Genomic DNA, 72,089 nt, shown 5'->3' on the forward strand with positions numbered 1-72,089 from the left:
ATATATACACGACCTCTTCTCTCATTTTTCATACTACAGACCTCTCATTTTCTTCTCTCAAATTTTCGCAACAGTCTCTCTCCCTCTCTTTCTTTATTTTAGTACTCTGTCGAGAGTATAGTAGAACTAGTTCATTTAGATCCGTGTTTCTTAGTGCTGTCGAAAACAGATAAGTGTGGTTGTATCCTGCGACTCTTGGATCACAAAAACCCGTCGCACTACGGGCGATTCAAAGATTTAAGGAAAGAGATCATAGTCTCGCATCCACTCGTTTCTCTTTACCTTAACGTTTTATTTGATCTCGTATTTTTAATCGCTATTTTTTAGTGTTCGATTTATTTTGGTCCTACATATATTACTCAGATAATCATGTTTCACTTAGATAAACATTACTAACCCGTTTACAAATTTCACATCATGAAGTAGACTACTTTATAACCATATATGTTTACCAAATAACCGTATATGCTACTTAGATAATCATATTCATTAGTAGTCGACTATTAGTTATGGAATATGAATATTTTACAAAACTTACCATCATCGTCTGCGTCGTCGTCTTTCGAGTTTGGAAGAAACACCAGAGCCGTCTCATTCACATGATCAGCCACATTCAGAGTTGTCTTCTTCACCCTCTGAGAGACATTCTCAGTCACATCTTCGTCCACCATTACTCATAGGTTTAGTTGGTCTATCTCAGACCGCATTTCCGCCAAAAGTAAAATATCCTCGTCGCAGCGAATAGAAACCGATGGTGTGTCTTTCCCGTTATCCATTAGCATGTATTGCAGCCATTGATATGTGAGAGTGATCACCACATCTTCTGCTATTTCCATTTTATCCTTTACGACTTGCACCACCTCTGAATATGTCATTCTTGCGCTTAGGAAAGCACCTATGGTGTTCCTTTGTTTTGGCCAGAAAAGTCCACACACCATCACACCCTTCCAACTATTCTCCAATCACGAGCAAAACAGTCTGTCTTCCAACCATCTGTATCTCGATAGTTTTGTACAGTTACTAAATAGAACAAGTAATACAATCTCAAGATAGTCAAAATTTATACTAGGAAGTAGACAAACCTTTTTTCATCTCCGAAGTAGACGAACCCCTATTTTGCAGAATGAGAAGGGGCGGTCTATGAAATTTTTGACTGGTTATTTATTTGATCAAAGAAGAGGTCCCTCGAAATTAACCTAGTATGATACACGATTATCGATGATTATAAAAGTTATGAATGTCATTGTCGAAAGTAAAGGCTAATGTATGAATGCGATTGTAGAAAATAGATGCTAGTGTTGTGAATTATTTAAGAATTGAAATTTATGTATTGTGTCAGAAAAAGCAACGTCGGAGAGAAAGGAGCAAGGAGTTTACTGTAATTTTCTAGTATTTTTTAGTTGACTATTGTTATGGATTGAATTGATTGATTTTGGTTGCTAATTACCTAATTCGGTCTTGAGAAAGATGCTATTCTGGCTAATCATTCTTTATTCAACATGTTGAAATATGAGAGAATTGGGTCCACAGCATCACATAGTCCAATTAGAAGCGCAAATATTATATAGATAACTTCTAAACGGCTAAGTATATCTAGATGATAAAAAAGATTAAAAATGGACACGTGTTGTTTTTTGATTTGACGTTTTGTTTTCTGAGATTATTATGTCATCTTATCATCAATTTAACTGTTGTCTACAACTATTATAAATTGAACACCCATGATGAGAATTTTTATAACTAAAAACAAAAAACTGTAAAGTTCAGGAATTTTACTGATAAAAATCTCAATTGTTAGAATTTATAATAGGTAAAAAATGGATCGAATGCAATGGAATGCCAATCACCACATCCGCTTTGTTTATGCGGTTGAACAGCTTGGTGGAATTTATCGTAAGTTTTTTTTTCTAGTTTTGTATGATTTTTCCAAAATAAAATCAGTAAAATCATTAAACAGATTGCTACCGGAATCATCAACTGTTGTTTTCAATTCATCATCAGATACATATCATTTTCAATTTTCCGATTATACAATTCTCATTATATTCTCTGTTTTTGTTTTGTGTGATATCATCATATTTGTTAAATTCGGGGATCGGAAAAATTAGGCGGATAATTTTGTTTACATATATAAGAGCCACATAACAATCCTAGATCTAGAGTTTTGGGCTAAACATTATTTTATTTTAAATTAAATTCAACTTGTACTAATCATCGTAAATGCAGAAGCAACTCCTAAAAGAATTTTGGAGGTAATGAATATAGGAGGACTCACTATATCACATGTGAAGAGCCATCTCCAGGTCTTAAAATATATATATAAATATATACATGATTTAATTTATACATATTTTTTTCACTATATATGCGTATGTATTTTGTCAAATTTTTATATTATTTTTGGCTTACATATTGAACCAGTTTTATATTTTTTGCCTTCATCAGACGTATAGAACCAACAAGCTTGAAGAGTACAAAAAAGCTGAATAAGTATTATATACATTTTTATTTTTTTTATTATAATTATGCATTTATTGTATTTTCTATAACTGTCTTTATAAACAATTTTTTTCTTTCTATGAGTGCTCTATTTAACAGAGATACAATTTTTTTAACTATATAAAGTTTTCTTTAAAACAAATAAATATATGAAGTTTTTTTTTTCTAAAAGTGCTCGGACCAATATATGAAGTTTTCTTAAAAAAGCATTTATATGTAAATATTATATAGAAACAAAAGTATATACACTCACATATTCTATGGTAGAAGATGTAGAAGCAATTCCAAGAGAAAATCTGACAAGACAAATGATTTTGAGGCAAACTCAACAACACCTTAGTCAATACAAACGTCTTGAAGAAATGTTCAACTCTATGCAAAAAATGTTTTTATATCATTTAAATAACATTGAAGTAAAAATTAATATAAATATATTATAATATATTTTTTGTTTTAAATTTGATAGTACTTTTTTAATCAATTATTGTAGAAAAGAAGAAAGAAATCAGATTAAAATTATGGAGAAAGGAGAATCAAGTAATGAGGTTAATGAAGTATCTTCCAAGTCTCTGTTTCAATCTTCAAGAGTAAGTTGTCACTTTGTTTAAAATTCTTAAGTTTCCTCTCTTTTTAAAATTCTTACGCTATATCATCAAACATGATTATCAATGACCAAGTATGCATAATTTTTATTAAAAATTTTGATATAGATCATTTCATTTATATATAATATATTATTAACAGGGACGAACGCAGGTAGAGCAGAGGTGTGGCATATGCCCCACATTATTTTTCATCTCGTAAGTAATTACTATTAAATTTGTTTAAATGCCCCTAATCTACATATATTTTATAATGTATATAATTGGATTTGGCAGATTGGAAGGAATGAAACTGAAAATAATGAAGACGACAATGATGATTGCAACAATAATGAGACTTTGTCCCTTGAGCTCACTCTTGGTCGCAAATTCTAAAGATGATCTCTCTTTCATAGTTTACTCTTTTAATAAATAAAAAACTATCTCTTACTTAATTTGCTTTATATGTAATAATGTTTTTCCCTTAATATACAATGCTATGAACATTTTTTGAGCAATATATTATAAGATTGATTTGATTTGCTCTTAATCTTGCGTCTACTAAACCGTAACTAGTTAACTTTTCTGCGTCCTGTGCGGGCTGATATCATTTCCATTTGTTTGTTTGAAAATCTAATAGTAGTTTGGATTCATTTGTTTTTTTATTCTTGAGTATATTTGTTTGTTAGATTTCTTTGCATTTTAATGTTGGAAGACATAATCGTGAAAACAATATAGAATAGAAGAGAGTAAATAAGAACATAGTAGTATCCAAATAATTTAGTTTAAATAGTTTTGAGATCTTTGGATCATTGTTCTATGTATCTTAGACGTAATTTTTTGAAGTACCGTATGAACATATTCGATTTTGATCATTGTTTTATGTGTTTTAAACATCACAAATACCATCATTTCATTAGTTAGATATATATTTTTTTCTTTTTTTTTTAAATTTTTTGTTAGAATTTATTTTTTACATTTCAGTTTTTTTTTTTGAAACAACATTCTATTACTTTTTAAATAGCTTCAATTTTTGTTTCTTCAATTTCTTTATATATAATTTAAAAAACGGTTTTATTGACTATGAAACTGAAAATTAAACCATAATAATTTAGACCAGTTTGTTTTAAGTTTTTTACACATTATTAGATAAGAACCAATCAAAAAATGACATGTAATTGCAAAATAGGGTTAAACGGTCTTTTTATAGCCAAAATTGATTCTGGAGCTGATACGTAAGCGAAACACTATGAAATTCGCTGTGAGCGCGACACATCAACAAATCACTACACAAATAAATATTTAGATATCCATATGTTCTTGAACGGGTGTACAATTTTGAAAAGTGTTTGGTTGTTGTTTTTCATGAACTCATCAAGTATTGAAACATTTAGTTTTCCTACAATAAAGAAATTCTTTTTTATAAAAATCCAATTCAAACATTTGGATTTATGTTAATCATAAAAGCTTGTAAATCTCTTTTTCGTAACCATTTTTATGCAAATACCAAAAGCTATAAGAAAATCTAAACCAAAATTTATCGGAAAGTTTTTCTATTATAATGAGAGATTTTTGTTTCCATATTTATTGTTACCATTCATATTATTTGAGAGACATCTTTTCCCGAAAGTCTAAAAAAGATATATAAATAAATTCCCCCCCCCCCCTTTAGAAACCAATAGGAAAAAAAACTGTTAAGAAAAAAAACACATCACAACTTTACATTAATTTGAAAATGTGATAAAAATAAGGAACATAAGAATGAAATAAAAAGTAATAATTTGGATTTATTTCTTTTTATAATAAGTTTACCATTCACACCCCCTAACTATATCAGGTTTTAGTTACAACTATAAACAACTCATTTTTGCGTATAAATGTATTTTAAGCATTAAAAATGTATAAATTCCAGATCACTGTTGGGTTATTCACATCTCTCTAATATATAAATTTTAGGGTTAAAGTAATTATTCACTAAATTTCATAGAATTGTTTTAAATTTATGAACAGTATTATATTTCAACTTGGTCATCATTGTGCTACACAGTTTTGATTTTTCGATTGTCTTGACATTATAGATACTAAGTAGACAATGAAGTAGTCAACTACAGTTATAAATCACATAGCCGACAATGTTACCTTCATTTCTCCACAAGACAGGATCCTTATGTTTTTCTGGTCCTCCAGGTGGACGACACATTATGGGGGAAAGTAGTTCACACTCACCAGAACATACAAGAGTAGGTACTAGGTGGAAAGCTCCTCCATAAAGATATATCTGAAAAATTGTAGTGTACACCTCTTCTACCGTCTTTTCTATGTTAATTTTTCTATTATTAGTAGCACCAATTGTGTGAAGACATGGTATCTAAAGCATTTAAAAAACCCTGCGACTGCACGTTTTTGAAAATAAGTTCACTTCAAACCTCTCTAAGAGCATCTCCAATGGTTTCCCTCATTTTTTCCCTCAAAATGAAGTAAACTCAAAATGAAGTAGAGTTTTACTCCAATAGTTTCCCTCATTTTTTCTCTCAAAAAGGAATATTCTAATTATATTCTTTGCTTATTTTATTATTAGTTGCAAACAACACCCATTATTTCGAAATTTACAAATTATACCCAACTATATTATAAAATTATAAAATTTAAGCAAACATAATTCTTAATTTATATTAAACAATTTATTACATAAAGAAAATTACATAACATGACAATGAAAAAATTATATTTTTACGTTTTTATTTATAAAGTTAACTAATATTTATTTATTATTATGTTTTAAAAACAATAATATTATATTTGTATAGTAAATAAAAGTTTAAAACTTTGTTTAGATATATATGAGATATATTTAAAACTATAAAGATCATTTTGCAAATAAACAAAGCTAAAAATTGAAATGAGGGGATGAAAAGTGTTCTCTCAAATTTGATGTAATACTGTTCATAAACTCATTTTTTCCCTCAAAATGATGTACCATTGGAGAAGAGTTTCCCTCATAATTTGATGTTTTCCTTCAAAATGAGGGACCATTGGAGATGGTCTAACAAGGTATACTAGTATGACTATATGAACGCTTTAAACAATTATGGGTACTGAAGGTAACAGTAAACATAAGCGAGTATCCGATATTCATATATTAATAATGCTAAGTAAGATATTTGTGCTTTTTATCTTCATCTTTGTGCTCCCATAGAAGTTATCATCTAGAATTTCTCAGACTTTCGGAGTGACTGATTGGTCGTCAGATGAGGTTGCAACTCTCCTCTTTACAAACCAACTGACAAGACTCATCCTAATGGCTTCAAGCATTAATATTATTGGAAACTTCCTACATTCTTTCAAGACTTTATTAAAGACCCAGCAATGTCTGTAGTCATGAGGCTGTACCGTCCGCCCATGCAATAAGCCCTTATCCAGTGTGGGAATCCCAAATCAAGCAGATACTTGGCGCAACTGGTGCTGATGCTTTGCAACTCTGTAAAAATCTGGGTACTCCATCATAGTGTAAGCTTTTGCTGCTCGGACCATAAGTGACAACTATTGACTCTCTTTAAACCTTGTTGTTATGTTCCTTGCTAGATGAAATAGACAAGCACCATGCCCGACAAAAGGATATACCTGCAATCAGAAAACAACTAGTAATAGTCAACCACAGACAGTAGTCAACTAATTTTAACTTAACTACTATTACATATAGTTGACTACGCCTAACCTTTCGCAGACCCGAGTAAATGCTTGAGTGTCTGTCTGAAATACACATAACCACCCTGTCATCTGGAATTAATTTTTCAGACATTTAAAAACCATTCATAAGATGCGTCTTTATCGCTGTCTACAATGGCATGAGCAATTGGGAAGATTTGGAAGTTCTCATCTTGAGCAGTGATAACACCGGATTTTACCATTTTTATAGATCACTTTTAATGTCTTATGCAGGTATTTTAACTCTATTTTCAATTGCTTATAAGTGATTTCTATGTTTTGGAGTTTTAAAAGACTTTTCAGGAAACTTGGATTTATGGAGTGCATTTTAGAGCAAAATTAGTTTTTTGAATAAATTCAGGTCGTCCGAAGTTTGGCAACCAATGAAGACCTTCTCATCATCTGATCATCCCTAAATTTAGAGACATTATAGAGGAGACAACTAGTTTTCCAATGCAATTAACAATGAAATCAATTCAACGGTTAGATCTCCAGATATTATCAATGCACTAAAGGCGAAGCAACACAGTCCGGAAGGTGAAGTAGCTCCCACCCGCGGCTGAAGCCTCTTACACCGCGGCTGCTGTTCAAAACGGATAAGTTTGGTTGTATATATCCTCCGACTCTTGGATCACAAAAACTCGTCGCACGACGGGCGATTCAAAGAGTTAAGGAAAGAGATCATAGTCTCGCCTCCACTCGTTTCTCTTTACCTTAACGTTTTATTTAATCTCGTATTTCAATCGCTATTTTGTAGTGTTTGATTTATTTTGGTCCTACATTCTTAACTCTTTGAATACGTTCTTGTTATATAAACATTGAATGGATTGATTACGAGTATTTTCTTCAAACGTTATTTTTTATTTTATTACTCTCCATCTCTAATCGTCACCCACCTGTGATCAAACTCTCATTGGAGGTTTAAAATAAAAAATTGCATGGTTGTGGTGCTTATCGACCTTATTTGATAGCGATTTGAGTTGGATTTTAGAAATATTATACATATAATATTTAAAATTGTATTCTTTTAAACTCGTTTTTATTCTGAAAATTCTGCTGAGTATACATATTATATCTGCGGATTGTACTTTGTATACTTCTTAAAATCGTTTCTAATCTGCGGAATGTGTTTCTTTTCAGAAATGGAAAACGAAACTCTAAATGTCTCCTCAGTTGATCAGACTACCACTGTTGGGACTGAACAGATCCAGTTTGGGACTTTCCCACCAGTGAATGTGGTTATTCCACCTCCGATCTCTGCTATGTCCAAACTGCGGTTACTGGACAGTATCAATCGGTTCAGATGCCAGCGGTAACTACAGTAGCTGTCCTTCCCGACAAGTTCGATGGCAGGACTTTAAGATGTGGCAGAAGAAGATATTCTTCTATCTGGCCATACTTAAGCTGGAGAAAAGTACACCTGTGAAGAGAAACCTATTCTCTCATCAGATAATGATGATTCTTATGCACTTGCGAGCTAGTTAGCATGGGAACACGGAGACTTCTTGTGCAAAGGATACATTCAGTGTCGTCTTGCTGATGCACTATTCAAGGTGTATAGCAATGTTGAGACGTCTAAAGAACTATGGGATTCTCTAGACAAAAAGTATCGCACGGAAGATGCTGGATCTCAGAAATACGCTGTGGCAAAATTTCTAAATTACAAAATGGTGGATTCCAGACCAATAATGGATCAAGTGGGAAAGGTACAAACTCTTCTCAATGATCCATGCTGAGGGGATGAGGCTGTGTGAGACCAATCAGGTCGCATGCATCATTGAGAAGCTTCCACCTCATTGGACGGTCTTCAAAAACTATCTGAAGTTGAAGAAGAAGTGGATGAGTCTTGAAGACCTAACCATGAAGCTCCATATGGAGTCAACAAACCGAAAGAACCTCGGAGTATGTGTGGAAATTTGCTAACCCAATACGAATGTTGTGGAACACCAACACAAAGGGCGCCAGAACAAAGGACGCCAAGACAAATGAAAGGGCAAAGTACCACCACAGAACTCACAGAAGATCAAAAAGAAGAAATTTGGTGGTATTGAAAGCTCACAAAAGTTCGCTGGAACATGTCACAATTGTGGCAAGACAGGCCACAAATCCTTTGAGTGCCGCAGCAAAAAGGCTCCAAAGAAACATGAAGCTAATCTCGCCTATCCAGACATGTGTGCGATGATCACTGAAGCAAGTGTTGCTAATAGCCATCCCAAGGCTTGGTGGTTCGATACTGGTGCAACCAGGCACATTTGCTTGGACAGGTCAATGTTCTCTGCCTACACCAAGAACAAGAGTTATGAGAAGCTATTTATGGGAAACTCTGTGACATCAAAGATTGAAGGTTATGGGAAAGTTGTTCTGAAGCTTACCTCTGTACGTGAGCTCACCCTAACACATGTGGTCCATGTGTCGGACATGCGCAAGAATTTGATCTCTGGATCTCTCATGAGTAAGCATGGATTTACCAATAAGTTAGAGGCGGATAAGCTGGTGCTATCCAAGAATGGGATGTATATGGGGAAAAGGTTTGTTACTGATGGTCTTTTTAAGAAGTGTGTTGAAGCTGTTCGCAGCGATGTTGTAACCGAGGCTTCCACCTCGAAAATGAATGAGAATAAGAAACCAGTTGCTTATATGTCTGAGTTTTTTACTTTATGGCATGAACGTTTAGGACATGTTAACTTCAAAACTATGAGTAGATTGATGAACATGAATATGATTCCTAAACACAAAATAAGTAAAGACAAATGTGATATTTGTGTTCAAGCTGAACTCAGTAAAACACCATCACCTAACGTGGAAAGAACAACTGAACCTCTAAGTTTAATTCACACTGATTATATGTGACTTAAAATATGTGCAAAGTAGAGGTGGGAAGAAGTATTTTGTAACCTTCATAGATGATTGCACAAGATATTGTTATGTATATCTACTAAGCAGTAAAAATGAAGCTTTGGAGAAATTCAAACAATATAAGTAAGAAGTGGAAAACCAACTTAATAAAACTATTAAAATAGTTCGAAGTGATAGAGGAGGAGAATATGATGAACCTTTTAATGCGTTCTGTAGGGAACATGGCATTATTCATCAAACTACCGCTCCTTATTCACCAGAGTCCAACGGAGTTGCAGAACGAAAAAATAGAACTCTAAAAGAAATGATGAATGCAATGTTGCAGGAATCTGGGTTACCCCATAACATGTGGGGGGAAGCTTTGCTTACCACAAATTATATCCTCAACAAAATACTGATAAAGTTACGGGAAAAACCCCGTACGAACTTTGGAAGGGAAGATTACCTTCGTATCAATACTTAAAAGTGTGGGGGTGTCTGGCAAAAGTTGCAGCACCACCTCCGAAAAAGGTCACAATTGGACCTAAAACGGTAGATTGCATTTTCATCGGATATGCTCATAATAGTAGTGCCTATCGATTTCTGGTACATAAATCAGATATACCAGATATTCATGTGAATACAATAATGGAGTCAAGAAATGCTTCATTTTTTGAAAATGTGTTTCCATGCAAGGATAGAGAAAGCAATAAACGATCTCGTGATCAACGAGATGCCTTTACTTCTGGAAATGGAGCAAGCACTTCGGGCACTGCTATTAATGACGAGGAAAAAGAAGAAGAACCTAGACGGAGTAAAAGAACTCGTAAGGAAAAAACATTTGGTTCTGAGTTCTTAGTAGTTTTCCTAGCTGAAAATGAACCAAGAACATTCACAGAAGCAATGTCAACGCTAGATGGTCGTCTTTTTGGAAGGAAGCTGTCAAAGTGAGATGGACTTAATTAGACAGAATCACACTTATGAGATAACCGATCTACCACAATGGTTGAAAGCTCTAGGGTGTATATGGATTTTCAAAACAAAGTTGAAAACCGATGGATCGATAGACAAGTACAAGGCTAGGCTTGTAGTGCAAGGATTTCGACAAAAAGAAGGTCTAGATTTATTTGACACATATTCTCCGGTAACGAGAATAACTTCAATCAGAATGCTGATTGGAATTTCAGCACTGATAGATCTAGAAATGCATCAAATGGATGTGAAAACCGCATTTCTAAATGGTGATTTAGAAGAGGAAATTTACATGAAACAACCTGAAGGGTTTGTTGTCCCAGGACAAGAAAACAAAGTCTGTACACTTGTTAAATCATTGTATGGACTTAAACAAGGTCTAAAACAATGGCATGAAAAATTTGACAATGTAATGATGTCAAATGGTTTCAGCATTAACGAATGTGATAAATGTATATACATCAAATTACTCCTCATGGGTATGTTTTGCTTTGCTTATACGTTGATGACATGCTCATTATTGGGAGCAATAAAGACATGATCAATCGAACTAAAAATTTGATAAGTAGCAAATTTGATATGAAGGACATGGGATTAGTTGATGTGATTCTAGGAATTAGAATTATAAGACACTCGGATGGAATAATCTTGTCCCAAGAACATTATGCTGAAAAAAATACTTGAGCTGTTTAAGAACTACTCAAATAGAGTTGCAAAAAGTCCAGCTGACCCTCATTTTCACTTGACAAAAAATTCAGGTGAACCAGTGTCACAGGTGGAATATGCAAGGGTGATCAGAAGTCTTATGTACTTAACAAACTGTACGAGACCCAATTTAGCGCACTCAGTAAATGTACTTAGTCGCTATACAAGTAATCCATGTCATAATCACTGGAAGGCCATAACTAGAGTATTGAATTATCTTAGATACACCAAAAGTTATGGGTTGCACTACGGTAAAGAAGCAGCAGTCTTAGAAGGCTATAGTGATGCCAACTGTGTTTCAGATTCTAAGAATTCGAAATCAACAAGTGCATATGTCTTTAAACTTGGTGGTGCAGCAGTATCCTGGAAATCTTCCAAACAGACTCTGTTGGCCAGATCAACCATGGAATCTGAGTTTATAGCACGAGACAAAGCCGCAGAGGAAGCAGAGCGGCTTCAGAATTTTTTGGAAGATATCCCGATGTGAAAAAAGCCAATGCCCGCATTACGTGTACACTGTGATAGTCAGTCGGCTATATCTCGGGCACTGAATAAGCTATATAATGGTAAATCTCGTCATATTAGAAGACGCCATAAAACCGTTAGACATTTGATGTCGACTGGTGTACTCAAGTTAGACTACATCAAATCAGCTGAAAATCTAGCAGACTCGTTTACAAAAAGTATGGCGCGAGATCAAGTTGTTAAATCATCAAGAGGAGTGAGTTTAAAGCCTATAGATAAAAGTGACGCCTGATGGTAACCCTACCTATGTGACTGGAGATCCCAAGATCTAGGTTCAAAGGGAAAACGAAATCAAGCGGATTCAGAAGTGAGCACTGTGAAACTATGCTTGTTCCCAGTTCCTAAGATGATAAACAGTGCTACCTGTGAGTGTTAAGGTTAAGCTGTAGCTTTTAATGATTCCATAGTTTTGAGATATTCGTAAAGTACTACAGGTTACTTCTTAAAAACAAAACTAATGGCAGATCACCTAATGAGTGTGAAATGGGGCCATTTCTAGGACAATGAAAGGAAGGCTATATTCTCCAAGTTCACTCATGAAACCAGGAATGTTCAAGGCCAAAATGATCACAATAGAGACCTCAAGTTCTACGAGAAAATGTTGCTGTGCGATCACTGTTGTCTCGGTTTACATCAAAGTATGGGTGGTTCAAGACATCATGTACATGTCCTGGCCGAGTAAACCCGACAAATATTAAAAATGATGGGTTCAAAGCTGAAAAATGCTACCTCTCAGATACATTTGCATTTTCGCATACTCTCGGAAGTCTGTCTAGTCTAGTCAGAGTCGTGTCTAGTCTAGTCGAATTAAGTTTTATCGAGTCAGTTGAGTCTTCATATGTTTAGAGTCATTTCTCTTCATGTGGGGGACTGTTGGGCCGAAATTATTAAAGCCCAGTAAGGGTGAAGAGGAAATGAAGTGAGTGTGTAAGTGGTGTTGTCCCACATCGATGGATTATTGGGGAAAGCTCTAGTATATATTAAGAGTCGTTTCATACATGTTTGAATAACATGTGAGAGAAAAGAGGAAGCCCCACGCGCGCGCCGCTGCCGCCTAGCCAGGCCGGGCGCGGGCGCAGGTCGTGTTGGTCGAATGGGCCTTCGGGCCCAAGGCGGTATATTTTTATGAGCGTTTGGTCAATGTTTTTAGGTTGACTTTCTTCATATGTTTTTGATTCAGTCAAAAGAATATTGGATATTCATTATCCCCACAAAAACTTAACAGATTGTTATTAATCACAGATTGCTGATTTTTCGCCTTTGACTACGCTAAATTTATGGCCGAGATTCGTGTTTGACTTGCGGATTTTTTGGGATTTTTGGAGACTGCTCAAGTCTCTTCCTCCGCTATATATACACGACCTCTTCTCTCATTTTTCATACTACACACCTCACATTTTCTTCTCTGAAATTTTTGCAACAGTCTCTCACCCTCTCTTTCTTTATTTTAGTCCTCTTCCGAGAGTATAGTAGAACTAGTTCGTTTAGATCCGTATTTCTTAGTGCTGTTGAAAACAGATAAGTTTGGTTGTATCCTGTGACTCTTGGATCACAAAAACCCGTCGCACTACGGGCGATTCAAAGATTTAAGGAAAGAGATCATAGTCTCGCCTCCACTCGTTTCTCTTTGCCTTAACGTTTTATTTGATCTCGTATTTCAATCGCTATTTCTTAGTGTTCGATTTATTTTGGTCCTACATATATTACTCAGATAATCATGTTTCACTTAGATAAACATTACTAACCCGTTTACAAATTTCACATCATGAAGTAGACTACTTTATAACCATATATGTTTACCAAATAACCGTATATGCTACTTAGATAATCATATTCATTAGTAATCGACTACTAGTTATGGAATATGAATACTTTACAAAACTTACCATCATCGTCTGCGTCATCGTCTTCTGAGTTTGGAAGAAACACCAGAGCCGTCTCATTCAAATGATCAGCCACATTCAGAGTTGTCTTCTTCACCCTCTGAGAGACATTCTCAGTCACATATTCGTCCACCATTACGCATAGGTTTAGTTGGTCTATCTCAGACCGCATTTCCGCCAAAAGTAAAACATCCTCGTCGCAGCGAATAGAAACTGATGGTGTGTCTTTTCCATTATCCATTAGCATGTTTGTGAGAGCGATGACCACGTCTTCTGCTATTTCCATTTTTTCCTTTACGACTTGCACCGCCTCCGAATACGTCATTCTTGCGCTTAGGAAAGCACCTATGGTGTTCCTTTTTTTCGGCCAAAGAAGTCCACACACCATCGCACCCTTCAAACTATTCTCCAATCACAAGGAAAACATTATGTCTTCCAACCATCTGTATCTCGATAGTTTTGTACAGTTACTAAATAGAACAAGTAATACAATCTCAAGATAGGCAAAATTTATACTAGGAAGTAGACAAACTTTTTTTCACCTCCGAAATGAGAAGGGGCGGTCTATAAAATTGTTGACTGGCTATTTATTTGATCAAAGAAGAGGTCCCTCAAAATTAACCTAGTATGATACACGATTATCGATGATTATAAAAGTTATGAATGTCATTGTCGAAAGTAAAGGCTAACGTATGAATGCCATTGTATAAAATAGATGCTAGTGTTGTGAATTATCTAAGAATTGAAATTTATGTATTGTGTCAGAAAAAGCAACGTTGGAGAGAAAGGAGCAAGGGGTTTACTGTAATTTCCTACCATTTTTTAGTTGACTATTGCTATGGATTGAATTGATTGATTTTGGTTGCTAATTACCTAATTCGGTCTTGAGAAGATGCTATTCTTGCAAATCATTCTTTATTCAACACGTTGAAATATGAGAAAATTGAGTCCACAGCATCACATAGTCCAATTAGAAGCGCGAATATTATATAGATAACTTCTAAACGGTTTAAGTATATCTAGATGATAAAAAAGATTATAAATGGACACGTGTTGTTTTTTGATTTGACGTTTTGTTTTCTGAGATTATTATGTCATCTAATCATCAATTTAACTTTTGTCTACAACTATTATAAATTGAACACTCATGATGAGAATTTTTATAACTAAAAACAAAAAAACTGTAAAGTTCAGGAATTTTATTGATAAAAATCTCGATTGTTAGAATTTATAATAGGTCAAAAATGGATCGAATGCGATGGAATGCCAATCATCGCATCTGCTTTGTTTATGCGGTTGAACAGCTTGGTGGAATTTATCGTAAGTTTTTTTTTCTAGTTTTGTATGATTTTCCAAAATAAAATCAGTAAAATCATTAAACAGATTGCTACCGGAATCATCAACTGTTGTTTTCAATTCATCATCAGATACATATCATTTTCAATTTTCCGATTATACAATTCTCTTTATATTCTCTGTTTTTGTTTTGTGTGATATCATCATATTTTTTAAATTCGGGGATTGGAAAAATTAGGCGGATAATTTTGTTTACATATATAAGAGCCACATAACAATCCTAGATCTAGAGTTTTGGGCTAAACATTATTTTATTTTAAATTAAATTCAACTTGTACTAATCATCGTAAATGCAGAAGCAACTCCTAAAAGAATTTTGGAGATAATGAATATAGGAGGACTCACTATATCACATGTGAAGAGCCATCTCCAGGTCTTAAAAAATATATATATATATATACATGATTTAATTTATACATATTTTTTTCACTATATATGCGTATCTGTATTTTGTCAAATTTTTATATTATTTTTGGCTTACATATTGAACCAGTTTTATATTTTTTGCCTTCATCAGACGTATAGAACCAACAAGCTTGAAGAGTACAAAAAAGCTGAATAAGTATTATATACATTTTTATTTTTTTATTATAATTATGCATTTATTGTATTTTCTATAACTGTCTTTATAAACAATTTTTTTCTTTCTATGAGTGCTCTATTTAACAGAGATACAATTTTTTTAACTATATAAAGTTTTCTTTAAAACAAATAAATATATGAAGTTTTTTTTTTCTAAAAGTGCTCGGACCAATATATGAAGTTTTCTTAAAAAAGCATTTATATGTAAATATTATATAGAAACAAAAGTATATACACTCACATATTCTATGGTAGAAGATGTAGAAGCAATTCCAAGAGAAAATCTGACAAGACAAATGATTTTGAGGCAAACTCAACAACACCTTCGTCAATACAAACGTCTTGAAGAAATGTTCAACTCTATGCAAAAAATGTTTTTATATCATTTAAATAACATTGAAGTAAAAAATTAATATAAATATATTATAATATATTTTTTGTTTTAAATTTGATAGTACTTTTTTAATCAATTATTGTAGAAAAGAAGAAAGAAATCAGATTAAAATTATGGAGAAAGGAGAATCAAGTAATGAGGTTAATGAAGTATCTTCCAAGTCTCTGTTTCAATCTTCAAGAGTAAGTTGTCACTTTGTTTAAAATTCTTAAGTTTCCTCTCTTTTTAAAATTCTTACGCTATATCATCAAACATGATTATCAATGACCAAGTATGCATAATTTTTATTAAAAATTTTGATATAGATCATTTCATTTATATATAATATATTATTAACAGGGACGAACGCAGGTAGAGCAGAGGTGTGGCATATGCCCCACATTATTTTTCATCTCGTAAGTAATTACTATTAAATTTGTTTAAATGCCCCTAATCTACATATATTTTATAATGTATATAATTGGATTTGGCAGATTGGAAGGAATGAAACTGAAAATAATGAAGACGACAATGATGATTGCAACAATAATGAGACTTTGTCCCTTGAGCTCACTCTTGGTCGCAAATTCTAAAGATGATCTCTCTTTCATAGTTTACTCTTTTAATAAATAAAAAAACTATCTCTTACTTAATTTGCTTTATATGTAATAATGTTTTTCCCTTAATATACAATGCTATGAACATTTTTTTAGCAATATATTATAAGATTGATTTGATTTGCTCTTAATCTTGCGTCTACTAAACCGTAACTAGTTAACTTTTCTGCGTCCTGTGCGGGCTGATATCATTTCCATTTGTTTGTTTGAAAATCTAATAGTAGTTTGGATTCATTTGTTTTTTTATTCTTGAGTATATTTGTTTGTTAGATTTCTTTGCATTTTAATGTTGGAAGACATAATCGTGAAAACAATATAGAATAGAAGAGAGTAAATAAGAACATAGTAGTATCCAAATAATTTAGTTTAAATAGTTTTGAGATCTTTGGATCACTGTTCTATGTATCTTAGACGTAATTTTTTGAAGTACCGTATGAACATATTCGATTTTGATCATTGTTTTATGTGTTTTAAACATCACAAATACCATCATTTCATTAGTTAGATATATATTTTTTTCTTTTTTTTTTAAATTTTTTGTTAGAATTTATTTTTTACATTTCAGTTTTTTTTTTTGAAACAACATTCTATTACTTTTTAAATAGCTTCAATTTTTGTTTCTTCAATTTCTTTATATATAATTTAAAAAACGGTTTTATTGACTATGAAACTGAAAATTAAACCATAATAATTTAGACCAGTTTGTTTTAAGTTTTTTACACATTATTAGATAAGAACCAATCAAAAAATGACATGTAATTGCAAAATAGGGTTAAACGGTCTTTTTATAGCCAAAATTGATTCTGGAGCTGATACGTAAGCGAAACACTATGAAATTCGCTGTGAGCGCGACACATCAACAAATCACTACACAAATAAATATTTAGATATCCATATGTTCTTGAACGGGTGTACAATTTTGAAAAGTGTTTGGTTGTTGTTTTTCATGAACTCATCAAGTATTGAAACATTTAGTTTTCCTACAATAAAGAAATTCTTTTTTATAAAAATCCAATTCAAACATTTGGATTTATGTTAATCATAAAAGCTTGTAAATCTCTTTTTCGTAACCATTTTTATGCAAATACCAAAAGCTATAAGAAAATCTAAACCAAAATTTATCGGAAAGTTTTTCTATTATAATGAGAGATTTTTGTTTCCATATTTATTGTTACCATTCATATTATTTGAGAGACATCTTTTCCCGAAAGTCTAAAAAATATATATAAATAAATTCCCCCCCCCCCTTTAGAAACCAATAGGAAAAAAACCTGTTAAGAAAAAAAAAACATCACAACTTTACATTAATTTGAAAATGTGATAAAAATAAGGAACATAAGAATGAAATAAAAAGTAATAATTTGGATTTATTTCCTTTTATAATAAGTTTACCATTCACACCCCCTAACTATATCAGGTTTTAGTTACAACTATAAACAACTCATTTTTGCGTATAAATGTATTTTAAGCATTAAAAATGTATAAATTCCAGATCACTGTTGGGTTATTCACATCTCTCTAATATATAACTTTTAGGGTTAAAGTAATTATTCACTAAATTTCATAGAATTGTTTTAAATTTATGAACAGTATTATATTTCAACTTGGTCATCATTGTGCTACACAGTTTTGATTTTTTTATTGTCTTGACATTATAGATACTAAGTAGACAATGAAGTAGTCAACTACAGTTATAAATCACATAGCCGACAATGTTACCTTCATTTCTCCACAGGACAGGATCCTTATGTTTTTTTGGTCCTCCAGGTGGACGACACATTATGGGGGAAAGTAGTTCACACTCACCAGAACATACAAGAGTAGGTACTAGGTGGAAAGCTCCTCCATAAAGATATATCTGAAAAATTGTAGTGTACACCTCTTCTACCGTCTTTTCTATGTTAATTTTTCTATTATTAGTAGCACCAATTGTGTGAAGACATGGTATCTAAAGCATTTAAAAAACCCTGCGACTGCACGTTTTTGAAAATAAGTTCACTTCAAACCTCTCTAAGAGCATCTCCAATGGTTTCCCTCATTTTTTCCCTCAAAATGAAGTAAACTCAAAATGAAGTAGAGTTTTACTCCAATAGTTTCCCTCATTTTTTCTCTCAAAAAAGAATATTCTAAATATATTCTTTGCTTATTTTATTATTAGTTGCAAACAACACCCATTATTTCTAAATTTACAAATTATACCCAACTATATTATAAAATTATAAAATTTAAGCAAACAGAATTCTTAATTTGTATTAAAACATTTATTACATAAAGAAAATTACATAACATGAAAATGAAAAAATTATATTTTTACGTTTTTATTTATAAAGTTAATTAATATTTATTTATTATTATGTTTTAAAAACAATAATATTATATTTGTATAGTAAATAAAAGTTTAAAACTTTGTTTAGATATATATGAGATATATGTAAAACTATAAAGATCATTTTGCAAATAAACAAAGCTAAAAATTGAAATGAGGGGATGAAAAGTGTTCTCTCAAATTTGATGTAATACTGTTCATAAACTCATTTTTTCCCTCAAAATGATGTACCATTGGAGAAGAGTTTCCCTCATAATTTGATGTTTTCCCTCAAAATGAGGGACCATTGGAGATGGTCTAACAAGGTATACTAGTATGACTATATGAACGCTTTAAACAATTATGGGTACTGAAGGTAACAGTAAACATAAGCGAGTATCCGATATTCATATATTAACAATGCTAAGTAAGATATTTGTGCTTTTTATCTTCATCTTTGTGCTCCCATAGAAGTTATCATCTAGAATTTCTCAGACTTTCGGAGTGACTGATTGGTCGTCAGATGAGTTTGCAACTCTCCTCCTTACAAACCAACTGACAAGACTCATCCTAATGGCTTCAAGCATTAATATTATTGGAAACTTCCTACATTCTTTCAAGACTTTATTTAAAGACCCAGCAATGTCTGTAGTCATGAGGCTGTACCGTCCGCCCATGCAATAAGCCCTTATCCAGTGTGGGAATCCCAAATCAAGCAGATACTTGGCGCAACTGGTGCTGATGCTTTGCAACTCTGTAAAAATCTGGGTACTCCATCATAGTGTAAGCTTTTGCTGCTCGGACCATAAGTGACAACTATTGACTCTCTTTAAACCTTGTTGTTATGTTCCTTGCAAGATGAAATAGACAAGCACCATGCCCGACAAAAGGATATACCTGCAATCAGAAAACAACTAGTAATAGTCAACCACAGACAGTAGTCAACTAATTTTAACTTAACTACTATTACATATAGTTGACTACGCCTAACCTTTCGCAGACCCGAGTAAATGCTTGAGTGTCTGTCTGAAATACACATAACCACCCTGTCATCTGGAATTAATTTTTCAGACATTTAAAAACCATTCATAAGATGCGTCTTTATCGCTGTCTACAATGGCATGAGCAATTGGGAAGATTTGGAAGTTCTCATCTTGAGCAGTGATAACACCGGATTTTACCATTTTTATAGATCACTTTTAATGTCTTATGCAGGTGTTTTAACTCTATTTTCAATTGCTTATAAGTGATTTCTATGTTTTGGAGTTTTAAAGACTTTTCAGGAAACTTGGATTTATGGAGTGCATTTTAGAGCAAAATTAGTTTTTTGAATAAATTCAGGTCGTCCGAAGTTTGGCGACCAATGAAGACCTTCTCATCATCTGATCATCCCTAAATTTAGAGACATTATAGAGGAGACAACTAGTTTTCCAATGCAATTAACAATGAAATCAATTCAACGGTTAGATCTCCAGATATTATCAATGCACTAAAGGTGAAGCAACACAGTCCGGAAGGTGAAGTAGCTCCCACCCGCGGCTGAAGCCTCTTACACCGCGGCTGCAACATCCTCACCTGCGGTGGACTCATTTCCGAGCCTCAGAAACCTAACTCAAGGCTTAAGTCACTTCCTTCACTTATTCTACAAACCCTAGACGCTCAGAGAAGAGGAGAGACTATAAATACATTGTCTTTAGGTATTTACAACTTAGTCTCTTTCATGCTTTAGATAGAGTACTCATTTTTGGGTTTTGGGTTTTAGGGTTTACTTTAATACAATTGTAGAAGGCTTTCTCGCCAACTCTGTCTTCAATAAGAGAAGGTTTTCTTCATCCTTTATCTTTTTACTTTACTGATTTTTCTATTTCAAAACCAATGATGATGTTAAGCTCAGCTATGTATGAGTAGTTGCCTTGTTGGGTAAAGGGCCATCAAAAGGGATCCCATGATCGAAAACATCTAGGTTTTTTAGATTAAGGATTTTATTTTAAAAAATGATTCTCTCCTTCATCCTGATCCTAATGTTGTATGCTGGATTGATTACCTAGCATTTAATCTAAGGTTTAATCAGAGCCACGACAGTGATGTATCAGATTGCCTGATCTGGATCTTATGGACATGACCATCATAGGAGACGAAAGCTACCTACAGAGGGGACGTGAGCCGAGATGAATTCTGTTTAGTTAATGCATGATCTCTCTTGTGGCAAGAGACAAAAGCTACTTGTCGAGTTTGAGTGATTAGATGATTAGGGTAACGACAGTTGGCTATTCTTACCTGTGTCTATTGTAGTTCCAGAATCATAGAATATCCTTTTCTAAATTCCATATGTTATAGATCATAAAACCTAGAGATAAACCCTAATACCCAGCGCCTTTAATCTATTGTTGGACAACCTTTTTCTTTTGGGTTTTTTTTTATTTCTTGCTTAGTTTAGTAGAATTAGTGACACACAAAACCCCTTTTAATCTGATTAGGTCTACAAATGTTTTTAGCATCAGTTAGAAATACTCAACACAAAAATCCATGTGAATCCGATCCCTAAGTACTGCTGCGTTTGCTGTGAATTTGCAGCTTGTTTAGGATAAAGCTTGTAGTTTCCCACTGCACCCACATCAAGCAGTTGCACATATAAATTATAAGGCAGCCACCATATCACCCAACAAGATGTGTACCATCAATCAAAACCACGGGTCTTAAGTACCTCAATCTAGCAAGTGAGGAAGCATACGAGATGAATAGATACTTGAACTCTAACAACCATTTTTTTTCCACCACAAACTGTGCTTTGCAAAGAGTTCAAGGGTTAGAGCTTTGTAGATTTTCCAGATAAGACGGCAGCAATGGATAACTGTCAGACACTGATCCAAAACCTTCTCAAGTGCAACTTCCCTGCATCTCCATGCCTTCCAATAGGAAATATTCACCTGGAACTCCTGAAGCATGATCCGTTGAATCTCAATTAGATCTGGTCCTTTTTGCCCTACCATAAATTTTTTTTTGTATTAGCTCCCCAATAACCTGCGTAGTTGCTTGCTTGTGGTATTGTTGGCGATCGTCAGTCGGGCATGCGTGTTCCAGGTTCGCCTTTTAATCTGGAAGTTTCCATTTGCATCCATGCAGGAAGCGTATACGCGCTAAGAACACGTTGGATTAACGCAAACAAACTCTATGTATCTCATGGTTGAACAAGTAGTCTTGAAGTTGTTGAATATGCGATTGATTGCATGAATTGTCATTCCGATTTTGCACTTCACTTTGCTTCTGAATATCTGGGCTACAAAAATCTCATCTCCCCCATAGTGAACATCTCTCAAATCACTGTTTATTCATGTAAATGGAGGTAGTCGGCTTAAGTTATATTTGAAAAATAGACAACTATGCACATAACGGACTACATATATATTCAATTACGTACCATCTTCTGGAATTTCATCCACTACTGGCAGAACATCCCTTCGGAACATGGCCAGGGTCTCTTCGGTTTCAGTGAAAACACTATTCATCGTCTCCGCTGCCCAACTAAACCTAACCGAAGAATGACTACATTCACCTCTCTCTCTAGGCCTTCACCATCCGCTACGAAGCCGGATTCGTAACGGTTTTCTTTAGCCTTCCCTTTCCGTTAACATTTACAGATATCACTGTCTTTTCTAATTGTTTCATCCACTGCAAAATTATGCAAGGCTTCATCGTTGTTTTCAGAAAATTCATCATCACATTGGTCAAACTCAACCTCCTCACCTTCAAGACAGATTACAACCAACTCATCCAGCTTCTCACACCCTTCTACACAGCACAGAAATATTTGAACAAGAAATAACTATTTTTCAAGATAAATAACTATCTCAATTTAGTCTACCTTTCTAACATAAATTCCTTCAACTAATATGAAACAACATAAAAAGGTAGATGAGTATGACTGCACAATCGTTAACTCTTATAAATGAAGTAGTCAAATATTACTAAACCATTTACAAATTCCACATCATGAAGTAGTTCTTTATCACCACATGTGAGTACCAAATAACCATATATGTTGTTGGGCCGAAATTATTAAAGCCTAGTAAGGGTGAAGAGGAAATGAAGTGAGTGTGTAAGTGGTGTTGTCCCACATTGATGGATTATTGGGAAAAGCTCTAGTATATATTAAGAGTTGTTTCATACATGTTTGAATAACATGTGAGAGAAAAGAGGAAGCCCCACACGCGAGCCGCCGCCGCCGCCAAGCCAAGCCGGGCCGAGCCGGGCTGGGTGCGAGTGCGGGTCGTGTTGGTCGAATGGGCCTTCGGGCCTAAGGCGGGTATTCTTTTTGGGCCATATTTTTATGAGCGTTTGGTCAACGTTTTTAAGTTGACTTTCTGCATATGTTTTTGATTCAGTCAAAAGACTATTGGATATTCATTATCCCCACAAAAACGTAACAGATTGTGATTAATCACATATTGCTGATATTTCGCCTTTGACTACGCTAAATTTATGGCCGAGATTCGTGTTTTACTGGCGGATTTTTTGGAATTTTTGGAGATTGCTCAAGTCTCTTCCTCCGCTATATATACACGACCTCTTCTTTCATTTTTCATACTACACACCTCTCATTTTCTTCTCTGAAATTTTTGCAACAGTCTCTCTCCCTCTCTTTCTTTATTTTTCGTAAGTTCTCTGCCAAGAGTATAGTAGAACTAGTTCGTTTAGATACGTGTCTCTTAGTGCTGTTCAAAACGGATAAGTTTGGTTGTATATATCCTCCGACTCTTGGATCACAAAAACTCGTCGCACGACGGGCGATTCAAAGAGTTAAGGAAAGAGATCATAGTCTCGCCTCCACTCGTTTCTCTTTACCTTAACGTTTTATTTAATCTCGTATTTCAATCGCTATTTTGTAGTGTTTGATTTATTTTGGTCCTACATTCTTAACTCTTTGAATACGTTCTTGTTATATAAACATTGAATGGATTGATTACGAGTATTTTCTTCAAACGTTATTTTTTATTTTATTACTCTCCATCTCTAATCGTCACCCACCTGTGATCAAACTCTCATTGGAGGTTTAAAATAAAAAATTGCATGGTTGTGGTGCTTATCGACCTTATTTGATAGCGATTTGAGTTGGATTTTAGAAATATTATACATATAATATTTATAATTGTATTCTTTTAAACTCGTTTTTATTCTGAAAATTCTGCTGAGTATACATATTATATCTGCGGATTGTACTTTGTATACTTCTTAAAATCGTTTCTAATCTGCGGAATGTGTTTCTTTTCAGAAATGGAAAACGAAACTCTAAATGTCTCCTCAGTTGATCAGACTACCACTGTTGGGACTGAACAGATCCAGTTTGGGACTTTCCCACCAGTGAATGTGGTTATTCCACCTCCGATCTCTGCTATGTCCAAACTGCGGTTACTGGACAGTATCAATTGGTTCAGATGCCAGCGGTAACTACAGTAGCTGTCCTTCCCGACAAGTTCGATGGCAGCAACTTTAAGATGTGGCAGAAGAAGATATTCTTCTATCTGGCCATACTTAAGCTGGAGAAGTACACCTGTGAAGAGAAACCTATTCTCTCATCAGATAATGATGATTCTTATGCACTTGCGAGCTAGTTAGCATGGGAACACGGAGACTTCTTGTGCAAAGGATACATTCAGTGTCGTCTTGCTGATGCACTATTCAAGGTGTATAGCAATGTTGAGACGTCTAAAGAACTATGGGATTCTCTAGACAAAAAGTATCGCACGGAAGATGCTGGATCTCAGAAATACGCTGTGGCAAAATTTCTAAATTACAAAATGGTGGATTCCAGACCAATAATGGATCAAGTGGGAAAGGTACAAACTCTTCTCAATGATCCATGCTGAGGGGATGAGGCTGTGTGAGACCAATCAGGTCGCATGCATCATTGAGAAGCTTCCACCTCATTGGACGGTCTTCAAAAACTATCTGAAGCTGAAGAAGAAGTGGATGAGTCTAGAAGAGCTAACCATGAAGCTCCATATGGAGTCAACAAACCGAAAGAACCTCGGAGTAGGTGTGGAAATTTACTAACCCAATACGAATGTTGTGGAACACCAACACAAAGGGCGCCAGAACAAAGGACGCCAAGACAAATGAAAGGGCAAAGTACCACCACAGAACTCACAGAAGATCAAAAAGAAGAAATTTGGTGGTATTGAAAGCTCACAAAAGTTCGCTGGAACATGTCACAATTGTGGCAAGACAGGCCACAAATCCTTTGAGTGCCGCAGCAAAAAGGCTCCAAAGAAACATGAAGCTAATCTCGCCTATCCAGACATGTGTGCGATGATCACTGAAGCAAATGTTGCTAAAAGCCATCCCAAGGCTTGGTGGTTCGATACTGGTGCAACCAGGCACATTTGCTTGGACAGGTCAATGTTCTCTGCCTACACCAAGAACAAGAGTTATGAGAAGCTATTTATGGGAAACTCTGTGACATCAAAGATTGAAGGTTATGGGAAAGTTGTTCTGAAGCTTACCTCTGTACGTGAGCTCACCCTAACACATGTGGTCCATGTGTCGGACATGCGCAAGAATTTGATCTCTGGATCTCTCATGAGTAAGCATGGATTTACCAATAAGTTAGAGGCGGATAAGCTGGTGCTATCCAAGAATGGGATGTATATGGGGAAAAGGTTTGTTACTGATGGTCTTTTTAAGAAGTGTGTTGAAGCTGTTCGCAGCGATGTTGTAACCGAGGCTTCCACCTCGAAAATGAATGAGAATAAGAAACCAGTTGCTTATATGTCTGAGTTTTTTACTTTATGGCATGAACGTTTAGGACATGTTAACTTCAAAACTATGAGTAGATTGATGAACATGAATATGATTCCTAAACACAAAATAAGTAAAGACAAATGTGATATTTGTGTTCAAGCTGAACTCAGTAAAACACCATCACCTAACGTGGAAAGAACAACTGAACCTCTAAGTTTAATTCACACTGATTTATATGACTTAAAATATGTGCAAAGTAGAGGTGGGAAGAAGTATTTTGTAACCTTCATAGATGATTGCACAAGATATTGTTATGTATATCTACTAAGCAGTAAAAATGAAGCTTTGGAGAAATTCAAACAATATAAGTAAGAAGTGGAAAACCAACTTAATAAAACTATTAAAATAGTTCGAAGTGATAGAGGAGGAGAATATGATGAACCTTTTAATGCGTTCTGTAGGGAACATGGCATTATTCATCAAACTACCGCTCCTTATTCACCAGAGTCCAACGGAGTTGCAGAACGAAAAAATAGAACTCTAAAAGAAATGATGAATGCAATGTTGCAGGAATCTGGGTTACCCCATAACATGTAGGGGGAAGCTTTGCTTACCACAAATTATATCCTCAACAAAATACTGATAAAGTTACGGGAAAAACCCCGTACGAACTTTGGAAGGGAAGATTACCTTCGTATAAAAACTTAAAAGTGTGGGGGTGTCTAGCAAAAGTTGCAGCACCACCTCCGAAAAAGGTCACAATTGGACCTAAAACGGTAGACTGCATTTTCATCGGATATGCTCATAATAGTAGTGCCTATCGATTTCTGGTACATAAATCAGATATACCAGATATTCATGTGAATACAATAATGGAGTCAAGAAATGCTTCATTTTTTGAAAATGTGTTTCCATGCAAGGATAGAGAAAGAAATAAACGATCTCGTGATCAACGAGATGCCTTTACTTCTGGAAATGGAGCAAGCACTTTGGGCACTGCTATTAATGACGAGGAAAAAGAAGAAGAACCTAGACGGAGTAAAAGAACTCGTAAGGAAAAAACATTTGGTTCTGAGTTCTTAGTAGTTTTCCTAGCTGAAAATGAACCAAGAACATTCACAGAAGCAATGTCAACGCTAGATGGTCGTCTTTTTGGAAGGAAGCTGTCAAAGTGAGATGGACTTAATTAGACAGAATCACACTTATGAGATAACCGATCTACCACAATGGTTGAAAGCTCTAGGGTGTATATGGATTTTCAAAACAAAGTTGAAAACCGATGGATCGATAGACAAGTACAAGGCTAGGCTTGTAGTGCAAGGATTTCGACAAAAAGAAGGTCTAGATTTATTTGACACATATTCTCCGGTAACGAGAATAACTTCAATCAGAATGCTGATTGGAATTTCAGCACTGATAGATCTAGAAATGCATCAAATGGATGTGAAAACCGCATTTCTAAATGGTGATTTAGAAGAGGAAATTTACATGAAACAACCTGAAGGGTTTGTTGTCCCAGGACAAGAAAACAAAGTTTGTACACTTGTTAAATCATTGTATGGACTTAAACAAGGTCCAAAACAATGGCATGAAAAATTTGACAATGTAATGATGTCAAATGGTTTCACCATTAACGAATGTGATAAATGTATATACATCAAATTACTCCTCATGGGTATGTTTTGCTTTGCTTATACGTTGATGACATGCTCATTATTGGGAGCAATAAAGACATGATCAATCGAACTAAAAATTTGATAAGTAGCAAATTTGATATGAAGGACATGGGATTAGTTGATGTGATTCTAGGAATTAGAATTATAAGACACTCGGATGGAATAATCTTGTCCCAAGAACATTATGCTGAAAAAAATACTTGACAAAAAATTCAGGTGAACCAGTGTCACAGGTGGAATATGCAAGGGTGATCAGAAGTCTTATGTACTTAACAAACTGTACGAGACCCAATTTAGCGCACTCAGTAAATGTACTTAGTCGCTATACAAGTAATCCATGTCATAATCACTGGAAGGCCATAACTAGAGTATTGAATTATCTTAGATACACCAAAAGTTATGGGTTGCACTACGGTAAAGAAGCAGCAGTCTTAGAAGGCTATAGTGATGCCAACTGTGTTTCAGATTCTAAGAATTCGAAATCAACAAGTGCATATGTCTTTAAACTTGGTGGTGCAGCAGTATCCTGGAAATCTTCCAAACAGACTCTGTTGGCCAGATCAACCATGGAATCTGAGTTTATAGTACGAGACAAAGCCGCAGAGGAAGCAGAGCGGCTTCAGAATTTTTTGGAAGATATCCCGCTGTGAAAAAAGCCAATGTCCGCATTACGTGTACACTGTGATAGTCAGTCGGCTATATCTCGGGCACTGAATAAGCTATATAATGGTAAATCTCGTCATATTAGAAGACGCCATAAAACCGTTAGACATTTGATCTCGACTGGTGTACTCAAGTTAGACTACATCAAATCAGCTGAAAATCTAGCAGACTCGTTTACAAAAAGTATGGCGCGAGATCAAGTTGTTAAATCATCAAGAGGAGTGGGTTTAAAGCCTATAGATAAAAGTGACGCCTGATGGTAACCCTACCTATGTGACTGGAGATCCCAAGATCTAGGTTCAAAGGGAAAACGAAATCAAGCGGATTCAGAAGTGAGCACTGTGAAACTATGCTTGTTCCCAGTTCCTAAGATGATAAACAGTGCTACCTGTGAGTGTTAAGGTTAAGCTGTAGCTTTTAATGATTCCATAGTTTTGAGATATTCGTAAAGTACTACAGGTTACTTCTTAAAAACAAAACTAATGGCAGATCACCTAATGAGTGTGAAATGGGGCCATTTCTAGGACAATGAAAGGAAGGCTATATTCTCCAAGTTCACTCATGAAACCAGGAATGTTCAAGGCCAAAATGATCACAATAGAGACCTCAAGTTCTACGAGAAAATGTTGCTGTGCGATCACTGTTGTCTCGGTTTACATCAAAGTATGGGTGGTTCAAGACATCATGTACATGTCCTGGCCGAGTAAACCCGACAAATATTAAAAATGATGGGTTCAAAGCTGAAAAATGCTACCTCTCAGATACATTTGCATTTTCGCATACTCTCGGAAGTCTGTCTAGTCTAGTCAGAGTCGTGTCTAGTCTAGTCGAATTAAGTTTTATCGAGTCAGTTGAGTCTTCATATGTTTAGAGTCATTTCTCTTCATGTGGGGGACTGTTGGGCCGAAATTATTAAAGCCCAGTAAGGGTGAAGAGGAAATGAAGTGAGTGTGTAAGTGGTGTTGTCCCACATCGATGGATTATTGGGGAAAGCTCTAGTATATATTAAGAGTCGTTTCATACATGTTTGAATAACATGTGAGAGAAAAGAGGAAGCCCCACGCGCGCGCCGCTGCCGCCTAGCCAGGCCGGGCGCGGGCGCAGGTCGTGTTGGTCGAATGGGCCTTCGGGCCCAAGGCGGTATATTTTTATGAGCGTTTGGTCAATGTTTTTAGGTTGACTTTCTTCATATGTTTTTGATTCAGTCAAAAGAATATTGGATATTCATTATCCCCACAAAAACTTAACAGATTGTTATTAATCACAGATTGCTGATTTTTCGCCTTTGACTACGCTAAATTTATGGCCGAGATTCGTGTTTGACTTGCGGATTTTTTGGGATTTTTGGAGACTGCTCAAGTCTCTTCCTCCGCTATATATACACGACCTCTTCTCTCATTTTTCATACTACACACCTCACATTTTCTTCTCTGAAATTTTTGCAACAGTCTCTCACCCTCTCTTTCTTTATTTTAGTCCTCTTCCGAGAGTATAGTAGAACTAGTTCGTTTAGATCCGTATTTCTTAGTGCTGTTGAAAACAGATAAGTTTGGTTGTATCCTGTGACTCTTGGATCACAAAAACCCGTCGCACTACGGGCGATTCAAAGATTTAAGGAAAGAGATCATAGTCTCGCCTCCACTCGTTTCTCTTTGCCTTAACGTTTTATTTGATCTCGTATTTCAATCGCTATTTCTTAGTGTTCGATTTATTTTGGTCCTACATATATTACTCAGATAATCATGTTTCACTTAGATAAACATTACTAACCCGTTTACAAATTTCACATCATGAAGTAGACTACTTTATAACCATATATGTTTACCAAATAACCGTATATGCTACTTAGATAATCATATTCATTAGTAATCGACTACTAGTTATGGAATATGAATACTTTACAAAACTTACCATCATCGTCTGCGTCATCGTCTTCTGAGTTTGGAAGAAACACCAGAGCCGTCTCATTCAAATGATCAGCCACATTCAGAGTTGTCTTCTTCACCCTCTGAGAGACATTCTCAGTCACATATTCGTCCACCATTACGCATAGGTTTAGTTGGTCTATCTCAGACCGCATTTCCGCCAAAAGTAAAACATCCTCGTCGCAGCGAATAGAAACTGATGGTGTGTCTTTTCCATTATCCATTAGCATGTTTGTGAGAGCAATGACCACGTCTTCTGCTATTTCCATTTTCTCTTTTACGACTTGCACCACCTCCGAATACGTCATTCTTGCGCTTAGGAAAGCACCTATGGTGTTCCTTTTTTTCAGCCAGAGAAGTCCACACACCATCGCACCCTTCAAACTATTCTCCAATCACGAGGAAAACATTCTGTCTTCCAACCATCTGTATCTCGATAGTTTTGTACAGTTACTAAATAGAACAAGTAATACAATCTCAAGATAGGCAAAATTTATACTAGGAAGTAGACAAACCTTTTTTCACCTCCGAAATGAGAAGGGGCGGTCTATAAAATTGTTGACTGGCTATTTATTTGATCAAAGAAGAGGTCCCTCAAAATTAACCTAGTATGATACACGATTATCGATGATTATAAAAGTTATGAATGTCATTGTCGAAAGTAAAGGCTAACGTATGAATGCCATTGTATAAAATAGATGCTAGTGTTGTGAATTATCTAAGAATTGAAATTTATGTATTGTGTCAGAAAAAGCAACGTTGGAGAGAAAGGAGCAAGGGGTTTACTGTAATTTTCTACCATTTTTTAGTTGACTATTGCTATGGATTGAATTGATTGATTTTGGTTGCTAATTACCTAATTCGGTCTTGAGAAGATGCTATTCTTGCAAATCATTCTTTATTCAACACGTTGAAATATGAGAAAATTGAGTCCACAGCATCACATAGTCCAATTAAAAGCGCGAATATTATATAGATAACTTCTAAACGGTTTAAGTATATCGAGATGATAAAAAAGATTATAAATGGACACGTGTTGTTTTTTGATTTGACGTTTTGTTTTCTGAGATTATTATGTCATCTAATCATCAATTTAACTTTTTTCTACAACTATTATAAATTGAACACTCATGATGAGAATTTTTATAACTAAAAACAAAAAAACTGTAAAGTTCAGGAATTTTATTGATAAAAATCTCGATTGTTAGAATTTATAATAGGTCAAAAATGGATCGAATGCGATGGAATGCCAATCATCGCATCTGCTTTGTTTATGCGGTTGAACAGCTTGGTGGAATTTATCGTAAGTTTTTTTTCTAGTTTTGTATGATTTTCCAAAATAAAATCAGGAAAATCATTAAACAGATTGCTACCGGAATTATCAAATGTTGTTTTCAATTTATCATTAGATACATATCCTTTTCAATTTTCCGATTAGACAATTCTCTCTATATTCTCTGTTTTTGTTTTGTGTGATATCATCATATTTGTTAAATGATGCAGCGTATCTACGTCATTCCTTTTCTGTTTTGGCTTTGGTTTTTAGTTACATTCCTTTTCTTTAAATCTTTTCCTTTCTTTAGATAAACTTTGATTTATTCCTTTTCTTAATTGCTTTAGGGTTTTGCTTTACTATAAGTATAGTCGATATCTCAACTTGTGAGAATACGACTTATTGAATTATTAATCTAAGAAGCACTTTGCTCTCTTAAACCTCTTGCTTTCGGCTAGAACATCGGTTCTCAACGAACTCAAGATCGTGTATTTCGTTTGGGCATTCGCATACTAAACAATCGAAATCACAAATCCTATCGGTTACTATCCTTTGCTCTATCATTAAATCCGGGGATTGGAAAAATTAGGTGGATAATGTTTTTTATATATAAGAGCCACATAACAATCCTAGATCTAGAGTTTTGGGCTAAACATTATTTTATTTTAATTTAAATTCAACTTGTATTAATCATCGTAAATGCAGAAGCAACTCCTAAAAGAATTTTGGAGGTAATGAATATAGGAGGACTCACTATATCACATGTGAAGAGCTATCTCCAGGTCTGAAAATATATATATGATATATTCATAAATTGCATCATTTAATGTACATATTCTAGTCCAAATCATGTCTCATTTGCATGCATTTTAGGTCTTTAAGCATTGTTTTAGGACTTAGGAGATTGCATTAGGTCCAAGAGAGTTTTGCATGTTTTGGAGTGTTAAACAGGTGCTTTTGGAGTTTATTTGGAGTGGAGGATGTGATTTAGATGAAGAAATGGAGTTGAACTTATCAAAAATGGTGAAAAGGAGCAATTTTGGGTTTCTCGGCAAAATGATGTACTGATGGCCGAAGATTCTCGGCCAAAATCCTTCCCGCGGGTAGCTTTCTCGGCCAAAAACACGTACCGCGGTCAAGTCTCTCGGCCAAAAATCTCGGGTGCAGATACATTTCCGAAATCGCGTCACCGGAAGCTCTTGCCGGCCGATTCAGCTTACAGGGTCTTCAGAAACGATGGAGATAACTGAGTCAAGAACCCAGGACAGGTTGAATCAGGGCAATTGGAGCACTGAGCTGAAAGATACGGTCATCGGAAGACAGACCTCTCTCGCATCCATTCCGGAGCAATCCGATACTCCTGAATGACCGCCTGTCCGGGGAACCTTCCGGTCGGATTCAGTTGTCAGGGGCTTCATCAAAGTTGGAGAAGATTGGATCATGGTTCCGGAGCAAGTGGAATCATGGAATTTGGACGCGTGAGCAGAACGTTAAGCTCGTCGGAAGAAACTCCTGTCTCGCTGCCGTCTTGGACCGACCCGATGAGCTCCGACGAATGCGACGGACGGCGCACTTCCAGGCCGATTCGATTTACGAGGCCTTCATGCGAATCAGAGATATTTAAGTCCTGTTTTCAGAACGTCCAAGATCATTCAATTCGGAGCTATGAGCAGAAAGATACGGTCTCCGGAATGGACACATGTCTAGACGTCTCTCTCTGATCGTGTAAATGCATTGCAAAGATGAGCCCTCCAGGAAGCCTTACACTTCCCAAGCACCAAAGCTTCCTTCACAAAAGTTAGAGATATATGCGTCCGCTGTCCTCTGCAACTGGAATCACTCAATCCGGACAAGTATCTTAGAAGTTACACTCTCCGGAATACGAAGTGGTCCTAGCTGCTCTGAATGCTGCGAGAAAGCCTTGCGACTTGGTTAACTCGCAGGCCTGAAGACGAATACCTGGAAATTGATGCTGCAAGTTGAGAAGTGCGGGTAAGCTATCAATGGATGAGGTCTGAGGCTCCCGAGCAAGAAAATTGCTGAGTCCACAATATTGCGACTTGGGCATGCTACCTGGGAGACACTGGAACCAAGCCGCATGATCACTCGCAATCTACTCCGACTTGAGCCTGCGACCTGAGGTTAATGGAGACCAACCCGCACGGTTTGTACATTCCCCAGAAACCGCCTTGGTCCTGCGAGTTGAGGAGGAAAAAGATTAAGCCGCAGCAAGACTCGCAAAACACTTCTACTTGGGCGTGCGGCTAAGACAAAGCGATTTAAGTCTCACAAGATAAGTTCTTCATCTACTGCGACTTGGGCATGCTACCTGGGAGACACTGGACCAACCCGCACACTTTCCACTTTATCCATTAAAGCCGGGTCAGGACCCAGTTTGTCCTGGGCTGACCCGGTCCATTAGCACTTAGTATATATAGTTTTTTGGAGAAAAACCCTAGGGATCTTATCTTCTACTTAGTTTTCTCTCTAGTTTTCTTTCCTTTTTAGTGTAAAACGTTTTTTTATTAAGAGATATCTCAAGTATTTAATCAATCTAAGTCTGTTTCTTATCATCTCATCATCTCATTTCTACTTCTAATCATGATTAACATCATCTCTTGCAAAAGATTAGATGTGTTCTTCATGATTAGTGAGTAGTCATCTTTTTAAACTTCTAGGTGTGTAGATTAGGGTGCTTAGATGTTTGATTTGTGATGTTTAGGGTTTAGATTCTCATTTCATTTCCTTAGTTAGCTGCTCCTAATGCCAGATTTCCTTGGGAAAGTGAAATCAGGGTAATGCACCAAAAGTGTTTGATGAAATGCCTGAAAGAGCTAACTTAAGGGTTTATGTTTTAAATTCCATGGGAATGTTTGTTTGAAGCATAAATGACATATTAGAACCATTTCTTAATGCTCATTAGTTCATATTTCACAAATGAGAATTTGGTTTGAAAGTGGATTAGTGTAGAGATTAATGCCTTCATGAGAGGATTAGTCTAGATTAGAGTTCTAAGTTGAAATGTTTGAGATCATGTGATTGCTTGTTATGTCTATCTGTATAAGATTCAGTCTTCTTGGTTGAGAGATTGTTTGGTCACTTATTATGCTTGATGCATTATGCTTGTTGATTACTTGATTATATCTAATGGTTGTTAGACTTGATTAAGTAATTAGCAAATGGATTATTGTCATGGGAATGAATTAATCTGATTAAGAAGCCTAGACTAAAGAGTAGCAAGTGTTGCATTATGTTCTTAGCATCATGATTCAATATCTAAAGCACCCTAATCAATGATCACATCTAGAGGTTTATCTTTCATCATTTGTTTAATCATCATCACTTTGTTTTGTTTGCTTGCTTTGTTTAGTTCATTAATCATTGCTTGTTTGTTTCTTGTTTATGCTTTCTTGTTGCTGGTTTCACCAAACTCATCTTTCATTCAGCTTGACTTAAGAACTTGTCACATAAACTAGTGTCTAGCAAACACACATTTGGATTGATACCCTTTGTACTACAAATGACATAAGGGATTGATAACCCATCTAAGACCTAAAAATCTTAGTTATCAATTGGCGCTGTTGCCATATTGTTTGGGGATTGTTAGCATTAGTCTCTGATAGTTTTTGAGATCAAGTTTCTTTTGTTTTACTGATCACCTTTTAAGTTCTGTCTTTGTTCTCAGGTTTATGATCACAAGAAGCCAAGCCAGAAGACAAAGAGAAAGAGCTGTTCACTTGGAGAGGTTAGGAATGAATCAGCAAGTTGGGAATGAGCATCAGGCTCACGAAGCTGATCAAGGTCAAAGAGCTGGTAATGGGATTGGAATTCAGGCTCAACAGGCTCAGGTCCATCAGGGACACGCTCAGGGTAACCAGAACCAAGACCGACCTCAGGTTAATCCACCACAGCCCCACCTAAACCCACCCATACGTCATCAGCCCCAACCAGTCTTTGTTGGTGAGAATGACCGAGCTTATGCACACCAGTATGGAGCAGGAATCAGGCCACCTCCTGTCCAAAACAACAACTTTGAGGTGAAGGCCTCTTGTATCAATATGGTTCAGAATCAGAAGTTCCATGGCTTACGTATGGAGGATCCCTTGGAGCATCTGGATCAGTTTAACAGAGTTTGTGATCTCACTAAGATCAATGGGGTATCTGAAGACAGCTTCAAACTGAGATTGTTCCCATTCAGCCTTGGAGATAAGGCACATCAGTGGGAAAAGAACCTCCCAAGAGGATCCATCCACACATGGGAGCAATGCAAGATTGCCTTTCTATCCAAGTTCTTCTCAAGCTCAAGGACTGCAAAGCTAAGGAACCAGATTTCCAGCTTCACACAACATTCTAATGAGACCTTTGGAGAAGCTTTGGACAGGTTTAGAAGCTACACAAGTAAGTGTCCACATCATGGCTTTTCAGAAGCCTCCCTCCTTAGCACTTTGTATACAGGAGCTGTTCCTAAGATCATGATTCAGTTGGACACAGCATCAAATGGAAATTTCTTGGCAAAAGAAATCAATGCAGCTATGGAACTTGTTGAGAACTTAGCCATGAGCCAAGACACTTATGGGGAAGATTATGATAGAAGCTATAGAGGAGAAGATTCTGGTAGACACCAAGGGCTGGAAGAGAAGTTTAAAGTGTTGAATATAAAGCTTGACAAAGCCCTAGCTGCCACTCAAAAGCCTATACACTATGTGAGTGAGGAGAAGAGATGCTTCACAAATATCAATGAAGAGGGTCTCACTCAAGAGGAGTTGCACTTCATTGGGAATCAAAACAAGTTCAATGGGAATCAAAACAAGTTCAATGGTTACAACAACTTCAACAACCACCAGAACTTGTCCTATAGGAGCAACAATGTTGCCAACCCCCAAGACCAAATATACCCTCCTCAAAGCTTTGCTCAACAGAATCAGTACCAAAATAACTCCCAAGGTCAACAGGGTTTTCCGCAACCAGCGGTTCAGAATCAAGGGAATAGCTTCACAAATCAAGTCAGCCTTCAGCCAAAGGCTCCACCTCCTGGTTTTGGCCCACCAACTGTTCAACAAAGTCCTGATTTCAATGTTGTTCTCCAACAGCTCTTACTAGGACAACAAAAGATGGTATCTGACCTGGAAACACTGGGCGCTGAACTAAAGTCTATTAAAAAGAACAAGGGCATCTGCACTTCTGAACCACAAGTCTCTCTTCCTGGTAAAGCTCTTCAAAACTCAAAAGATTATTGCAATGCCATCTACTCCAATGATGACCATTCAGCTGCTGTGCAAGAGACTGAAGACCTCCTTTATGGTCAAGTTTGTACTGAGAATGCACACACTCAAGTGGATGAGGACACCATTATAGATGATTTCATGGGCTTCTTACATGAACTCAATGAGGACATTGAGAGCAAAAGTGTGGGGGCAGCCGGTTCAGTTCTTTCTGTTCAGCAAGGGAATGATTCAGTGTCTATTGAAACAAAGGAGCTTCCAATTGGTCAAGCAAAGCTAACAGATTGTGCCTCCACCTCTGAATCAACTCAGATGAAGCCCACCTCCCTCCCAAAGCTAGGCAACCCAGGGAAGTTCACCATCTCTTGCACTCTTGGAAACTTTAGAGTTGAGAATGCTTTGTGTGATTCAGGCTCAAGTGTGAGTATAATGTCTAAAGATATGATGGAGAAGCTAAAGGTCAAGTCTATAACGTCCTACCCCTCTTCCATCACCTTTGGTGATTCCTACTCCAAGAAACCATATGGATTTTTAGAAGACTATCCACTTCAAGTTGGTGAATGTGTGATCCCCACTGATTTTTTCATCATGAAGATGAAGAAGACCAAAGAGCTCCCCCTTTTGCTTGGAACTGCATTTCTCAACACCACTGGTGCAATGATTGACTTTGATACTCAAAGAGTGGTGCTTACAAAGGTGGATAAAGATGCCTTTTACCCTGTTCAACCACCTTTAGCTGAATTTTGTGGATCAGTTGTTCAAGAGATAGAACCCCCTAAGGTACTTGAGATGAACTATGTAGGAAGTGCTGGGATTTTAGGTGGATCCCAATCTCTCTCAGCTGTGGAAATTAAAAAAGAACCTCACACCAACTCTGTTTACAAGTATGGGACTGAACAGCCATTGATAAGAGAAGAAGACATCTTGCTCTCATGGTCTCCTACACTTAGTGATCGAAGGATGATTAACACCAAAAGTGATGGCTCAGCATCAGAAGACAAGAGTATTAAACCTGATCTTTCTTCTCAAGACTTTGATCTCACTCCTTGGGTTGATGATGATGGTTCTCTGAAGTATAAGCTGGATTGCAATGGGAAGCCAGGTCTGTTTGCTGAAGTGAGGGCATGTCTCACAAGGGCCATCTTTGATAAAGACCCAGATGGTATTCAAGAGCTGGTGGACAAAGGTCTCAAGGTGGGATCTCAAGGACAAGGCTCTAATGGTTCCCAAAGGCAGCAAACCAACTCAGCTTTCTTGCTCAGGACCATTGAAGTGCTGAAGAGCATCAGTGCTCAATCTCACCCCAGCTGAAAACAGGTTTTTCAAAGTCAAACTTAGTGACTTTAAACAAAGTGCTCTTGGGAGACACCCCAAGCTTATCCTTGTATATAATCTTTTTATTCTTTTCTCTCATTTCTTTTTATGTTTTAGGATCTTTTGATGAGTTTTGTGAGTTGGTCTCAGGTTCTAGGTGATTTCTGGAGGACATAGCTCAGTGATGAATGGAATGGAGCATGTGAAAGGGCTTAGAGAAGTGTCTAAGGTTTGAAAAGCTTGGAGGGCGCCTGAGTGCTACCTAGATGTGCGGCTTGGTGCAAGAAGAGCGCAGGTCGCAGCCCAACTCGCAATTTACTCCGGCCTGGGCGTGCTACCTGGTGTAAGAAGACCAAGCCGCACAAAACCATGAAGAGGCCCGAAGTGTTTAAGTCCAAAAACCTGCGACCTGGTGCTGCTACCTAAAACCCAAGGAAGCTAACCCGCATGAAGACTCGCAAATTACTCCGAGTTGGGCGTGCTACCTGGGAAGCATGGAGGCTAGGCCGCAGCATGGGAAGTATGGCCGAGGTGTTTAAGTGACAAATTCTGCGACCTGGGAGTGCGGCTCAGTAAGCAATGGACTAAGCCGCACGATGATCCGCAATACACTCTGAGTTGGGCGTGCTGGCTGGGAGCAGGGAGACCAGGCCGCACCAAAAAGAAAAGTGGCCGAGGTATCTATGTCCCAAAGCCTGCGAGTTGGTCCAAGACAAGTCCATGCCGCACAAGAGAGTTCAGGCCAAGCCAAACCCATCTCCAGTGATGTCTGACCTCATCTGGTGCAGATACTCACTCCCCTTTTGCACAAGAACCACACCAGGTATCACTCCAAACACTTGTAAATGAGCATTTAGCATTTTTCTTTATCTTTTGCATTTCATGTTTGATTTTTCCTCTTTCTCATGCTTTTATAACACAAGGGACTGTGTTATCTAAGTGTGGGGGAGGGGTTTTGTGTTTACTAATCATGTTTATTCTGCTCTTATTTTCCTTTTCACTTTGAGTCTCGTTTTGCATTCATCTAAGTGCATATAAAACCCAAAAAAAAAAATGGAAAAATCTGAAAAATTTTCACAAAAAAATGCTCATGTAGTTGCATTCACATTTTAGGTTGAGTCTAGTTTGCATTTTCATATAGGTTGCATCATATGCAAATGGGAGTAATGATAGGTTCTTTCCTTGAGAGTACATCACTTTGAGAATTTGGATTAAATATGCTTGTGAAATGACTTCTGTGCTTGCAAGGCTTAAAATGATTTGAATCTGAGAAGCAAGTTTGAATTGAACTCAACTCTAATAAGTGAAAACCTTGAACTTGACTTGAAATTATCTTGTGACGCATTGTTTGAATAAGCTTGTGGATACCTATATACATATTGGAGCTAGAATCCTGTTTTTACCACCCTCTTCCTTAGCTCAAAGCTGACTCCACATCTGGATCAGTTTTCCTCACCTTGAACCCATAATCCTTCCTTCAAGCCAAATGCTTGTGTGTGATTGAAAGGCCACCTTGGATCAAACTTAGCAGAAAGTGTTAGGTTTAGAGCGACAAGGGCAAGTCTCATTGAGTGCTAAGTTCCATCATCAAGGAGCTGAGAGATTTGGTGAGAACTAAGTGTGGGGGAATACTTGTTGGTGAGTGGAAAAGGAGAGATGAGTGGAAAAAGGAGAGTGGTGAGAACTAGGGGATAGAAAAAAAAAAAAGAAATTAGTCTTGGAGTTTTGAGTCAAAGAAAGTGAGCTCTAGTGTTTTGAAAAGAAAGAGTCTAGCCTCTAAGTGAAAGGAAAAGAAAAGAAGCCCAAGAGCTCAAATGTTTTAAAAAGAAAGAAAAAGAGGCTAGAAGTTACAAAAGAAAGTGAAAAGAGCTATGTAAAGTTTGAACTCCAAGACTTGAGTGTGAAAATGAAAAGTGAGTCCCCTAGTGAGAGGAAATTGAGTGTGGAAAGTGAGGTTCTTGAGAGGTTGAGCAAGTGAGAAAGCTTTGAGTAGAGTGTGGGGTGGGATGAGTCCTTGCCCTTGTATGCATAGGTTGCTTTTTACCTTTAGCATTCTGCCAAAGATTGATCATTCATAGAGAGATCCCCTTGCTGCATTGAACCCACTCAGGCGCTGATGAGATCATTTTAGTCTCATTACCTCACCCTAGCCAAACTTTGCTTGTTTGAACATTGCATCATTTGATCCACTTGGTAAAGAGCTTAATGAATGTCAAAGAGTTGAGGAATAAGAGAACTTGTGGAGATTACTGTTGAGTTGATACATCAGAGTATGGTCTTGCATTGCATATTGAGCATGAACATGAATTCTCTTAGTGGTCACTTTTCTCTTTCAAAGAAAAAAATGAGCTCCCAATGCATTCAACCTTTTCCTCTCATTTGTTCCTTTTTGCTTGAGGACAAGCAAAGGATAAGTGTGGGGGAGTTGATATATTCATAAATTGCATCATTTAATGTACATATTCTAGTCCAAATCATGTCTCATTTGCATGCATTTTAGGTCTTTAAGCATTGTTTTAGGACTTAGGAGATTGCATTAGGTCCAAGAGAGTTTTGCATGTTTTGGAGTGTTAAACAGGTGCTTTTGGAGTTTATTTGGAGTGGAGGATGTGATTCAGATGAAGAAATGGAGTTGAAATGATCAAAAATGGTGAAAAGGAGCAATTTTGGGTTTCTCGGCAAAATGATGTACTGATGGCCGAAGATTCTCGGCCAAAATCCTTCCCGCGGGTAGCTTTCTCGGCCAAAAACACGTACCGCGGTCAAGTCTCTCGGCCAAAAATCTCGGGTGCAGATACATTTCCAAAATCGCGTCACCGGAAGCTCTTGCCGGCCGATTCAGCTTACAGGGTCTTCAGAAAAGTTGGAGATAATTGAGTCAAGAACCCAGGACAGGTTGAATCATGGCCATTGGAGCACTGAGATGAAAGATACGGTCACCGGAAGACAGACCTCTCTCGCATCCATTCCGGAGCAATCCGATACTCCTGAATGACCGCCTGTCCGGGGAACCTTCCGGTCGGATTCAGCTGTCGGGGGCTTCATCAAAGTTGGAGAAGATTGGATCATGGTTTTAGAGCAAGTAGAATCATGGAATTCGGACGCGTGAGCAGAACGTTAAGCTCGTCGGAAGAAACTCCTGTCTCGCTGCCGTCTTGGACCGACCCGATGAGCTCCGACGAATGCAACGGCCGGCGCACTTCCAAGCCGATTCGATTTACGAGGCCTTCATGAGAATCAGAGATATTTGAGTCCTCTTTTCAGAACGTCCAATATCATTCAATTCGGAGCTATTAGCAGGAAGATACGGTCTCCGGAATGGACACATGTCTAGACGCCTCTCTCTGATCGTGTAAATGCACTTCAAAGATGAGCCCTCCAGGAAGCCTTCCACTTCCCAAGAACCGACGCTGCCTTCACCAAAGTTAGAGATATATGAGTCCTCTGTCCTCTGCAACTGGAATCACTCAATTCGGACAAGTATCCTAGAATTTACACTCTCCGGAATGCGAAGTGGTCCAAGCTGCTCTGAATGCTGCGAGAAAGCCTTGCGACTTGGTTAACTCGCAGGCCTGAAGACGAATGCCTGGAAATTGATGCTGCGAGTTGAGAAGTGCGGGTAAGCTATCAATGGATGAGGTCTGAGGCTCCCGAGCAAGAAAATTGCTAAGTCCACAATACTGCGACTTGGGCATGCTACCTGGGAGACACTGGAACCAAGCCGCATGATCACTCGCAATCTACTCCGACTTGAGCCTACGACCTGAGTGTAATGGAGACCAACCCGCACGGTGTGTACATTCCCCAGAAACCGCCTTGGTCCTGCGAGTTGAAGAAGAAGAAGATTAAGCCACAGCAAGACTCGCAAAACACTCCTACTTGGGTGTGCGGCTAAGACAAAGCGATTTAAGTCTCACAAGATAAGTTCTTCATCTACTGCGACTTGCGCATGCTACCTGGGAGACACTGGACCAACCCGCACACTTTCCACTTTATCCATTAAAGCCGGGTCAGGACCCAGTTTTTCCTGGGCTGACCCGGTCCATTAGCACTTAGTATATATAGCTTTTTGGAGAAAAACCCTAGGGATCTTATCTTCTACTTAGTTTTCTCTCTAGTTTTCTTTCCTTTTTAGTGTAAAACGTTTTTGATTAAGAGATATCTCAAGGATTTAATCAATCTAAGTCTGTTTCTTATCATCTCATCATCTCATTTCTACTTCTAATCATGATTAACATCATCTCTTGCAAAAGATTAGATGTGTTCTTCATGATTAGTGAGTAGTCATCTTTTTAAACTTCTAGGTGTGTAGATTAGGGTGCTTAGATGTTTGATTTGTGATGTTTAGGGTTTAGATTCTCATTTCATTTCCTTAGTTAGCTGCTCCTAATGCCAGATTTCCTTGGGAAAGTGAAATCAGGGTAATGCACCAAAAGTGTTTGATGAAATCCCTGAAAGAGCTAACTTAAGGGTTTATGTTTTAAATGCCATGGGAATGTTTGTTTGAAGCATAAATGACATATTAGAACCATTTCTTAATGCTCATTAGTTCATATTTCACAAATGAGAATTTGCTTAGAAAGTGGATTAGTGTAGAGATTAATGCCTTCATGAGAGGATTAGTCTAGATTAGAGTTCTAAGTTGAAATGTTTGAGATCATGTGATTGCTTGTTATGTCTTTCTGTATAAGATTCAGTCTTCTTAATTGAGAGATTGTTTGGTCACTTATTAGGCTTGATGCATTATGCTTGTTGATTACTTGATTATATCTAATGGTTGTTAGACTTGATTAAGTAATTAGCAAATGGATTATTGTCATGGGAATGAATTAATCTGATTAAGAAGCCTAGACTAAAGAGTAGCAAGTGTTGCATTATGTTCTTAGCATCATGATTCAATATCTAAAGCACCCTAATCAATGATCACATCTAGAGGTTTATCTTTCATCATTTGTTTAATCATCATCACTTTGTTTTGTTTGCTTGCTTTGTTTAGTTCATTAATCATTGCTTGTTTGTTTCTTGTTTATGCTTTCTTGTTGCTGGTTTCACCAAACTCATCTTTCATTCAGCTTGACTTAAGAACTTGTCACATAAACTAGTGTCTAGCAAACACACATTTGGATTGATACCCTTTGTACTACAAGTGACATAAGGGATTGATAACCCATCTAAGACCTAAAAATCTTAGTTATCAATATATATATATATATATATATACATGATTTAATTTAGACATATTTTTCACTATATATGCGTATCTGTATTTTGTCAAATTTTTATAATATTTTTGGCTTACATATTGAACCAGTTTTATCTTTTTTGCCTTCATCAGACGTATAGAACCAACAAGCTTGAAGAGTACAAAAAGGTGAATAAGTATTATATATATTTTTTTTATTATAATTATGTATTTATTGTATTTTCTATAAGTGTCTTTATAAACAAATTTTTTTTTCTATGAGTGCTCTATTTAACAGAGATAAAAAAATTTTAAATATATGAAGATTTTTTTTTCTAAAAGTGTTTGGACCAATATATGAAGTTTTCTTAAAAAAGCATTTATATGTAAATATTATATAGAAACAAAAATATATACACTCACATATTCTATGGTAGAAGATGTACAAGCAATTCGAAGGGAAAATCTGACAAGGCAAATGATTTTGAGGCAAACTCAACAACACTTTCGTCAATACGAACGTCTTGAAGAAATGTTCAATTCTATGCAGAAAATGTTTGTATATCATTTAAATAACATTGAAGTAAAAAATTAATATAAATATATTATAATATATTTTTTGTTTTAAATTTGATAGTACTTTTTTAATCAATTATTGTAGAAAAGAATAAAGAAATCAGATAAAAATTATGGAGAAAGGAGAATCAAGTAATGAGGTTAATGAAGTATCTTGCAAGTCTCTGTTTCAATCTTCAAGAGTATGTTGTCACTTTGTTAACAATTCTTAAGTTTCCTCTCTTTTTAAAATTCTTACGCTATAATCATCAAACATGATTATCAATGACCAAGTATGCATAATTTTTATTAAAATTTTTGATATAGATCATTTCATTTACATATAATATATTATTAACAGGCACGAACGCAGGTAGAGCAGAGGTGTGGCATATGCCCCACATTATTTTTCATCTCTTAAGTAATTACTATTAAATTTGTTTAAATGCCCCTAATCTACATATATGTTATAATGTATATAATTGGATTTGGCAGATTGGAATGTATGAAACTGAAAATAATGAAGACGACAATGATGATTGCAACAATAATAAGACTTTGTCCCTTGAGCTCACTCTTGGTCGCAAATTCTAAAGATGATCTCTCTTTCATAGTTTACTCTTTAAATAAAAAAAACTATCTCTTACTTAATTTGCTTTATATATAATAATGCTTTTCCCTTAATATACAATGCTATGAACATTTTTTTGAGCAATATATTAGAAGATTGATGTGATTTGCTCTTAATCTTGCGTCTACTAAACCGTAACTAGTTAACTTTTCCATTTCTTGTGCGGGATTAATTTCCATTTTATTGTTTGAAAATCTAATAGTAGTTTGGATTCATTTGTTTTTTTTTTATTTTTGAGTATATTTGTTTGTTAGATTTCCTTGCGTTTTAATGTTGGAAGACATGATCGTGAAAACAATATAGAATAGAAGAGAGTAAATAAGAACATAGTAGTATCCAAATAATTTAGTTTAAATAGTTTTGAGATCTTTGGATCACTGTTCTATGTATCTTAGACGTAATTTTTTGAAGTATCGTATGGACTTATTCGATTTTGATCATTTTTTTATGTGTTTTAAACATCACATATACCATCATTTCATTAGTTAATTAGATATATTTTTTTTTTCATTTTTTTTTAACTTTTCTGTTCGAATTTTTTTTTACATTTCAGTTTTTGTTTTTTTTTGAAACAACATTCCATTACTTTTTAAATAGTTTCAATTTTTTGTTTCTTTTAACATTTTTGTTAGATTTTTTCTAAATTTCAGAAACATAAGAAATGGTAAACACTAAGAGATGTAGATTCCATTTTTTTCATAAAAAATGTTTTTGTAATTTTTTTAAAACTTTCGTTATATAGAATTTGAAAAACGGTTTGATTGACAATGAAATTAAAAATTAAACCAAAATAATTTTGACTAGATTGGGTTAAGTTTTTTTAAACATCATTAGATAAGAACCAATAAAAAAAATGAAACGTAATTGCAAAATAGGGTTAAACAGTCTTTTTTATAGCCGAAATTCATTATGGAGTTGATACGTAAGCGAAACACTGTGAAATTTGGTGTGAGCGCGACACATCAGCAAATCACTACACAAATAAGTATATAGATATCTATATGTTCTTGAACTGGTGTAGATTTTTGAAAAGTGTTTGGTTGTTGTTTTTCATAAACTCATTAATCAAGTTTAGAAACATTTAAATTTCCTACAATAAAGAAATTCTTCTTTATAAAAATTCAATTCAAACATTTGGATTTATGTTAATCCTAAAAGCTTTTAAATTTTTTTTTCTTAACCATTTTTATGCAAATACCAAAAACTTTAAGAAAATCTAAACCAAAATTTATCGGAAAGTTTTTATACTATAATGAGAGATTTTTGGTTCGAGATTTATTGTTACCATTCATATTATTTGAGAGACATCTTTTTCAGAAAGTCTAAAAAAGATATATAAATAAATTTCTCCCCTTTTAATAACCCATAGAAAAAAACCTGTGAAGAAAAAAAAAACATCACAACTTTACATTAATTTGAAAAATTGTGGTAAAAAGAAGGAACGTAAGAATGAAATAAAAAGTAATAATTTGGGTTTATTTTATTTTATTATAACTTTTCATTTCCCTCTTATATTTCCCTCATAACTCTTCTTAAATACGACTATAAGTTTTTACCATTCACACCCTCTAACTATATCAGTTTTTAGTTACAACTATGAACAACTCATTTTGCTTATAAATGTATTTTTTAATTTGCTGCAAATAAATAGTTATGCAAGTATTTAAAGTCTGGAAAGGAGCCGGATATCCGGACTTTTCAAAGTATCCGGATCCGGATCCGTTTCCGCTGGATAATCAATTTTACTATTCGGATCCGGATTTTATAGACAAACGCTTGTGTATTCCGCAGGGTTCTATGAGAGAGCTAGTGCTTAGTGAAGCACACCGTGGAGGCTTAATGGGATACTCTGGGGTGGATAAAACCTTAGCTGTTATGATGGACCATTTCTATTGGCCTCACATGAAGAAAGACGTGGAAAGGTTTTGCTCAAGATGCATACAATGCCGTCAAGCCAAATCCAGGTTACATCCTCCCGGTCTCTATATGCCTTTACCTATACCTAACGCCGCTTGGGTAGATATTTCGATGGACTTTGTACTAGGATTGCCTAAGATCAGGCACAAGGACTCCATCTTTGTTGTCATCGATAGGTTCTCCAAGATGGCACACTTTATCCCGTGTGAAAAGACAAATGATGTAACGCAAATTCCTAACTTGTTCTTCAAGGAGGCTGTGCGTCTGCATGGTATTCCAAGAACCATCATATCAGACCGTGACACGAAGTTCCTTAGTCACTTCTGGCAAACATTATGGAAGAAACTAGTTACCAAGTTATTAATCTCCACCACGTGCCACCCACAAACTGATAGGCAGTAGAAGTGGTAAACCAAACCTTATCCACACTACTTAGAGCTGCTATTGTTAAAAATATGAGTACTTGGCTTGATTGTATTCCTTTTGTGGAATTTGCTTACAACCGCATAAGGCATTCAGCTACTAAACTGTCACCTTTCGAGGTTGACTATGGCACTAACCCTTTGTCTCCAGTGGATCTTCGACCTATAGCACAGGTAGAACAGGCCAATCTCAATGGATTATGGCATGGAGAACTTTTTAAAAAGTTAAATGAGACGGCAAGGACAAATATAGAGAAGAAAACTGATGTTTACAAAAAGGCCACAGACAAAGGCAGAAAAGATGTCACCTTCGAACCTGGAGATTGGGTGTGGCTACACATGAGACCTGAAAGATTTCCAGGCTGACGTGCTTCTAAACTTTCTCCGTGAGGCGATGGGCCTTTCAAAGTTTTAAGCAAGATCAACAATAATGCGTATCGTTTAGATCTCCCAGGTGAGTATAACATTTCACATACTTTCAATGTGGCTGATTTATCTTACTTCGATGAAGGTGAAGAAGAAGTTTTGGGGTCAAAACCTTTAGAAGAGGGAGGGAATGATGTGGACATCGACCTTAAGTGCTTACCGGATCTAATGTCAACGGTCAAAGAAGGAGCCATGACTCATTCCAAGATCAAACAACTCAGGAACAGATACAAAAGAGCATTGCACACCTTCATAAACTCGTTAGAGCCAGACGATCCGATATTACTGAATTTGAATGTTATACACGGCATAAATGACCATTTCTGCCAAACCGGAGCCGAAGACTTGGGAATCAGAAATGACCCACCAGACGATCAAATCTTGATGCTAAGAGAATCAAGGGTTACTTCTAGCTTCACGTTTTAAATTTATAACCCTAAATATCTGCAAGTGCACAGATGTACGCTATAGTATTTAGGGGTCGAACCAAAGAGATTTTGAGCTTTCAGCACGAATCAATCAAGACTTAAGACAAGTAGAACAAGCAAAATGGGAGTTTTTGGTTTTGGGGTCACTAAATCTAAAAGCAATTGAAATAAACAAGTCGTAAAACAATAGGAACAAATCGTTGGGTCTAAAGGGTTTTCGAAGGGGTTCATGAACTGATCCAAAGTCAAACAAATTGATAAAGGTAATCAACTAGTGAGGATCCTGAACTCAAATAGACACATGTAAGATTAGCCAACTCTCGTCACTTTAATCATCTAATCACTCAACACAGCAATTAACTCTCGCTCTCATGCTGCAAATAAGATCATGCATTAAAAACAGAATTCATCCACGCTCGCGATTCTCTATAGGTAGCTTTCGTCTCCTATAGCGATTTCGCTCGATCACTTCTAGGTCTGGTAATTCGATACAACACTCTCGTGGCCCCAATTACTTAGATCAATTTCTAAGCGGTTAGCAACAGAAACAGCATAGGGAACAAGAATGAACGAAGGACTCCTAGAAGATTATGAACCCTAAATCGAATAAAGCATATGATCAAGACATGCAATTCCCTTTGAAAAATCCCTTAAAAACCCAACTGGAAAATTACTCAGACATAGCTGAGTTCAACATCACAAAAGTATTTAGAATTGCAGAGAATTGAAATAGACAAAAATTTGAAACGAAGAACAGGTTGAAGCAGGAGATCCGATGGTGGTCCTCTTGGTGGCTCCTCTTCTAGGCGTGACTCTCTTCTAGGGTTTCTGGTGATAAATGTGGTATACCCCTCTAAACGACTTAAAAGGGGTTTATATAGTGTCTTGAGTCCTCAGGAACGCCTAGGGCTTGCAGGAATTATGACGGGAGTGACTTGGGCTTTAAAATTGGCTTTTGAGGCTCGGAATTAAGCTCCCCGTGGTCTAAAATTTCGCACCCCCGCCGGATGACGTTTTGGCCGCGGGTGAGCTTCTGACTGTGATGATTCGCCTTCAGTGTATCGACCATATTATGCTTTTTGTTCCCAAGTGCATTCCTTTTGTCAACATATCCTGAAAACTCTTTTAAATTCTAACACATAGAAATCACTGTGTGAGCCGAAACTTGCACAACCAAAAATTGGTTAAGGAAAACTTGAGGGATCCGAAATTTCTAGGGTTTATCGCAAGAACAGTAAGATCAAAAGTAGGTTTTTTGCTGGAAAAGTGTTTAAGTCTTATTGCTCTCGAGTTGTGGAAAGTTACAGAAGGAATCGTGTACATCGTATATTTATACTAATTCTCTAAACCGCCTAGCCGAGAATCTCGGAGAGATTTTCGGAATATTTCCTTATCACTTCGTGCGGCCACTGCCTTTGTATTTCGCCTGTGATTTTCTGTGGGCTTCATCCTCCTCGACCTTGATTCGGCCCATAGCAAATTAATCGGCTCGGCCCAATACAAAGGAAATTAGCTCGGCCCAACACGAAGGGACGCGGCTCGGCCCGCTTATTCTCCTCCACAGCTCGGCCAACTTATTATTCTCTGCAGTTCGTCCCACTGATTCTTCCTCTCACGGCTCGGCCCAAGCTATACCCAAAGTCACGAGACGGCTTGGCCCATACTCTCCTTTCTTCAATGGATCCGGCCCACTCTCGTACTTCTTTGCTATAGCTCGGCTCTCCTGAACACTTAGTCGTGATGAAGATGGTTTTATCCACTTGGGGTGAAACTGACCCCAACAGTTAGCCCCCCAGCTCGTCAATTTCGGAGACGAGAGTGACGAGGTTCATCACTCCTGGACATGGGATAAACCATCGAGCCAAGCAATCGCGTTTTAAGATAAGAGATGATGTCGAGCCGTTTTGTTAATGATGAGGCATTTTCAAAGGATGCCGAGTCGATGAGGCGTTTCCTAAAGATGCCGAGTCGACGAGGCGTTTTTCAAAGGATGCCGAACTGGTGAAGTGTTTTCGAAAGGATGCCAAGCCGACGAGACATTTTCAGGGAACACCGAGCTGACGAGGCATTTTTGCGAGAATGATACCGAGCCATGTTTATGGTAACGACGAGGCGTTTTTGCGAGAACGATACCAAGCTGTGTTTATGATAACGACAAGGCGTTTTCAAAATGATGCTGAGGCGTGTTAATGTTAACGACGAGGCGATTCTGTTTGATAACACTGAGCCGTGTTCCAAGGCAACAACGAGGCGATTTTGGTTGACACCGCTGAGCCGTGTTTCGAGGCAACGACGAGGTGATTTCAAAAGGATACCGAGCCGCGTTAATGTTAACGACTATGCGATTCTATTTGATAACGCCGAGCCGTGTTTCAAGGTAATGAAAAGGCGAATGCTTCGACTAGCTCGTCTCACGGTCCTTCTCCTTCCCGAGGCGAGGTCGATATTTTCGCAATAAAAGCCAAAGATGAGGTTTTCCCGTTTGACCCGTCGAGGCGAAGCGCAAATTAGAGCTCCTTGTAGCGAACTGTGGTGCTTCGGGACGTTTGAGACCTCGGAAAAAGAAGAGACAGAGACCCAATCCGCCTGGCTCATCTTTATCCTCAGCGGAATCTTTGGAAGCTCTGCGCATCCGTTTCGGGATCTCGGAGGTGGTAGTGTTCGTCATGCCGAGCCCAACCGATCGTGCTAAGCTTCTGCCTCCAAATCACTTGACGGTATATGAGAGTTTTTTCAAACTTTGCTATCTCTGGTTTCTAATTCCCGAGGTGATTCTCAGATACCTCTGGAAGCATGGAATTTCCATTGGTCAGATCGTGCCGAGGGGCCTGCGTCACATGATCGGGATTTTAGTGCTGAGTTTTGAGTGTCATATCGACGTCACTCTTGATCATTTGCTGAATTTCTTGGAGATTCGCAAAGCTCCTGAAGAGAAGAGGTTCTATATCTCGAGCAAGGCCCGACACAAAATTATATGTGGTTTTCCGAGCAAAGATTTTTTCTGGGATGATCGCTTCTTCTACGTTCTCGTTAACGAGGCGTCGGTTGGTGACTTTGCCGACATTACCAAGATCGATTGGGGACCACTTGGTAGCCGATCTGACGTTTCGTCTCGGCTCGGAATCTATATCATGTGTCGATTCCTGACTATTCTTTCTTGTTTTCTTTTGTTTTGCAGTTCGGAGCATCCTTCCACCAGTCCTCGAGGATTTGTTTGACGTTCGAGATGCGTTAGCAGCTTGGAAGAATAACTGGAAGCGCCATTTTTCGCTTGAAAGAGTCGAAAGAGCTCGATCAATATTAGCTGGAGTTCCGGTCTGTTCAGGCTCGTCGAACTCTTCCGGAGATACTGGGGAGAAGATGGTTATTGTGACACTTAGGGAAAGGAAGAGAAGGGAGGCCGAGGCGGCTGCAAAACGAGCCGAGGAGGCTGATCAGCAAGCCGAGGAGGCTACTTAAAGAGCAGAGGAGGCTCCGAAACAGGTTGACGGTGAAACTCATGTGGAGCCGCAACTTGGTGACCAAGGGAGCAAATAGAAATGTGTCAAGCAGGGAGACATAGTTTCAGAGGCGTCGACGAACGCGTTGAGCGAGCCACAGGAGTCGGCTGTACCAACAGCCTCGGCAGTGCTTGCTCTTCCTCAATCGAGGCCAACTGCCTCGTATTTGATCGGTCACAAGGCGTCCAATTGCAAGTGTACTGCAGTTGAGAAGGGCAAAGGTCTCACCGCTCCAAAGCCTTCGAAAAAGAAAACGAGGCGAGTTAATGACGAGCCGGTCGAGAGGAAGCTTATTATTGACGATCCGGTTGCCTCGGCGCGGTTATTTGCAAAGGTGAATAGTGCTGACGTTTCATTCCCGCCTCCCGAGAAATTTAGGCGATCTAAGCCTTATGCTGCCATGGCTCAACGCGAGACGAAGGTATGCATTTTCCTGTTTTGAAGCTTTTTTCGTCTCTCGTCTTTTGATCTTGCTAAGCCACTAACGTCTCGAGGCGTGTATTTTTTTATTAGTTCAACGCTGCCATAAACGAGTTGATGGCCGGTTACGAAGCTGATGCAGTAAAGATCGAGCGTGGTTTGGAAAAGGCATAGCAAGCTGATCTCGAGAAAGCTTCAAGTGATACCTCCTGAGCGCAATCCCGCGTCGTCGCGCTGGAGGACGAGAAAAAGGCTTTGAAGGCTGAGTATGATAGGCTGGTCTCCCGTTTTGAGGAGTCTCGGGTCCGGAAAAACAATGAGATTTCTTCTCTGAAGAGGCAGATTGAGGCGAAGGATGCCCTCTTTGAGTCGAAAGTGAAGATAGCTAAGAAGGAGGCTTGGCGCGAGGCAGCAGCCAAATTCCAGGAACGTTTTTCTAAGATTGAAAAGAAGATGGAAGAGCTGGAGAAAGCTAAGCGTGACGAGAATGATCTTGGTCAGATTAGGAGCAACCTCGTACTAATCAGTGATCTCAGGAAGCCCGACGCCACTCTTGACGCCGAAGAAGAAAAGCTAAAGACATGGGAGGCCGAGGTAATTGGGGCGGAAGAGAGATTTGAGCGCATCGCGACCGATCGTAGGGGAGAGCTTGTTGTTAGTCCAGTTTCCCGGACTCTGTTGATTCTCGTCTCGGGGTCGAGCCATTGGAGGTTTCCGCCGCTGCAGTCGGTGTTGTGGATCCGACGGGTTCAAACATCAACACCCTGAGGGCTAGTGATCTTGCAGCTGAGGGCATCTCCGACACTCACCGAGAGTGATAGTTTTTGGTGTTCTTGACTATGTACCGGATTATCTTATTCCTTTGTGCCTGGATGGCTTTATCCATACTTGTCGGCTCGTTTGTTTTTGCTTTTGAACCTTGTGCCTGGACAGAATTATCCACTTGACTATTGAACTCAAGCTTATATGATAATGATTTTGTCTGTCTCTTTTTTAGAATTTCTGGTTTTGACTTAATCATTTCGCGAGAAGTATTTGTTCCGAACGTTTTTGAGAAAATTTATTGTCAAACGTGGGTGTTTTCACGTAGTTTGTCGAGCCGGGCCAGGGATGCGTTTGTTTTCTTTCCTGGCCAAGCTGTTCTAAAAAATTGATGGAGTGTCTCAAATAAAAACAGGCTGTTTTCATATTCTAGCTATCAAATGGATCCTATAAAATGTCTAAGGAGCAGCGTTCCCGAGCTGGGAGGTGTTTTATTTATGGTGTTGACTTTGAGAAGAGGACCAATGTTATTTATGGTGTTGACAGTCTATGCCGAGGCGCTGAGTCATAAGGTATTACGAGGTGTTTTAAATCGACTAGGTTTTTACTTATCAGCATGTTGGACTTGGATTTCTTAAAATCCAAACCGATAGCTTTAGATCGGTGTTCCCGAGAGGCTGAGTGTACTTTACTGGGTTTTAAGAAGTCACTTTGGTTTTAGAGAAAGCGATGTAGTCTCGTCTTATAATCTCGTGTGCGACAGTAAACTATGGCGAGTGATACGTTTTTGGTCTGAATTTTGTATAGCGCGCTTAATTTTTATCCATAGAGGATGTAACTTGCACCCTCGTCCTAGGAGAGATGGTAAAAATCCATTTAAAGAACTTCGTGATTGTTGTCTCGTTGTGGCCAGCAACGAGACGAGGTGTTCAAAGCTAACGATCAAGAAGTTTACCGAAACGAATGCAAGGACAAGTAAAAGTCTAGACGAAGTGAAAACAAGTGAATAAGTGAATGAAAACAAGTTTCTCAAAAATTGCCGAAGTGAAAATAAGTGTGAAAAACTAGCCGAAGTGAAAATGATCTTAGACACAGTAGAATCGACAAGCTAAAAATCTTAAAAATCTAAAAATCTTTTTAGGAGGGGGGACAGCTGAAACTGTCCGAGGATGGGCTGCCTACGTACCATTTGCAGGGATCAAGCCGTCTCGTAGTTCATGTTGGTCGTGTTGTATCCTTAGTGATATAATACTTCTTCAGCTGCATTGTGTTCCATGATCTTGGAATTGCTTCGTCAGCTATCGTCGCAAGTTCATAGACTCCTGGACGAACTACTTTCGTGAGCTTGTAGGGGCCTTCCCAATTTTCTCCGAGCTTCCCTGCATTCCTCTCGGCAGTGTTTTGGAAAACCTTTCTAAGGACGAGCTCTCCTTCTTTAAACCTTCGACTGCGAACATTTTTGTTGTAGTACATCGTTGTTGCTTGTTGGTAGTTCTGAACTCGGATTAAGGTTTGGTCGCGCCTTTCGTTGACTAAGTCGAGGTCATCCAGCATCATTAGGTGGTTCAAACCTTCCTGTCCTGGCAAAAGTCTTTGTCGCATTTCGGGGAAATCCACCTCGGGAGGGATCACACATTCTGTTCCATAGACGAGGGCAAATGGGGTTTCTCCGGTGGCTCGGCATGGAGTCGTTCAATGCGACCAAAGGACTCCTTCGAGTTCATCTGTCCATCGTCCCTTCTTGGCGTCGAGCCTCTTTTTCAGGCCATCTAGGATTGTCTTGTTAGCTGCTTTGGCTTGTCCATTCCCTTGGGGATACCTTGGCGTGGATTTGCTCAGACGAATTTTCCATTTCTCGCAGAAAGCTTCGAAGCGAGTTGAGATGAACTGAAATCCGTTGTCGGTGACTATCTCGTAGGGAACCCTGTGTCGGCAAATGATATTTTTTCAAACAAAGTGTTCGACCTGAGCATCCTTTATGCTTGCGTAGGAGTCGGCCTCGACCCATTTGGAGAAGTAGTCAGTAAGGACGAGCAGAAAACGCTTCTGGTTTGATCGATGTACAGGCCCGACTATGTCTATCGACCATCTCATGAAAGGATAAGGCAACGAAATTGAGGATAACAGCTCGGTTGGTTGATATATTGTAGGCGCGTGTCATTTACATTTCTCGCACTTCGTAGTGAACTTCTCGCAGTCCTTGACCATCGTGGGCCAGAAGTATCCATGCCATTTTATCTTGATCGCAAGTGACCTTCCACGAGAGTGATTTCCACACGCTACGCTATGCACCTCGTGCATTATTTTTCTTGCTTCAAGTCCTTCGACACACGTCATTAGTGGTCATGAAAACCTCCACTTGAACACCTCACTATCGACGAGGACGTATCGTGCGGCTTGAGCCTTTAATTTGCAGCCTCCCACTTGTTGGGTGGAACTTTTTCGTCGGCGATTTAGACTTGAATTGCTACGAGCCATTCTTTGTCGCAGCGATACTCCAGCTCGGCTGACGAGGCGTCTTCTTCCATTGCAATCGCTTCGTTGTTATCTGGCTCTTCTTCCGGAGGGTTGATTAGTCGAACTCCTGCTACTTTCTCTATACTCGGCCGTTCAATGAATTCGACCAGAATTGTTTATCGGAGATCCGGATCCGAGGCCGAGTCGAGTACTGCTAAGGCGTCCGCCGAGGTGTGTTTGCCTCGGGGTATTCGCGTGAGCTCGTCGAACGTTTCTACTAAGCCTTGGACTACTCTAAGGTAAGCTCCCATTCTTCCATCCTTCGCCTCGTATTCTCTGTTAAATTGGTTTGCTACGAGCTGTGAGTCACAAAAGGCTCTTATTTTCCGCACTTTGATTTCTTGTGCTAGTCGTAGGCCAGCGATTAATGCTTCGTACTCTGCTTCGTTGTTCGAGGCGTGGAAATTCAGGAAGAAGGACTGTTCCAAGATCTCTCCGGTTGGCGAGGTGAGGCAAATTCCTATTCCCGAGCCATGTTTTGATGATGAGCCGTCGACATGCAGTGTCCTAAGTTCATCAGGAGTCGGCTCGATTGTTGCCTCAGCTGGAAGTTCAACAAGGAAATCTGCGAGGACCTAGGATTTTGCGGACGACCTATTCTGAAACTCGATATCATACTCGCTTAACCCGATGGCCCATTTTGCGAGCCGCCCAGACTAGCTCGGGGTATGCAGGATCGAGCGCCGCGGAGAGGTTGCGAGCACAATAATCGAATGTGATTGAAAATAAGGATGCAGCTTGCGAGCCGATACTACGACGGCTAGGGTGACCTTCTCAATCTGTGGGTAACGAGTCTCGGCATCGGTCAATGTCTGACTCATATAGAAGATGGGTTTTTGTTCAGACCGCTCCTCTCTTATCAACACTCTACTGACAGCCGTAGCGGATACATCAACGTAGAGGAAGAGGGGTTCTCCCTCTACTGGCTTCGCCAATACCGGCGAACTTGCTAAATATTTCTTCAACTCCTGGAAAGCTGCTTCGCATTGCTCGTCCCACTCGAAATTCTTATTTCCTCGGAGGATATCATAGAAAGGGAGACACCTGTCGGTATATCGCGAGATGAACTGGTTTAGCGTAGCGACTCTCCCTGTGAGCCTTTGAACTTCTCGCTTCGTTCTTGGAGAGGGCATCTCGATAAACGCCTTGATCTGCTTGGGGTTTGCTTCAATGCCTCGGTGTGTTACCAAATAGCCGAGGAACTCTCCCAAGGTGACCGCGAATCTACACTTTGCCAAGTTTAGTTTCATATGTTGTGTTTGTTTAGTTGCTCGAAGCATTCCCATAGGTGCGCGATATGGTCTTTTTCTTCGAGTGATTTGACCAGCATATCGTCGATGTACACCTCCATGGTTTTTCTGAGCTGATCTGCAAACATCTTATTGACGAGCCGTTAATACGTTGCCCCAGCATTTTTGAGTCTGAATGGCATGACTTTATAGCATTAATATATTCTGCGGTCGGTAATGAACACCGTTTTTTCTCTGTCGTCGGGGTGCATCAGGATTTGGTTGTAACCTGAAAACGCGTCCATGAATGTCAACAACGTGTTTCCTGCTGTAGCTTCGACGAGTCGGTCGATATGCGGTAGAGGGAAACTGTCTTTTCGGCATGCCTTGTTGAGATCTGTGAAGTCTACGCAGACTCGCTACTTGCCATTTTTCTTCTTTACTACCACCGGGTTTGCGAGGCAGTCCAGGTATTTCACCTCGGCGATCGACCCTACTTTGAGCAGCTTTTCTACTTCGTCGTTGACAGCTTTAGCTCGTTCAAGGCCGAGCTTCCTCCTTTTCTGCTTGATTGGTTTGAAGGTCGGGTCTACATTTAGCTCGTGACAGGTCACGTCGATGCTTATGCATGTCATGTCCTCTGTGGTCCAGGCAAAAGTGTTGATATTTTCCTTGAGGAAGGAGAGGAGTTCGTTCTTGAGAGGTTCTCCCAGCTCAACTCTGATCTCCACGCACCTCTTTGGATGCGCTTCGTCTATGCACACCGAGTCTACCGCATCACATACTAGGTCGGTGCGTGTTTCGCGGCTCTCCGTGATCTGTGATTGCTATAAGAGTTTAGAGAGCTCGTTTGCGGGCTCTAGATCTGTCTTCAGCTTCTTGCGATCCACATCTGCGTGTGCGTCGGTGACAGGGTTCTTCAATTTGTGCTCCATCAGGAACCACATTCGCGACTCCTTCTGATTTCCCCAAATCGTTTTGATGTCTGCTGGAGTTGGGAACTTGATGTAGAGGTGATAGGTGGAAGGGATTGCTTTCATTGCGTTTATCCATGGAATCCCCATGATCACATTGTAGATCGCTGGATGGTCGGTGACCGAGAATTCGATGATCTTAGTGACTCCACCAGCCACCACGGGAAGTCTGATTGTGCCCATAGTCATTGTTGTTTCTCCTGAAAATCTGGTTAGAGGCTTCGAGACAGCCGTCACTTCGGAGAGGTCGATTTCCATCCTTCTGAGTATCTCTCTAAAGATAACATCTACCGAGCTCCCGGTGTCGATGAGTACTCTTGCCACGTCATGGTCTCTGATCGTTAGTTCGATTACCAGTCGTTCAGTGTGTGGTCTATCTATCCCTGCCATTTCTTCCTCGGCAAAAGAGATTACCATGTTCGGGAGATCGGTCGGTTCGGTCCAATTCTCCTTCGCTTTGGCTCGACGCAGATAGGCTTTGTTAGAGGACACCGTGTCTTGGTAATATTGGGATCCAACCATAATCATGTTGATCCTTTGCCTCGGCTCGGATCGCTCTTTGGGTTCGCCTCTCCTGTCGTGCTTGGTATTGTCGCCTCATCAGGGCGGATTTGTGGGTTCTGCTGCGCCGTTCGGCTCGGTTCCCTCTTTCGGCTTGTTAGGGGCGAGGTCTTTAAGATTCACCGCGATCTGGAGCTCTCTCGCTGCCATTTTAGCTACGAGTTTTGCTCCTAGGGTTCGGCATTGCGCTGTTGAGTGTCCGTAGGTTTGATGATACTCGCAGAACGCCTTTTTGTCTTAGTTAGTGGGCCTCCTTACCCAAGTGTTGTCACGCGGCTCTCCCTTTCCGTGTCCAGTGCCTACTTGGTAGTTGTGGGCGCCTCCGCTTCTTGGTTCTTCTGAGCTCTGCGTCGTCGTGTTGCTTGAGGGATTACCTTTCTTCGAGGAGCTCGTCAGGATTGAGCTCCAGATCGCTGCTTTCGTCTCTTCGTACTGCTCGTCCAGATTTTTCATTTCTTCTTCGTTCACAACGAAGTCTGACGACCAATGTAAGGTATCCTGAATTCTTTGCGGCGTGTTGAGCGCCATCTCACAAAGATCGCTTGAGGGCCTCGAGTGCAGCCTTGTCGCTTATTCCTTCTACTTTGGACACAACCGCCTTGAATCTTGCCATGTAGTCCCGAAGCGGCTCGTTTGGTCCTTGGGATAGTGTCCATAGGTTAGCGTTGGAAGTTCCTCGATCCATGAACATCGAATACTGCTTGAGGAACAAAGCGGAAAGCAGTTGGAAGCTGCTGATCGAGTTGCGCTCTTGTCTCAAAAACCATTCCAATGCGGCTCCCTAGAGATGCTCTACGAATAGCAGACAAAAACCGGCATCTTTCTCCTGCTCGGTCAGATTGGCAGCATTCTTTGTGAAGGCTCGTTCCATCGCTATACGAAACGCTGTGATATGCGCCTTCGGGTCGGTCGTGCCTTCGTAGAATGGGATTCTGACTTTCTCAGGCTCGGGAATCCTAGCCTCCGGGATTCTTGTTATGAACGGGGTTCTTTGGATCTCCTCGAGTATTCGATCAATCTCTAGTGCGGCACTTGACGCGTTATGCACTTGAGATTTCATGGTGCGTATCTCGGCCACTGTCCGAGCCATTGAGGCTCGCAACTATTCGATCTCAAGAGTTTGTGCGTGGGTCATTCTCCTAGGTTGGCGAAGTCGCTCTTGATCTTCTCTCTTTGGCTCGTCTTCGTACTCTGCATGCTCGATCCATTGAAGATTTTCCTCTTCCTCAGTTGGATTGTTGTCGCAAACCGGGTCGGTGACTTCGTCAGCCTGAATGCCATTTAGTGCCGAGGCGAGCTCTTCTTGACTTATCCGCCAAGCCGAGCCGTTTTGTTGCGAGTTCCTGGTTCTGTAGTTTTGCTGGGCGTCAACATCGATCACGTCGTTCTCCTCTTCATCGCCTCGTCACCTTGAATCATGACAAAGCGGGGGCGGCTCAGTCATGTTGATTTGGGTAGCTGCGGGAGTTTGTTAGCCGAGGGGACGAAATATTAGCGGAGCCATGGGATTTCTTATGCCGCTACCAGAGGCTCCTGCAGGTGTTGAGAAATTGAAGCGTCTCCTAACTCCATCTGTTGGATCGGAGATCCTGGCTCTCCAAGTTGGTTGCCGTCTTTCGGCCGTTATTGCGTCAAGTCTCTCCGTAATCGCCTTGTTCCTCTTGTCCTGCTCGTCGATTTTTTTCATCAACATGGACATCATGTTTCGCATCTCCTCTTAGGCTTCGATGGTCGTCGTTGTCGTGCTTGATGGTGGAGCGTCCTTCTCTGCACCGTTGTTGTTGTTGTCGTCTCCGGGTGTGTTGGTTGCCATGTTCTTTGGATCTCTAGCTCTTGACGATATTGAGTAAGAAAATTTCAAGTCCCCTCAGACAGCGGCAAATTGTGTGAGCCGAAACTCGCACAACTAAAAATTTGTTAAGGAAAACATGAGGGATCCGAAATTTCTATGGTTTATCGCAAGAACAGTAAGATCAAAAGTAGGTTTTTTGCTGGAAAAGTGTTTAAGTCTTATTGCTCTCGAGTTTTGAAAAGTTACAGAATGAATCGTGTACATCGTCTATTTATACTAATTCTCTAAACCGCCTAGCCGAGAATCTCGGAGAGATTTTCGGAATATCTTTTTATCACTTCGTGCGGCCACCGCCTTTGTATTTCGCCTAGGGTTTTTCGGTGGGCTTCATCCTACTCCACCTTGATTCGGCCCATAGCAAATTAATCGGCTCGGCCTAATACAAAGGAGATTAGCTCGGCCCAACACGAAGGGATGCGGCTCGGCCCGCTTATTCTTCTCCACAGCTTGGCCCACTTATTATTCTCCGCAGCTCGGCCCACTGATTCTTCCTCTTAAGGCTTGGCCCAAGCTATACCCAAAGTCACGGGACGGCTTGGCCCATACTCTATTTTCTTCAATGGATCTGGCTCACTCTCGTACTTCTTTGCTATACCTCGGCTCTCCTGAACACTTAGTCGTTATGAAAATGGTTTTATCCACTTGGGGTGAAACCGACCCCAACAATCACTTAAAAACCTTTAAAACTGCGTGAAATCACCTGCATAAGATATTTACCTTTATGAATGAGCGTTTTGAGACACCATTAAGCTTTGATAGATTCTTGATGCTTCACTTTCCCAAATTTCTTCAGTCCTTCTCTTGAGTGACTGAAAACCATGTTGTTCCTCCCTCTCCGGCGTTTTTGCACATATCTGCCAAAAGAGCTAAAGAGAGAATGCATGAAGTTTGAAATGATGGTTTGGGTAAAGGGTGTGGTACCAGCTAAAGGATAACTGGCCATCTAGGACAACAAAAAGTGGTAATAATGATGTAAAGATGTCATAGATCTGTATCATGATACCTGCTAAAATCAATGATGAGAAAATTAGATATCAAGATTATGTTCAGGTGAAATGAGCTAGTGTATCCTGGCAGAAAAGATCTCCATGCATAGAAATCCTCTGGTGGGAGTTCGTAGAGCAAGTACTCTAGCTACCGCCTAGTCTAGTACTAACCACAAAAGAACTATCATGTAAAGTCTAGAAGCACATGACTTTGTTCCGGCGTTCCTGTTTTAAAAACCGTTTTGAAAACTTTTTATGAAACACAAACTCAAGACAAACCAAATTTCATTAGTGAAGGATGAACATCCTCCCCCAGACTTAAATCACACTGCCCCCAGTGTGAGAAATCTTTGAGAGGATGGGATAATGATGGACTGAAATTTGGAATGTTTAGCTGTACTTACCTTACGATGTTCCACAACTCTTGATGTGCTTTCTGGTTCATGATTTCTGTTCACCTCTTTTATTCATTCTTTGCTTAAAAACCTGAAATTATAGAAAACAAAAACAAAGCAGCAAAAATAGAAAAAGGCAAATCAAAGGGAATAAGTAAAAATACCAAGTGGGTTGCCTCCCACTAAGCGCTTGCTTAAAGTCAGTAGCTTAACTTTGATGATGCTTTAGCCTGGCGGGTCTGCGAAGAGCATTGCTTCTTCCTTCTTCTTCTGCGAGGTATGATTTTACACGCCGTCCATTAACGACAAATATATCTCCTTTCTTACCCCAAAGAATGATGGCTCCATACGGTTTGACTTCTTTTACTGTGAAAGATCCAGACCATCTAGACCGTAGCTTTCCTAGAAAAAGCTTAAGGCGAGAATTGATAGAAGAACCCTATCATTTGGAGCAAAGGACCAATGTATGATCCTTATATCGTGATATGCCTTCGTCTTCTCCTTGTATATCTTGGAGTTTTCATAGGCATTATGGCGGATTTCTTCTAATTCGTGCATTTGAAGCATTCTTCTTTCCCCAGCTGCCTAAAAGTCCATGTTCATCTCCTTAATAGTCCATTGTTCTTTATACTCTAGCTCTGCAGGGAGGTGATATGCTCCATAAACAAGATTGAATGGCGTGGTCCCTAAAGGAGTTTTGTATGCTGTCCGATAAGCCCAAAGTGCATTGTCGAGTTTTTCAGACCAATCCTTGTGATTTACACCGGTTGTCTTTTGTAAAATCGATTTGATCTCTCTGATAGAGATTTCCACTTGTCAACTTGTCTGAGGGTGATATGGAGATGGAACTTTATGCGTGACTCCATTCTTTTTTAGCAGATTTTCGAAGACTCTGTTGATGAAATGGGATCTTCCATCGCTTATCATAATTTGAGGAATTCCAAAGCGAGGGAAAATTATTGATTTAAACATCTTTATAACCACTGTTGCATCATTAGTAGGGCTGGCGATTGCTTCTACCCATTTAAAGACATAGTCACGCTACTAAGATGTATTGGTTTCCGAAAGGAGTTGGGAAGGGTCCCTTGAAATAAATTCCCCATACGTCAAAGATTTTGACTTCAAGAATGAAGTTTTGAGGCATCTCATTCCTCTTACTGATGTTGCCCATTCGTTGGCATGAATCACAGTGTGCATGTAGGTGTGAGTGTCTTTGAACATAGTAGGCCACCAAAATCCTGCTTTAAGGACCTTTGAAACCGTTTTGTAGGTTGCGAAATGTCCTCCATACCGAACTATGGCATCCAAACAGTATTCCTTCCATTTATTCTTCAGCCACACACCTTCTGAAAAAACCATCTACACATCTCCTATAGAGAAAAGGTTCATCCCAGAAATAATGCTGAATTCCTTTTAAGAATTTCTTCTTTTTATAGCCAAAACATTGTGGAGGTTCGATGTCTGCAGCTAAGTAATTTGCTATATGCCTAAACCATGGGGTTTCAAAAGCATCTGACCGCCGTGTAGGAGGTTGTGATGGCTTTTCTTGCACGGTAATACGTATAGTCTCCATAGCGTAGACATTTTCTTCTGGCAAACTATCATTCAAAGGGAGTTTCTCTTCTACTCGAATTCTAGAAAGATGATCTACTACTCCATTATCTGCTCATTTCCGATCTCGGATTTCAATATCAAATTCTTGCAGCAGGAGTATCCATCTGATCAGCCTCGGTTTGGCATCTTTCTTAGACATGAGATACTTGATTGCAGCATAGTCAGTATAGACGATAACCTTAGATCCTACGAGATAAGATCGAAACTTTTCAAATGCAAGAACGACGGCTAAAAGCTCCTTCTCCGTAGTCGCCTAATTACATTGAGCTTCATCCAGAGTTCTACTTGCATAGTAGATTGCGTGTAGTTTCTTTTTTTCCGCTGACCAAGCACAGCTCCAACAGCAAAATCACTTACATCACACATGATTTCAAATGGTTGGTTCTAATCAGGTGGTTGCACAACTGGAGTGGAAAAAAGGGCATTGTTTATCTTACGAAATGCTGCCAAGCACTCATCATCGAATTCGAAGTTTGTTTCCTTGCAGAGAAGACGTGTGAGAAGTTTTATGATCTCCTTCTTTACCACTTCCATAAGGTTTGGATCCAACCTCCTTTGGCTTTCAATCGAATTCTTGGCATTGTCCTTAAGATTTATCTTATGCATACAGAGGTCTGGGGAGATTCCTAGTATGTCATCAAGAGAATAACTTATGGCTTTCCTATACTTCTGTAACTAATTTAACAGCTTAGTAGTTTCAGCTCTACTTAAGCCAGAATTTATGATGAAATGGTAACTTGAGTTTGGTCCAAGAAAAGCATATATACTTGAGCCCATCAGGAAGAGGTTTAAGCTCGACTTTTGGAGCTTTGAGTTCGATCCATGGGTCATTTATAGCTGACAATGTATCTTTTGGAGGAGTAGGGATGTGAGTTTCCTCATTCAGGTCGAGATAGTTCACAAGTTTCGCATAATCCTCAGCTTTATCAAGTATTTGCTCACACCCTTTCGAAACTTCTTCGAGCAGGTCGCGATCATCATTTGTGGTGGTGAGGATGATTTTTAAAGGGTCGTCAAGAAGGATTTCTTCATAAACTTCCTCAGCAATTTCATCAAACTCGTCGACCCAAAAGAGTCCGCCATCTAAAGTGTATTTCTCAAGACTTTTGTTCATATCGAACTGCATAATCAGAGGATCCTTTGGTTCTGATAGGAAAGGTCTTTCCTTCCGGAACATTGATTATTGCTCCTGCAGTTGATAGGAAAGGTCTACCGAGTATCAGAGGATCCTTTGGTTCTCTTTCTAATTCAAGCACTACAAAATCAGTTGGAATATAGTTTTCTCCAATCATGACTGATACATCAACCAAGACTCCTTCTGGTTGTTTGACCGATCGATCGGCAAGAGTCAGCGAGATTTTTTTGGGCTGGAAAGTATGATATCCTAAACGTTTTTCAACTGAGAGAGGCATCATATTGATGCTTGATCCCAAATCACATAGACAACGTTCAACAGTCATATTCCTGATTGTGCAAGAGAGTACAAAACTTCCCGGATCTTCTTTCTTCTGGGGGACATGGTTTTGTAAGATGGAACTACATTCATGAGTTATCATCATAACATCTTCTTCGAATGCTAAAGAGTTTGTTAGAATGATCTTCATGTATTTCCTAAGAGCAGGCATCATTGCACAAGCTTCAATAAAAGGTAATCTCACATTTAACTGCTCGATTATCTCTTTCAGCTTAGCTCTTTCTTTCTCCTTCTTTGGTCCTTTCAGAGCTCGTGGGTATGGTGGTTTGGGCTTGTACACACGAGTAAGAGGAGGCGGCATAGGTTCTTCTTCAGCAATTTCTTGAGGAGTGTCTTCCTTTTCTCCCTCTTTCCTGACTACTGCATCTCCTCCTTTATTAGCCAAAATTTCTCCTTTTTCTCTTTCTTCGAAATCTTTTGGATACTCTGGCTCCTTGTAAGCTAAACCACTTCTAGGGGTAATTGCTTTTAAGTGATCAGAGGTCTCCAATTTGTTTATTCTTTTAGAAAAAGGTTCATCAAGGTCATTAACGGAGGAATCCGACTCTTTTGATTCATCACTAATCTTGAGAAGAAAAAGGGTGGAGAGCTTGTTAATAGAATCCTCATGTCTTTTTGATTGACTCTCCATCTCTTTTTTGAGTCTATTAACCTCTTTTTCAAGCTCTTCAATCTTGGAGAAAGGATAATAAGGAGGTATTGTGGGATTGGATTGATCAGACTGGGTTTGCTCGAAAGAAGGTTGGAAAGGAGGTTGAAAATTAGGCTGGCTGTGGGTGAAGTGCTCTGACCCACAGTGAAACTCATCTTGGCCACGGCCAAAAGCTTCCCACCTGCGGTGAGTGCCAGTTTTACCGCGGCTGAGAGGCTCTCACCCCTGGTGGAGTTGATTCTGCTCAGCCTCTTCAATCTGGTAAACATCAGGGGTTTGCATCATCTACTGATTTTGGAAATTCCTCTCCACCTCAAAGTTGTTCATCTTCTCGATGTAGGGCTTGCTATGATTGTTTCCCTCATCAGAGTTATGAATAGGACGAATCACACTAAGAATCTTCTGGATGCCTTCTCTAATCTGATCTAGGTATTCTTTACTAACAGATGATTCTTTTTCCTCAACTTTAGGACATCTAGATTGGGTTACAAGTCTCTTATTCTGATACTCGCAGCTAGATTACTGATATAGGCGTGAGCCTCATCTACAGTTCTAGTGGAAAAGTCTCCATTGCTAGAGGTATCAAAAGAAAACTTCAGTTCTTCATTAACTCCATGGTAGAAGATGGTCATCAGGCTCTCCTCGGAGAAACCATGGTGTGTGGACAATCTCTTTGGTAATCTCTGAATCTTTCCCAAGCGTCATAGAGGTCTTCTGTGTCCTCCTGCTGGAATTTTTGGATCTTGTCCCTTAAGAGATTGGAACGATCTCTGGTGTAAAAGTGACTTAGGAAAGCCTTTCTACATTCTTTCCACGTCTTTAAGGACGCAGGTGGCAAAGTTTTAAGCCATTTACTAGCTCTACCAGTTAAAGAGAATGGAAAAAGGACACACATATGGTAATCGGTTTTTTTTCATTATAGTTGAACACAACTCTTCAAAATTTTCAATATGATCTATTGGGTGTTCAGTAGAAGAACCGTTATACTTTTTGAGATAGCTACTGTATTGTACCTTAGCTTCAGAGACGCCATCCTTAGGCAAAGGTGGTCGAATTGCTCGCCTATCTGCAAATAGTTTGTGTGTATCACATTCCCCAATCAGCTTCTCTCCCTTCCTACAATACTCTGGTTCTCCAATCGATTCATTGCCATCATCGATTGGCTCATTAAGCTCATCATCTGATGGATCACCATCTAGAAAAGGGTCCTCTTCAGCGAGAGGATCAAGGATGTGCTCCTGACCCCTCATCGAAAAAGTACCTGAAAAATCAAAGAAAATATAAAAATTAGAAAAAGTACTACTGAATTAAGCAGAGATTCGCAACGAAAGGAATCAAAATCCCCGGCAACAGCGCCAAAAACTTGATGCTAAGAGAATCAAGGGTTACTTCTAGCTTCACGTTTTAAATTTATAACCCTAAGTATCTGCAAGTGCACAAATGTACGCTGTATTACTTAGGAGTCGAACCACATAGATTTTGAGCTTTCAGCATGAATCAATCAAGACTTAAGACTAGTAGAACAAGCAAAATGGGGGGTTTTTGGTTTTGGGGTCACTAAATCTAAAAGCAATCGAAATAAACAAGTCGTAAAACAATAGGAACAAATCGTTGGGTCTAAAAGGTTTTTGCAGGGGTTCATGAACTGATCCAAAGTCAAACAAATCGATAAAGGTAATCAACTAGTGAGTATCCCGAACTGGAATAGACACATGTAAGATTATCCAACTCTCGTCACCCTAATCATCTAATCACTCAACACAGCCATTAACACTCGCTTTCATGCTGCGAATAAGATCATGCATTAAAAACAGAGTTCATCCACGCTCACGATTCTCAATAGGTAGCTTTCGTCTCCTATAGCGATTTCGCTCGATCACTTCTAGGTATGGTAATTCGATACAAGACTCTCGTGGCTCCAATTACTAAGATCAATTTCTAAGCGGTTAGCAACAGAAACAGCATAGGGTACAAGAATGAACAAAATACTCGTAGAAGATTATGAACCCTAAATCGAATAAAGCATATGATCAAGACATAAAATTCTCTTTGAAAAATCCCTTAAAAACCCAACTGAGAAATTACTCAGACATAGCTGAGTTCAACATCACAAGAGTATTTAGAATTGCAGATAATTGAAATAGACAAAGGTTAGAAACGAAGAACAGTTTGAAGCAGGAGATCTGATGGTGCCCCTCTCGGTGGCTCCTCTTCTAGGCGTGACTCTCTTCTAGGGTTTCTGGTGAGAAATGCGGCACACCCCTCTAAACGACTTAAAAGGGGTTTATATAGTGTCTTGAGTCCTCGGGAACGCCTAGGACTTGCAGGAATTATGACGGGAGTGACTTGGGCTTTAAAATGGGCTTCAGAGGCTTGGAGTTGAGCTCCCCGCGATCTCAAATTTCGCATCCCAGGCGGATGAGCTTCTGACTGTGATGATTTGCCTTCAGTATATCGACCATATCTGGAGATCTAACCGGTGGATTGCTTTGATTACACTTGTACTGGAAATATGGTTGTCTCCTCTATTTTGTGTCAAAATTTGGGGATGATCAGACGGTGGGAAGTCCTCCGTTTATTACCAAACTTCCGACGGTCTGAATTTTTCAAGCCAGCATTGGGATGTCGCTGTATGAAGCCTTATATGGGCAGCCGTGCCGAACACCACTTTGTTGGACTCAAGTGGGGGAGCGGAGTGCAATTGGACCGGCTATTGTGGAGGAAACCACGGAAAGAATCAAGTTCCTAAAGATAAAAATGAAGGAAGCCCAAGACAGACAGAAAAGCTATGCGGACAAGCGTCGAAAGGACCTTGAGTTCGCGGTGGGCGATCTGGTCTATCTTAAGATGATCACGTTCAAAGGAAGGGCTCGAACTTCCAAGAGGGGGAAGCTTGATTGAAGGTACATAGGACCATTCTGGATTATGGAAAAAGTTGGGGCAGTCGCATATAAGTTAGACTTACCACCGGAGATGGAGGCATTCCACAACGTTTACCATGTATCCCAACTACGGAAGTGCTTAACGGATCAAAATAAAGTACTGGCCGAGATTCCTTCAGACCTTAAAAGGGAATCTGACTGTGGAAACAAGACCAGTCCGGATCATTGACAAGATGGAAAAAGCAACAAGGAAAAAGATGATTCCGATGGTCAAAGTCGTTTGGGAAAGTAACGGTGTGGAAGAAGAAACTTGGGAAACAGAGTATCGGATGAAGGCTGATTATCCCGAGTGGTTCGAGGAATAGAACAAGGTTCTACCCCTTAGCCCGGATTCGAGGACGAATCCCTTTCAAGGGGAGGAGACTTGTAACGTCCCCGATCTGCAATAGGGTCGCCGGGACGGACTATGGCCGTGAAACGGGAAACAATGGCCGAGAGTTTAAGGAAGAACATGAGCCATGGTCCAGAAGGATGGGTTAAGTTCCCTAGCATGGGACTTAGCCAGGAAAAAGAGAGAAAGATAGCTCAATGAGTAGGATTGAGCTAAGACGAGCTGGAAGGGGTAAACTAAGCTAGTTGGATCAGCTGCCGGAAAGCTCAGCTCAGCTAGGAAGAGTATAATACAGTTGGTCGAGCTGAGTAGTAAGTGAGCTGGCTGGACTTGGGCGGTTATGGTCGAAGGGTTGGAAAGCCTATGCACCCAATCAACACACCCGTTCGGCCAACAACATGCACCAGTTCTCCCAAGGCGGTTACAACAAGGGAAATCTATAAATAGACCCCACTGTCCCTATTTTTAGACACACACGAAAAAGGGAGAGAAACTCTGCCTAAATTTCACCAAACTGTGAGACTAAAGGCAAACCGAGAGAGAGAAATAACCTGTCCGGCGGTAAGAGAAACCGACCGGAGCGGCTGGTCCGGATCGCGGAGAAAGAAGGGAAGTGATAAGTGTGGCGAAGGTAATCCGACCGCAAGTGACCAAAGGTACGTGTTATAGTTGTAAGCGCGCGCGGTTAAATTGTCGGTCCGCCGGGCGAGTCTGATGATCGGCCAAAATATGGGCTAGGCCAATCAGATGGTAAGTCTCAGCCGAACTGATAAGTGATTCACCGGATGCATTAAACGATCGGCCCAAGTATGGGCTAGGCCGATCCGTTTGTGTGACCCGGCTGGAATCCCAACAAGTCGCCGGCCATGGAATTGAGATTTGGGCCGGCGATAGTGCGCGATCGGTTGTGTAGTATAGTTTGGATCCGGTCGGCATGGCTGGCGAGCGGTTTGATAGGCGGGGCCGATCTTACCGAGACTCGGCCGGTCCAAGGCTGACCCATGATCCATATCGGAAAAATAGATTACCGTGGATTAATAAAAAGGGTTGGGGAATCATGAGCATAAAACGCATACATGTGCATGAATAATACTTAGCCAAAATAGCGTGTACTTATGATGTTGGTTTACAAGAAGTAATGAGCGCGGAAAGGAAAAAGGATAGGCGCGCAGACCGTTTAGCCAAGGATGATGGGTGGTATGATAGAACAGATAATAGGATCATGCGAACTTATAATAGCTTATATGCAAACTCTTAAGTTGTATTGAATTCTTTACTATATCAATAAAATATCTGTTCTCTTACTTGTTTATTACATATCGACTCTAAGTTAGTGAATCCTCAGAATACATACATCGAACATAGATTAACTAAAGGACTAGACCCTAAAATGGACTGATGGGGTCGGAGCCGTATAGCGGTCCGACCGGGAACAACCTACACGGGCTTAGAGTCCGAGATGGGGTGTCCGAACAGAATTTCGTTTTCAGGCTTAAAACTCAAAGATTTAGGAGACAACTCAAAAATGGCCGATACGCGAGAATTTTTAGCCGAGAAAATAGAACTGCCTCGGCAAGACCAATCTGATGACGGAATTTGTCGTCCGGGAGGTGACATTCCTTGACCAAAATCACCAGCTGAAACCAGTGCTCAAGACAGAACCAAGTTTGCCCGAGCGGATGAAGAGGTAGCCGATGCCATGCAAGATTTGGCCGAGAAACAACAAGTGAGCCAGGACGAGCCACCAAACGACTTGGGAATCACCAACCGAGGTAAGATCTCTCAACTAAGTCCATATTCTAAAGCTAACCAATATGGAATTTTGTCATACCAACGTGTAGATTCGGAGCTGCCTCACAACACACCCATCGAACCCGATAAAGATCAGGTGGAGCACGAAGCAAGGACGGAGCCTCAAGAAGACTAAGAGAATGAGGACAAAGGTTCTACTGAGCTAAGAGGACTCTTAGAAGACTTTACAAGAAAGGTTCAAGTCAAAGACGCGACAGCATCAAGCTTGACCTCAACGTCTACACATGCATCGTCCCGGATCCCTCCACACCAATGTAAGCTTTTCAATTATTATATCGTTCTTGCAGGTGATCCAAGCCTCCACAACGGTTAAGTACTTCATCAAAACGACGACAACAATTTAGTTTAAGAGTCTTGCTCAAACATTCCTTTTATGTATTTAATGAAACGATGAGTTTATGCTTTTGTAGAATAGGTTTCGCTTCTTGTAGTTTTGTTTCAAACGTCCTGTTGTTTTGAGTCTTTCCATTACTTTGATTCGAACCATAGAAGGTTCAAACTGATGGACTGTTTATAAAATCCCACACGAAGCTTTGTAGTCCGCAATCTTTTTTCCCATTATCAATAAATGAGCGAACTTTTCTTTAAGTTTCTTGAGTGTTCATCGTTTACTAGTGAGATTCAAGTGAGCTTGGAACTTTGCACCATATCAGAGAGTCATCTCCCCTCTATGTCGTGTATTCATTCCGCCATCACATCCCTGAATCGATTCCACACAAGAGGGCGACCACCTGCATGTCAGATCACTCCATCTTCGACCATCTTTTGAATCAAAGAGAGGGCGACCGCCTGCTTTGATTCCCCATCAGATCTATCCTCGTGAGAACTAGCCTTGGTTCTTACATTATAACTGGTTGGAAACTCTCATCTTCCTCTACACTAGTTTTGCCAATGAAATGTGCAAGCTCAATCCTCCACTGCCTTGCTTTCTAAGTGTCGATGTATCAAATTGGACGAGTGAAGAACACACGATTTCATTGCTATAGTTACAAACTTCCTCATCTGCTTACCCGTGAGATTAAACAAATGATTCACACATGGATATCCTATATTCATTATCATGACAACTCAAAACTTTACAAGTTGATACAATGGAGGTTCGTTTCTCGAGTGCAAAATCCAACTGTTGTTTATTTTACTTCATTTTTGATATCTGACTTTTTATTATTGATTATAATTGTAGATATATAGTTTTATTTAATAAATATCACATTCAAATAAAAACAAATAAAAAACACCATGTTAGGTTTAGTATTTAGTTTAAAGGGTTCAAACATTAATTTTTAGGGTTGGAAACATGATTTCTTAGCTTTTATGGATTAGGGTTTAGCTTTTAGGGTTTACATTATGACTAGTTTATTTTCCTATTGTGTTCATTTTAGTATAAAATATGACATATTTTATTAATTTATAATAGTTAATTTTGGGCTATATAGTTTAAAAATATCAATATATAGTTTGAGTTCTTATTTCTTATAAGAAATAGTAATTTCTTTTCAAAATATATCTAAGATGATTTGAATAATACTTACATAGATTTTATTTTTTTAAATGATCCAAATCATAGTTGTAAAACACTTTTTCTAAATGATGGAAATAATTAACTTAGATATATGGACATGTTTGTACTAGTTCTCAGATGTATGAACAATTCCAACAGCACCAAAGATCCAACACTTTATCTGGAAGTCTGCTCGAGGAGCTCTTCCCACCCGAGAGAGACTCGCGGCAAGACATATTCCTATTGAGCCTTTGTGCATCCATTGTGGCGAGGTTGAATCTATCGCCCAACTGTTATTTCATTGTGACTTTGCAAAAGCAGGTTTGGAACTCTGCTCCTTTGCCCTCTATTCCAGATCTTGCAGCGGTTGATATTTTTGCAGTGGGATGGAAGCTTCTAAAATCCTGAATCTGTGTTCCTCCGACGGGTATCAATATGGCGTGTCTCCCAACTTGGATTTTGATAAGCGGCGATTTTGACTCATTCTAACCCGTGTTTACTGATTTTTTTTTAGGAGTCTTTGGAGTCTTTTTCAGGTCGTTTCAGGTATTTAGGAGGCTTTAGGCGAGGATTGGAGCAGCTAGAGCTTCTGGAGAAAAAAGGAGTTGAAGCTGAGCAAAAGAGGCCAATTCACACGCAGAGGTACCATTTCTGGTTTCGGAGCACCTGCTCCCGACTAACTCCTTTCGTGGAGCACCTGCTCCAACCGCCTGGAGAAAAATAAGGAAAACAATTTTTACCTAATTCTGGGACGCAGGAAGTGAATAAAAAGACCAGAGCCGCCTTAGAAACACACAGACTTTTCACGCTTTATTTTTACATTCTATAGACTTTTGGAATTTTTGCTTGTAAGATTTCAGAGAAGAATCTCTGCTACACTTGAGAAGAATTCTGAACCCTCTTGATACTTCTGAGTTTTATTCATGGATTCTTTCTCATCTTGTGTCTTTGTTCTTGTTGTTATGTCTGAGTAGTTTCTCTAGCTAGATTAATGCGTTCAAAGGATTTCAATGAGTTAATGATTAAATGCAAATAGGGCTTAATTATAATTGTCTTCACCATACTTGTTCTTAATGCTTAGGTTGAATTGATCACTCAATCTATGATCTTAGGTTAACCTGTTCATCAAAAGTGTAATAGGGTGCTTGAACAAGCTTTGGTGAGCGATTTGTCCTTAGCCAACGATAGTTGATGTTAAGGAAAATCGTGAACTTATTAAACCTGCTTATTAATTCTTGTCTGCGTATTCTACATTTA

At 38.9% G+C, this 72,089-nt stretch overlaps 3 protein-coding genes and 1 non-coding gene across 4 annotated transcripts; 3 read left to right on the forward strand and 1 right to left on the reverse strand.

Moving 5' to 3' along the window:
* The first annotated feature begins 7,927 nt into the window (after positions 1 to 7,927).
* On the forward strand, positions 7,928 to 9,635 carry LOC112085291. Its single transcript, XM_024154495.1, has 4 exons — positions 7,928 to 8,072; positions 8,301 to 8,491; positions 8,550 to 8,687; positions 8,880 to 9,635. Exons 1-4 carry the CDS (start codon positions 7,928 to 7,930, stop codon positions 9,633 to 9,635), a joined length of 1,230 nt encoding a protein of 409 aa, XP_024010263.1.
* Positions 9,636 to 24,209: 14,574 nt separating this feature from the next.
* Positions 24,210 to 28,002, forward strand: LOC112085292. The gene is made up of 5 exons (XM_024154496.1): positions 24,210 to 24,354; positions 24,582 to 24,772; positions 24,831 to 24,968; positions 25,161 to 25,594; positions 27,738 to 28,002. Exons 1-5 carry the CDS (start codon positions 24,210 to 24,212, stop codon positions 28,000 to 28,002), a joined length of 1,173 nt encoding a protein of 390 aa, XP_024010264.1.
* Positions 28,003 to 35,526: 7,524 nt separating this feature from the next.
* On the reverse strand, positions 35,527 to 35,633 carry LOC112085747. The gene has a single exon (XR_002899046.1). It is a non-coding gene; the product is annotated as a small nucleolar RNA R71 (small nucleolar RNA).
* A 13,847-nt stretch (positions 35,634 to 49,480) lies between these two features.
* LOC112085293 (uncharacterized protein At3g60930, chloroplastic-like) lies at positions 49,481 to 51,998 on the forward strand. Its single transcript, XM_024154497.1, has 7 exons — positions 49,481 to 49,687; positions 49,806 to 50,027; positions 50,079 to 50,400; positions 50,489 to 50,760; positions 50,863 to 51,231; positions 51,324 to 51,387; positions 51,445 to 51,998. Exons 1-7 carry the CDS (start codon positions 49,481 to 49,483, stop codon positions 51,996 to 51,998), a joined length of 2,010 nt encoding a protein of 669 aa, XP_024010265.1.
* Positions 51,999 to 72,089: the final 20,091 nt, after the last annotated feature.

This window comes from Eutrema salsugineum, unplaced genomic scaffold, assembly GCF_000478725.1.
Source record: "Eutrema salsugineum unplaced genomic scaffold, Eutsalg1_0 scaffold_3, whole genome shotgun sequence".
Lineage (NCBI taxonomy): Eukaryota > Viridiplantae > Streptophyta > Magnoliopsida > Brassicales > Brassicaceae > Eutrema > Eutrema salsugineum.

Coding starts and splice junctions, on each gene's coding strand:
- LOC112085291 (XM_024154495.1), top strand. CDS start 7,928: ATGGAAAACGAAACTCTAAATGTCTCCTCAGTTGATCAGACTACCACT. Junction 8,073..8,300: donor CAAACTGCGGTTACTGGACA/GTATCAATCGGT, acceptor TCTTGTGCAAAG/GATACATTCAGTGTCGTCTT. Junction 8,688..8,879: donor CAAACCGAAAGAACCTCGGA/GTATGTGTGGAA, acceptor AATTGTGGCAAG/ACAGGCCACAAATCCTTTGA.
- LOC112085292 (XM_024154496.1), top strand. CDS start 24,210: ATGGAAAACGAAACTCTAAATGTCTCCTCAGTTGATCAGACTACCACT. Junction 24,773..24,830: donor TAATGGATCAAGTGGGAAAG/GTACAAACTCTT, acceptor GAGACCAATCAG/GTCGCATGCATCATTGAGAA. Junction 24,969..25,160: donor CAAACCGAAAGAACCTCGGA/GTAGGTGTGGAA, acceptor AATTGTGGCAAG/ACAGGCCACAAATCCTTTGA.
- LOC112085293 (XM_024154497.1), top strand. CDS start 49,481: ATGATGCTGAGGCGTGTTAATGTTAACGACGAGGCGATTCTGTTTGAT. Junction 50,761..50,862: donor CTGATCAGCAAGCCGAGGAG/GCTACTTAAAGA, acceptor TGTGTCAAGCAG/GGAGACATAGTTTCAGAGGC. Junction 51,232..51,323: donor TGGCTCAACGCGAGACGAAG/GTATGCATTTTC, acceptor TTTTTTTATTAG/TTCAACGCTGCCATAAACGA.